At 35.0% G+C, this 72,089-nt stretch overlaps 2 protein-coding genes and 3 pseudogenes across 2 annotated transcripts; 4 read left to right on the top strand and 1 right to left on the bottom strand.

Moving 5' to 3' along the window:
* Window positions 1-10,084: 10,084 nt before the first annotated feature.
* LOC139040610 (olfactory receptor 5M8) lies at window positions 10,085-11,020 on the top strand. The gene has a single exon (XM_070487359.1). The coding sequence runs from the start codon at window positions 10,085-10,087 to the stop codon at window positions 11,018-11,020; it is 936 nt and encodes a 311-aa protein (XP_070343460.1).
* Window positions 11,021-19,334: 8,314 nt separating this feature from the next.
* On the top strand, window positions 19,335-20,266 carry LOC139040609 (olfactory receptor 5M5-like; annotated as a pseudogene).
* Window positions 20,267-24,924: 4,658 nt separating this feature from the next.
* Window positions 24,925-25,846, top strand: LOC139040608 (olfactory receptor 5M3-like; annotated as a pseudogene).
* A 12,158-nt stretch (window positions 25,847-38,004) lies between these two features.
* On the top strand, window positions 38,005-38,937 carry LOC139040465 (olfactory receptor 5M3-like). Its single transcript, XM_070487232.1, has one exon. The coding sequence runs from the start codon at window positions 38,005-38,007 to the stop codon at window positions 38,935-38,937; it is 933 nt and encodes a 310-aa protein (XP_070343333.1).
* An 8,010-nt stretch (window positions 38,938-46,947) lies between these two features.
* On the bottom strand, window positions 46,948-47,866 carry LOC139040607 (olfactory receptor 8U3-like; annotated as a pseudogene).
* Between the last annotated feature and the right edge of the window lie 24,223 nt (window positions 47,867-72,089).

Raw genomic sequence — 72,089 nt, 5'->3', positions numbered from 1 at the left:
TGTGTGTGTAGAGTTGGGAGATACAGATATAGTTATAGTGGATAATTTCTCTTCCTTTATATACTTTTACATTTATAACTTTATATGTTACTTTTACCTTATAAAAATTATTTACTTTATAGTAAAATATTTGATCTCCAGAAGAGTATTAAGTAAAAGAGACAATATTTCCTTTCCTTTCCTCCACCCTGATCTTGCGTTCTAACTTCTCAAATATAACACTATTAACAGTTTCTTGTGTTTCCAGAAAATTTCTATAGGACACTAACCAATGTTAGTAAACAATAGCTGTGTATGCATACATATACACAAAATTGTTAATACACATTTTGACTGTCATGAGCTAATATTTAGTAGTTTATAATTCTGTAGTATTTAAAGTGCAGGGATTTTGATCCCATGGTTTAAAAAAATGTCACCACAACTGCTGCTGAGACTTTCTGTCACCTCTGGCAGAGGGATAATTTATGAGAAAACCCCTATGTCCATGCTTGACATCCACTTATTTCTCCCCACATGTGACAGTCACTTTCAATAAGACACCTTCTTCCTTCTGCCATAACAGGAAACAAGAACCTTCAAACAATTATGTTTCTAGATATTAACTCCTGAGGCAGGCAAAGAGTGGCTCTTACAAAGACAAACGACTTGCTCCAGAAGGAAGTGTGACTTCTGTAGAGTTTGATCAATGACATTCTAGCCTCCTGAGGTATGAGCATTTCCTGCCTCCCCTAATATCTGTGTATTAATCTACTTTTCAGGAAAGGATGGATTTTACTGCCTGCACTATAGTTAAAACTTTCCCCACAATTGTCCTTTGCCACAATTAGTTATTATATATCTAATTTCAGAATTAAAGATGTTGATTTTTTTGTAAATATTTTAATCCTGAAGGTTGCAAATAAGAGAAAAATCAGTACGATTTCTTAGATGTTGTAAGAAAATCAAGTGCTGATGCAACAGAGGAAAGAAGCAACTTATTCAGGGAAAATTGAAATTAATCTTATGATTGTACAAGACATGAACTTGTTCATCTTCTGTGCATCTGCTCCAACATAGCAATAGCTGCTAGTACAATGTTGCATCAGACCAACCAGGGTCTGAATAAAATAAATATTAGAACTGATTTCTTATCACATATGTCGATATTACTTCCAACAAAAAAGGAAAAGCCACAGAACTGTAATAGTCATTCTCCCTTTTGACATATTTTTCTCAGTTGAATTTCAAAGTTTCTTTTCTACTTTAGAGCTCATTTTTGCTCACTGTTTCCTGCAGGGAAACATTTCCATGCTCATTAATTCTGTATTATCCCTTTCAATTATTTCAACCTTTTTATTGCTACACGTTATTTAAATAACTTTATTTTGAAAGTCAGATTGCCTAAAAATTCTGTGAAAATACATATATGAACAAATAACTACTTTTGTAACTTTTAATATTTAATTATAGTCTGCTGGATTCTGCTTAAATACCTAGAGATCTATTACTATTTAAGCATATACAATATTCAGTTATGTAAAAACAATCTGTTTATTATTCCACATTTTCTGATTTCAGGGTCCATGTCTCTATCTTTACAGCCTGGTTTGGCACAAAATAAAGCTTCAGTAATGATTGTAGCATTAAAAAAATAAATGAATCTCAATTTTGAAACTGAACAATGTGCCTCCATTTTCACATGTATTAGACAGTGTCTTTGAATGGACCAAAAACAACTCTGAGGAAATGTATTATTTATAAGCCAACAATACTGTTCAGAAATACAAATGACCTATCTTGCCATTGACATTAATGACTAACACTACCAATATGAAACTGATAACTACACCCACATGCACACAAGTTTAAGATAAAAGAGGAATTTCACCAAGTGCTTACATGCATTGACTGGCTGGCTGGAATTACACATTAGACATTTTATTTTTTAGTTCATATTGCACTGTTTTGGACATAGAATAAGTATGTGCTCATGAAATGCTTTTTGTATTAATGAATTATTTCAGTAGACCCTGGATTTTTACCTAAATTTAAGGAATTCCCTGATCAATGATAAAGTCTCTCAAAGGATTTTAGAACAGGTTCCTAAATCCTTGCTCTTCTCTTTTTAGAGTTAATTCTGCTGGGGTTTATATTCACTGAACAAATTGAGTGATATGATGATGGAAGAATCTATGAGAAAGTAGAAAAGATTTACTTCATTCCCTAAGGAAAAATGATTATGAGAAGATATTTTATATTTTTCTTCCCATCTATAAGAGATCATGACTCTAACTGGTACTTTTTTTTTTTAAGGAAAACTGATCCATTTTAAAAAAATAAACAAATTTTCCAGAGACGGGTTATGTGATAAGTGTAACATCTTTATTCATTTATGATATATTTTCTTGAGGGCAGCGGATATCTGAAGAATGTTTAGGCTCTCACACTCACACATGCACGCATGAAGGAAAGAGAGAAAAAATAACGTGTAACAAAGTTCACGCACTGTTTTACTATATGTTGTTCTACTTAATTTGACCACCACTACTATGATTTCAGTACTATAATCTCAAACAGAGACTATTAGATTAATAGTTAACCTAACGTCAGAGCTTAGAAGAGAGGTTAAAATCTATCTGGCTTCAAAGTTTATTATATTTTTACCTACTGTAATATACTTTTACATTATACTTTGTTGAAGCGAAAAGCCATGCAATGAATAAAACTATCATTTTCTTTCTAGAAATTTTGTTAATAAGGTAGTTGACAGCTTCATACACACTGAATTATGTAATCACTATAATAAAACATCCTATTTTACAGTGTATAGACAAATTTAACTTGTTTAATAAAGTGAATTTTGTAGTCAGATCTTGACTCCATCATTTATCAGTTGAATTAAGAGTGAAGAGCCTGAACTGTGGAATCAGATTTAGTGAGTAAGTTGGTCAACTTCTCTCTGCCTCATTCTCCTCTATAAAACGAATATATAGTACTGTCTCATAGGGGAGCTGTGTAGAATAAATGGATTAATACAATAAAGGACTTAGTACAGTGCCTGGTATCCTATATTCACTCACTAAAAGTCAACGCTTTTATTATTAACTGGAAAGTTACTTCACCTATTTGAGACTCAGTTTCCTCTCACAGTTATTTTTGTATTTTTCCATTACCATTCTTTGGATCTAAAACACTTATTGTTTTGGTTATTTAATTAATGCTTATGTTCCCCATGATACTGTAAATGCCACAAGGTCAGATATAATGTTTGAAAGTATTTATTTCTCTATTGCTTAGGCTAATACATAGTCTATGCTCCCTTAAAAAGCCAAATAGATGATAGATAAATAGATAGACAACTTTTCAAATTGGAAATTACAACATTCATCTTATAAGGTGACAGAAATTAGAAAACATGTAAGACACATTGATAGAATGATAAATGTGTATAATTTATTCATGCATAATTGGTCTGTTTTTATTTCCTTAAACAGAAGAATTCATCTGGAAATGTTCAGGATAAATCACACAAGAGAGAAAGAATTTAGCTTCTTGAGGTTGACCAGTTGTCCAGTGTTGCAGCTTGTCATCTTTGTCTTGTTTCTGGTTATTTGTACTCTCGTTCTTGTGGAAACTTGGATCCTAACTCTGCACATCACACCCTTATACTAGCTCCTCACCAATCAGCTAATCCCAAACATTCTGCTTAACTTTTTTATTTTAAAAGGCCATTTCCCAGGCCGGACCAGTGGCACAGTGGTTAAGTTCGCACGTTCCACTTCAGCAGCCCGGGGTTCGTCAGTTCAGATCCCAGGTGAGGACATGGCACCGCTTGGCACACCATGTTGTGGTAGGCGTCCCACATATAAAGTAGAGGAAGATGGGCACGGATGTTAGTTCAGGGCCAGTCTTCCTCTGCAAAAAGAGAAGGATTGGCAGCAGATGTTAGCTCAGGGCTAATCTTTCCTTAAAAAGAAAAAAATTAAATAAATAAAAAGGTCATTTCTTTGAAAAATTTATTTGAACAATATAACGTGATCACATTCTTGTTAACTCAATGTTTTGCCCTTGCTACTGTCTGTAGTAATCACATTCACATGATCATCTACTTTTCACCTAACTATAATATTGCGTCTAAAGTGTTCTACATTTATATGGCTGCCATTGTCCATGCATGTGGTTTAATATAGACTTGATTAACATCACAGTTGCTTTCTCCAGAGCTGGCAACATGAAACATCATTGTGTCTTGCCAGTTTGCAGCTACTACAACCAAACAAAATTAGATTTTATCATAGACTAGATTGAACATCCAGAATGTACTTACATTTTGTAAGCCAGAAGAATATCTCTGCAAAAAATAATAACAAAAGAGGAACATCTCTGCTTTTGAATGCCGTCTTATAAATATGGCTAAGTAATGGTACCTCCTTGACAGAATCAATAGCAAAATTAAAATATTATCTCTTCTTTAAGTTTGTGACTCTTTTGAACTACCAAATAAACAGAAAGAGAAAGAAAATAGCTTTTGAAAATATGAGGAAATCCAAAGTTGCATTACTATATAAATCTCTGTTTCATTCATAAGCATGAGGAATCACCATAATATGGATAATTTGGAAAGCTTGTATATGATTGTGTTTTTATAGTGGAATGCTTAAAACACAATTTTTTCTCTGTTCATCTTGATTGAGGGAAGGTGGTTCTTTATTTAAACAACAGAATAAAATCTTGAGTAAATTTTCAAAGAATGTACAATCAAGATTCAAGAATAATAGCTGGGCTAGTGACTTACTGCAAATCTTTGGCTTTGAGGTCTTGATTCATCTGTTTCTAAATCCTGTCTGTCTCACATTCCACAAGTAGATGCCCAATGAGAACTTCATTATTGAGTTAATTTTCCTGAGTTTTAGAAATTTTAGAAATGATGTGATGCTCTGAGGCATGAACTTAGAAAATTAGAATGCATATGAAAGTAGCCATTGATTTGGAAATCGCAATACGTTTAAAATCATTATTTATTCTGAAGATCTCAGGTTGGGAGACCTGTTCTAATAGAATGCATTTTTCTAGATTTGCTCTGTTTAATGAACTTAATGACAGCATTTTTCACTTGGGCAAGACTATGTTGAGGACAAGTTGCCTCTTGCTTCACACCTCAACTGATAGAAATATCTTCATATGTTTTAGGTCACATGTTAATTTAACTAAACTCAACACATAGTTATTGATGTCTATCAAGGGCAAAGCACTGTAGGTTTTAACAATGATTAAATATAAACCTACTGCCTACGAAGAGTGATGCTTATTTATAGAGAAACTTCCACAGCTATGTTATCATGACTTGCTATGATAAGAGAAACAGCTGAAGTATTTTTTAAATTGTTTTATGAGCAGAGAGGAGGAAAAAGTTGATTCTGACTAAGGATTTTAAGGTAGTTCTCCCAGAGTAGGTGACCAGTGAGCTGGTGTTCAGAAGTGGAGTAAAATTTCAAAGGGTAGAGGATGGGTTCAAAGGCATTTCCTAAAGCGGGAAACAGCTAATCAAAATAGAATAGATTGTTTTGACTGGGATATCAATCATGAAAGTGAGAAAAGATGAAACTAAATAGTAAACTGGATCAGATGAGGAGGGAAACGAACGCTTTGTTAGCATATTTAGACAATTTGATATAGATAGAACCCATCAACGTATTTTAACCTGAGAAATGTCATGAAAGCTATATGATTTCTAGTTCTTATTCAACTGTTCCTGAGAGACAAGGATGCTGTTAAGAGCAGTGATCTTGTTTTAGCCAAGGTATACAGTGCATGAGTAACCACGATTGTCAATATGGCAAATGAGAGTCTTCTTCCCAAGCCCTTATTATTCCTTCTGTGAGATTGCTAGCTCTTTGCTTCCATCTAAGGATTGGATTTAGGAGAACCATATAAATTGGCTATCTGTTTCTATTCCCTTACAATCTTTTCAGGGCCCTGTTTCTGTACCGATTTAGTGTTGCACTGCCCAATTCTTTGCTATCAAGGTCTTAAAGTGTATGTTGAGAAATAACCCTTATCTCCCAAATTGCTGAGCAGAAGCTGAGTTCCACTAAACTCTTAGAAAAACAAACAAACAAAAAACCTGTCTCCTAAACTGCTTGAAACATTATCTAGATTTTCTTAATTTTATTGAGATTAAGATATTGGGAAGGTAGAGTATTTGAATTGGAAGCGACCTAGAATACACATACTAATATTTTTAATGATGAAGAAGCTGAAAGAGGTTAATTTACCTGAAACTAATGGACTAGCCTATGTAAACAAAATTACTCAGTGGAACTACACCCACTTTACTTAGTTCTCTTTCTATCCAAATGTTGTAATGTATTTATTAGAAATTGCTTCCATGAAGCTGGAGAGCAAGGACATTTTTGATTTATTGTAGTGGATGTTTAATCCACTCATAAAATGAGATGATGTTTAATCCATCTGAAGAAATGCGATGAAGTAACTTTAAAGACATCCATGAATGTAAGTGGCTAAAGATGAGAGAGTGGTAACCAATCTACTTTCTCATTTCAGCTGGGTCACTTAGCAGCTCTCTGAATTTGAGAAAATTGATTATCGTTCTAAGGATCAATTCCTTCAGCTGTGAAATGGGTTTAACAATGTTAACCCAAGATTCTTTTTATTAGTTTCTAATGAGATTCTACCTGAAAAAATTGTTCAGTCTGTTGAGTTTAATAAAAGTTTGTTAATTTATTAATCAAATTTATTAAATCACTTGACCAATAAGAAATTCACCAACTATACAAATTGCATCATGGCCTAGGAAGGGAAAGTAAATTGTATGCATAATTTAGCTTTCTTCAGTTGCTTTCATTTGCCCTTGGACTTTTCTAAATAAAAACAAAAACAATGAAAATAAGAACCCCTAAAAATACCAATTTTTCCCTAATGAATTTGTGATCACTGTAATGATACCCTCTGGTGGATTATGGTATTGCTGCATTTGTGGCCAGTAAAATGAATGAGTAACTTACTTTCTTTTGAATTTGGCTCTTTTGAATAATGGAGGTAGTGAAAGAGAATGGTGCCCAGCAATGCATGGCAAGCAGTAGGCAAGGTCATTACCAAACGAGATGAAGAAGAAACTGCAGAAGAGATGTGTAAGCCATTCCAAAATTCCAAATTCAAAGTCCCTGAGCTACTTCAGGAAATCTTAATTGGCAGAATTGATTGCTTAATATGATTTTTTTTAAAATGCCTTAGGGAAAAGGAAAAAGTCTTATAAACACAAGCAAGAATTTCCATCACATTATTTTTGAAGGCCTGTTGATTTTTCTACTTCTTATAGGTACGGCTGTCTATTTTGTGTGTGTTAGTAACAGTCAATACTTGGAATCCAAGTTCTTCTTTGATAGGAGTAAGTACATGATCAGAGATAGTTAAGCTATTAGATATAAAAGATTAGGCAGTGTCCCACATGCCACAACTAGAAGAACCCACAACGAAGAATACACAACTATGTACCAGGAGGCGTCGGGGAGAAAAAGGAAAAAATAAAATCTTTAAAAAAAAAAAAAAGATTAGGTTTCATTTTATGAAAAGTACCAATGCTCATGATTTGGGAATTTTTATTTCTTCTAAACATTAAAGAAAGGGAGTGTAGAAACTAAAAATTTCTTGTGATGTCTTTATATGCCTCGTACATGGTCAGATATTTACATACATTATAACTTCTAAAATCCTCAGAGAAATTCCCTGAGACAACATTTTCAAAGTGAGAACACCAAGGCTCATAAAGTTTAAGTTGTGTGCAATTATAGAGACAATATGTAACACAGCTGTAATTTTTCAAATCCAATCTGCCTAGTTCCAAACCTATGCATTGATTTTGTGAGATGAATATCAGTATGAAGGATACTAGAAACATTTTAGCACAAAATTAAAATTTTGCAAAACTCAAAGTTACCTTGGTAGAACATTTTTAAGGAAGGCAGGATATAAGAATAGGGCATGAAGACATAGAAGGGTACAGCATGATGTTTCAGTATTCTCTGGTAGGAGATGAGAAACGGGTAGTGAGACATGTAACCCACATGAAAATACATGCACAGACGTTGAAGCAAAAGGTGAGCTTCTCATAATAACATGGAGAGGAAAATATGGAATTCCTGAAGTCATTTCAGGAAAGAAGAGATAAAGGTGAGAAATAGGAAGGAGGAAGAAATAAGAGAAATGAGAGATGTGTTATTAAACTAGTTATTAAGAACTGTAAAATGGACTGTGGAAAAATCCTCTGTGGTTAGGATTCAAGAGGGGAATTTAAAGAATAAATGTGTCTAATATTTAAATTTAATTTTTTATTCTTTTTTGCAACAAATGCTATCTTTTACCTGCATTTCATAGAATTGCAACGTGTTGTGTGTGTGTATTTATGAAGATTTTGGTTTCTAAGTGACATGGAATGGATGGAAAGGAGTTTTGAGACAATTTTAAAGGATCTCAAGAGGTTAACATCAGGGTTATCTAAGCATTACCATCATAATTTTTAAGTCATAGCATCATCCTTGGGCATAATTTCTGAGGGATTCATTAAATTCTAAATAATCATCATCACTTGATATAGTTTTACTTATATAATAGTCAGCATTATAGTAATCCTGAGCACTGATCTTTTTTTTTTTCTTTTTGAGAATTGATCTACTAGGTTTGTATCAGTTGGACAAGGATTTCAATTTCTGCAAGACCAAAACAAAATAATAAAACTAATCAGAAGTTCAATTCTCATTTAAAATTCTGAGCTGGTATGTCAGTTCAGTGTTGCCACAATTTTAGGAATTTTGACTTATTGACTCTTATTTTTCTGCCATCTCATCCATAAGGTCAAGGATGGATCAGCACTACATCCATGTTACAGTGAGTGGGAGGCAGAAAAGTGGAAGTGGGGGACAAGCCTATGCTGGAAAGGGATAGATAAAAATGGCACACTGTGTTTCATCACATTCTTTTAGTGAGAGCCTACTGTTTGGTTGTAGCAAATCTAGATTGACAATAAGCAGTGAAAAGGAATATTTTTGCAGTTATTTTATTGTGTTTATTTTGGCTTTATTTTGTTTTTTAGGCACTGTCTCACAAAGACCAACTCTGGTTTCATGGAGCAAGCACTAATGTGGATATGAGGCAGGTACTACTTCTAGTTCAGGTGCTGTCAAATCCAGTCTGTGGCTCTATGCTACGATTTTGCTCGTCAATCTGTTTTCACAACTGTTGATGAACCAGCTGAATTAAGTTATTTCCTTGGTCTAATTCAGGTCTAATGGACTGAAAAATTAGCTTCTACAAAATTTATTGAATTAAGTGGAAAAACATTAGAAGACTTCTTGAAAGCTTTCCTGTATACTTGATTGGTTCCCATTCATGATAAAAGATATACAATTGTCCAACTTTTCAAAAATTTCTGTTTTCTTCCATTTGTTTCTGCAAAATAACATCTAGCCATTCTAAAATAGGAAGCAATGACCTTTTACATCTTACAAAGAATTAATTAATATGTATCTTTTAAATTATCAATTACTGCCCCTTTACAAAGAACCTAATGAATTTTATCTGGTATGGCTTGGAGAAAATAATTGTTATCAGAAAAAGAGCTTCTTGTACAAGGTCTCAACTTCTGACTAAGTTATCTGGTAAATTCATTTAGATGAGTGGTGAGTATTTTTTACTGGCACTGAGTGCAAACTCTGGGATAAAAAAATAATGTAAGGCTAAGTACAATGTAGAAAAAAGACAAAGCAGAAATAGAGATGGGTAAGAAATATAGTGCTGGAAACTAAAAAGAGAAATAGACAAAGAGAAATAGAAGGACAATTAGAAAAGGAAAAGACTTGAAGCTGACTAGTGAGTAAGATACAGAACCAGATGGACTTGTTTTAATTAAACCACTACCAGCATCTCCTGGAACAAAAGAGTCACAGAAAATGAAAGGAAAAAAAGCACAACCCTCACCCCCCCACACACACAAAACCATGTCATAAGAAAATATAAAATTTTTTTGCCATTTAAAAAAAAACAATATGTACTGATCCAAAGTCCTCATTTTTCATTGAAGGAAATTATGAGAAGAAACTTCACCTCAGTGACTGAGTTCATTCTCTTAGGACTGACCAATAGCCTGGAATTGCAGATTCCCCTTTTCCTGCTGTTTCTGGCCATTTACATGGCCACAGTGGCAGGGAATCTTGGCATGATTATACTCATCCAGGTCAATGCCCGTCTCCACACACCCATGTACTTTTTCCTGAGCCACTTATCCTTTGTGGATCTGTGTTTCTCTTCCAATGTGACTCCAAAGATGCTGGAGATTTTCTTATCAGAGAAGAAAACCATTTCCTATCCTGCTTGTCTGGTGCAGTGTTACTTTTTTATTGCTTTGGTCCATGTGGAGATCTATATCCTGGCTGTGATGGCCTTTGATCGGTACGTTGCCATCTGCAACCCTCTGCTTTATGGCAGCAAAATGTCCAGTGGTGTGTGCAAATCCCTCATCACGGTGCCTTATGTGTATGGAGTGCTCACTGGCCTGATGGAGACCATGTGGACCTACAACCTAGCCTTCTGCGGCCCCAATGAAATTAATCACTTCTACTGTGCTGACCCACCATTGATTAAGCTGGCTTGTTCTGACACTTACAACAAAGAAATGTCAATGTTTGTTGTGGCTGGATGTAACCTTTCCACTTCTCTCCTCTTCATCCTGATTTCCTACCTGTATATTTTTCCTTCTATTCTTAAGATTCATTCCACAGAAGGCAGGCACAAAGCTGTCTCTACGTGTGGCTCCCATCTGACAGCTGTTACCATATTCTATGCAACTCTTTTCTTCATGTATCTTAGACCTCCCTCAAAGGAATCTGTGGAACAGGGGAAAATGGTTGCTGTATTTTATACCTCAGTAATCCCCATGTTGAACCCCATGATTTACAGCCTTAGAAATAAAGAAGTGAAAGAAGCATTAACCAGAGAGCTGTTAAGGAAAAACTTATTTTCTTAAAAGGTATCTCTATTCTTTTGGTCACCAAACATTTCCTAGACCTTTTTCCTAAGTTACAGGACAGGATTGATGGTGAAATGAGAAATACGGTATGCCAAAGGGGACTACTGCATTGTTTCAAAGCTTTAATGATTTTTTTTTAATCCAAACTCACAAAATAAAATTTTTATTACAAAAGTTAAATGTTTGTACTTGTCTTTCATTTTGTTCAACAGGTACTTTAATTTCTTTGTCTTTTGTACACATCATAGGATTACACTTCTCCCTTGGTTTAGATGGAAGTGTGTGGCTATTTCTGGAAAATGAGTTAGATTAGAATTTATGTGTCAGTTCCCATTTAAGCAGTTAATTGTTGGTGAAAGAACCCTTCAGTGAGTTTTTTTTTTTTTTTTCTGTCATGATAAACAGCAAGATTTAAGATTTAAGCGTGGGTTCTTGAGTGAGGAGATGTGGCACAAAGTGCTCCACCAACTCACAACAGAAACGTAGAATGAATGAGAAATGTTCTTTGTTCTATAAGATACTACTATATGTTGAGTTGTTTATTTCCATGGCTGAAAGTAGCCGTTTCCAGCTGATACAATCTTAATTACACAAAATTCAAACATGTGGATTCATATAATACAGAAATTAAATACCCCAACTCTCAAAGAAATCACATTTGAGATTTAATGTGCTTTTGGTCTTTTTCCCCTATGTTTTTACACATATACATGTGATTAGTTGACAGTATTTGTTATTATTATTTAAAATTACTAGGGTAAAAAATATATTGCTTCAAAAGCCAAACAATTTTACAAGGTTTATGTAATCTCCTATCTCACTTCTTTCCTGCCCCATCTCGTTATAGATACATTCTTGATATTTCCTTAGGTAATTAACTTATTTTAAATTATCTGCTTATGTCTATTTATTGACTTTTTCAATCACGGACATGACTGATTGGCATTTTTTTATTAAAGATAAAGTATTAAAATTCTTCCACTGATTCCTTCATCCCTTCCCAAGAACTATAACTTCTTTCTCCACGTCTTCACAATATGATTAAATTCGAATATTTTCTTAAATAGATATTTGTTGTTAAAATTACTATGAATGTATCATTAGTAATACCTGAATAATACTATGAGTCATTACTAATACTAATTACTAATTATATGAATAATACTGTGAATGCAATTCCCTTCTTGTACTATTATTTGATTTTCTTATAGTTAATGGTTATGTTTATTTTTGATTTTCTTTTCGTACCTAGTTTTTCCAAACTTCCACAGAACTATAAAGCACCTCTTATAGAGACAAAATGATAAATGATCTATACTTTCCACATTTTCTCCCTAGAGGTCCTCTGTCCTCCTATTGGATTCTGCACTGCTTGCTCTCTAGGTCTGTTGCAGAACTGTGATCTCGAGATAATAATTGCTACCATTGGTTCAAAATGTTTCATTCATCAAACCTATGTGATCACTGGGCAATATATTACAAACTGGACATTCAGCAATAAGCAAGACAAAAACGTCCTTCATTACATTTTAGGGGAGGAAGTTAGATAGCAAGGCATCTAAACAAACAGATAATCAAATATTTCAGGTATTGCAAAGTGCCATGGAAAAGGTAAAACCAGGCAATATGGAAGACAGTGACTGGCAACATCAGAAGTGAGGGTCATGATAATGTGTCAGTTTCAGTGGATGGGAAGGACTCTTGGGAATTGAAGCCTACATGATCACATGTAGGCAAATATAAACAGAGCATTGGAAAATATAGTCAGGAGAATCAATAGCAAGTACAAAGATTTAGGGATGAAGCCTAGTGTGTCAGAGTAGCATAAAGAGAGAACGTGTGGCTGGAGCTTAAGAAATGAGAGAAACAATAGGAAGAGTTGATGCCAGGAAAGTGGCTCCTTTATTGGATGGTGCTGCAGATTCCCGTAGTTGAGAAGGCAAACAGACTGCCACGCTTTTCTTTGATGTCTCATTTCAGTTGCTGTCACCTCGTGTGTGGCCAATATTCCCTCAGGTTAGACATAAGGAGAAGTTGTAATTTGGTTGATTAATTTTTAAAAAAATTTATTGTTCTTTTTATTCAGGAAAGATGTTTTACCACTTGATGGACTTTTCTACTATCCAATTCCAAGTTCCCTCTATACCTTTCTTTACCCTTATATTTGAAGACTCAGCCGAAGCATTATCTCTTCCAGAAGTCTTCTCTAATGCATTCAGGCAGTGTAGGTACCACATTATTCCTTATCCATGAGTTTACAATTCTATCATTGCATTTATAACATGATGCTCAAATTATATGTATATACATTTGTTTCTTCCACTGTTCTAAGAAGTTCTTAAGAGAAGAAACCATGTCCTTTCATCTTTATGACCTTTGCACAGTATCTCATAAAGAGATGATGCTCAACTCATGTTTTGTGAGAGAGTAAGAATTTGCTAATCCTTTCCTCTTTCTGCCTTTGCCTATGGCCAATTACAGATTCTTCTCTGTGACTCTCCCTTATTCCAATCTAATATATAGTTGAGGCAGAACAATAGATGATTACTTTGGTTTAGTAAAATCACATTAACTCTCTTTATCACAAATGTCTTGTTACAAACCCATGAAAAGGAGTTGTTTCTGAGGAGGAATTTGAGATTATGATTTTATTGGCACCAGACAGGAATGATCCTACAGTACAGGTCCATTTTCATTGAAGAGAAACAGATAAAAGTGAATGCTGAGCCATAGTGAAAGGGTTTAAGAGAACTAGTTCTGAGTAATGTTTGTAACAATGCATCTTCCTTGAGATCCATTCATAATTACACATTACATTCGGGGTACAATTTATGGACAGAAGGGTCTCCCCTCCTGCTCAGGCAGAGAAAATGTTTCCTGGAAATCACTAAACAGGCATTTACTAAGACCAGGAAAGTTCCAATCCTGGAAAAGAATGCACTCTTTTCATACTTTTTATACCTCTGGCCTCACTAAGAAAGCTTTGACTTTTGACTCAGGGTGGAAATTCACAAATTCCATTATGTAGGGTGAATAACAATTTTGTGTGCTGCTTTTTCATTGCCATCCCAAGATTCATGATATCTACTTTAAATTGTTGGCTATGAGTTAAAAATCAAGATTCTCTTCAGATCTTTGTCTACTGAAAAAAAAAAACCTCTTCATATCGAGACGGAATGGTGTGGTGGGAAAAGAACTGATTCTGGAGTTATTCAGACGTGAGATTGAATCTCAATTCTATTATTTATTTCTTATTTGTGTAATCTTAGAGAAGTTACCTCTCAGGATCAGTTTATGTAATTGCAAAACATGATTAGTGAGAGTCAGTTCATGGGATTATTGTGAATATCAAATATTATTTATCAGCTATCTCTTCCTCAATTTAATTTTGAGGCGAAGGTGCTCTGAATTCAATTTTAGATTCAATTATAGAAAACTTTTCCAAACATGATAGACATGATAGAAACAATAATTTAAATATGTTACTTATTCATTCATATATTTAAAATATACTTGTTGATTATTGTACATGTCAGGCACTGTTGTTATCATTGGTAATGATCAGCGTCTTCCACCTGCCACATTCCATGAGTTTTTCTCCTGGAAATCAATCATTGATACCTAGTATTACTTATTTCCATATCGTAAGCATCCCATCAATGTGCAAACTCCTTTAGGGGAAGGATATATCTTTTGTATTTGTTTTCTGAAGATTAAACAGCATGAACTTTGCAATTAGTACATATTTTGTATGAATTTTTTCCCCCTGAGGAAGATTAGCCTTGAGCCAACATCTGTTGCCAATCCTTCTCTTTTCTTTTCTTGAAGAAGATTACCCCTGAGCTAAGATTTGTGCCAATCTTCTTCCACTTTATATGTGGGTTAACACTGCAGCATAGCTGACCAGTGGTATAGGTCCACACCCAGGATGCTAACCCACGAAGCCAGGACACCAAAGTAGAGCATACCAAACTTAACCACTGTGCCACAGGGCCAGACCCTTGTGTGAATTTCCTAAAGGGCAAACAATGTAGGAAATATGTTAGAGATCTTGAAATGATGAAAGTAATTACCTGAATTTAGTTTCATGGGAAGTTGTGCATCAGGGTATTTTAAAGTTGCCTTTAGTAATGTCTAAAGTATTGCCCTGTACTCATTGAAGACAATTGGTTTGAACTCCGGTGAAATATAAAATATTAATTAAAAGTTATCTTGATTTGAGAAAGTATAGTGCTACCAATTAGTATTTCTCCCTTTAAGGGTATTTTCCTCTGGGATGCCAATTATAATTGCTGCTTCTTGAAACATTTGGGGATTCTCCTAAGAAATATGCTGATGTCAATAACTTGGGTGTCAATCCTATAGCGCTGGTCAGAATTTGATCTTTGAGGTCATTAAGTTGACACTCTTCTTTTCACGGGCAGGAGATGAAATGTGTTTGTATATTAGTTTTTGATATATAGTAATTTATGTATTCTCTTCATTAAATTGCATACTTTTTAGATATCAATGTGTTTAAATAGGTAGTTTTAAGAGGAATTTGCACAGACAATGCACTTTCAATGAAAGAAGATCTATAGGGTATTTACTCAACTCTATCTTTGTGTTTTTTGGATATTAACAGTGTTTTTTGAATCATTCTGGGAGAATTCCATAGTATAGATCTCTAGGAGATGTTTCACCGTAATTAATTTCAAATAATATTCTTTTTATGCTTTCCATTTGCCTAATGTCTTGGTGTCTACCATCACAAATTTCCACAAAAAAACAAAATTTGGAAATTTATATCTATGTAGTTTATTAACGGTTTAAAACTTTTCTGACCTCTAAGAAGTAAAGCATATTCTCAAACAGGCTTTTCCCTGTGACCATTAAGCATATGGAAAAGTAAGCTTCAGTATATGTAGCTAAGAAGTTTGGACTAGAAGATTTCTAAATTTTTTATGGTTCTCTTATTTATAAGAATCTGGATTCTTTTCCAACTCCCTGTTTCTATCTAGGACCTGATTTTTCATAAGCCATACTTGTAATTCAGGGAAAATTTTTTTAAGAATATTGACCTTCTTCTTCTTCTTTTTTTTTTTCCAATCAAGATACTTTAAATATGAGACAGTACTCAAAGAACTAAACCAGGTCAAGGACCTTATCACAATAAGTTAATGAAGACGATTCTCATCCCTGTTTTGCCAGTTTGCATATGTAGTCGCTTCACTCATCACAATTCCTGACTGCATCTGAACATTTACTACATTTCTTAATTCTTAACAGCAGTCTGACAGATCTCCCATGGGCTCTATCTTTATATTAGCTTCCTCTGTTTTCATAGTCGCACAATTCAAGAATTAAAATAAGGTTAGTGATAATGGTTTCCACCAAAAATGACATGTGCCCATGACCGGTAAGACCTGAGAAAAATTGCAAAGCTCCTTAGAGACTGAGTCAGTACTATAATCTGGATCTTGTATTGCAGAAGTTGCTCATGGGCAGAGAGTTAAAAGAAGAGCTCTTGGCTTCCTTCTTCCCAATTGAATCATAATATCTAGCCACTATCCTAGATGCTGGGCCCAAATTTCTTCCTTTTCTTTTGTTTGTTTGTTTGTTTGAGGAAGATTAGGCCTGAGCTAACATCTGCTTCCAATCCTCCTCTTTTTGCTGAGGAAGACTGGCCCTGAGCTAACATCCGTGCCCATCTTCCTCTACTTTATATGTGGGATGCCTACCACAGCATGGCTTGCAAAGCGGTGCCATGTCCACACTCGAGATCTGAACCAGCAGACCTCTGGCCACTGAAGCGGAACATGAGAACTTAACCACTGTGCCACCAGGCCAGCGCCTCTTCCTATTTTTAAAAGTTAGGGCATGGATACCTTGGCTGCCTGTCTTACTTCTCACTCCTTCATCCTTTATCTTTGTTAGAAAGTCCATCCCGATTGTCTGCACCTCAAAAAAACTGTATTTTTAGATCCTGTTTTATTCATATTTGTTTTTTCCAGTAGCCTATAGTACAATCATTGATGCAGAATAGTGAGGTGATAATATTAGATCAATTGAACTTAACACTTTTGACAACAGTTATTATCTTTTCACAAGCACTTGATTCAAATGAGAGGAAATGATGGGCTTTCCTGGGAAAGTATCATGTTACAGAAGAACACTAAACTGGGAAACTCTGATGCTTGATTCCTCTGCTTGTTCTTCCATTTTTGAGCTGTGAGCCAGGGTCGCAGTGTTAAATTTTCTGAACTTGATCACTCACCTAACCAAACCTATCACCTCTATCTTGTCCACTGTCTTGCTTCTAGCATCCAGCACCGTATCTAGAACTTGAAAGATTTGCAATAATTACTATTATAGGCATGTATACATAGATGAACGAATGGCTTACAGGTTTTACAAAGTGACAAAGTGTTTTCTGAACTATAAAATTTAAAGTTAATAAGATGGGTACAATTGTTGAAAGACTTCATAATGTTTAATAGCTGAGAAAATGACATTTGAAACCAGAAGTTCAAAGAAACCATCTGTTTCTTGACTGTAAAATGGAATGATACAGTATGTATTTCACAGTGTTGTTCTTGGAATTAAGTAAGATAATACATGGAAAGTACCTTCATACAGTGCATGAAACATAAGAACTCAACAAATGTTATTATTGCTGTTGTGTTGTTATACCTCCAAGCAGCAAATTAACCAGGTCTGGTAGTTTCATTTTTATTCAGGTTAAAAATGAAGTGCTTCTCACATTGATGTCCTCAGCCTATTCAGAGGATATAAGAAGTTTTATGCAGCCTCTGACAAGTTATCTGTTAATGATATTTGCTAATGTCAAAATTGTTTGACAGAAAAAGAATATTTAGATGTGTCATTCATTTTATGTAATTCTTAGTATGGAGAAAATTGTTTGTAATTTAAAATTTGGAGACATTAACACATAATATTTTAATTTATTGTAATATATTTAAAATAATTTGTGATAAATTCAATAAAATGCATACCTTTTATATAAATTATAAGGAAAAAATAAGGAATGCACATTAAACCACCACCTTGCATTAGAAATTATTTCTGTAAATAAGGATGAAATTTACTTTTTTCCTATTTAATCAATTAAGCCAACAGCAAATATTGAAAAGATTCTTCTTTTTAACTGTGATTTGAAATTCCTTCTTCATCCTGTATCAGGTTATGACATGTGTAGATCTATTTGTGGACTTTATACTCAATGACATTGGTCATTTTTCCCAATTGTGTACCAATAACATACTGTCCTGAATATTGCAGTTTTATAGTAGGTCTTGATATCTGATAGGAAACTCCCTACAAAGGAGTGTTCTATGCATAAAACAGGGAAGCAGTTGAAGCAGATGTTAAGAGAATATGCTTAAGATATAATAGATTCTGCTGATAATGGGCCATGAATTCAGATGGCACCTTTAATCTCTTATCTTCATATTATATTAGTCCCTACTCCTCATTTTTCTTGACAGCTATTAACTCTCAGATCTCTGATTTCTCCATGATTTTAGAGCAACCCTTTCAGTGTGTTCCTATGTTCCTAGTCTCAACGTGCTCATCATAATTCTTAATAGTTAGCTATTCAACAAATGCACGGATAACCTTGGCCTCTCTCAATGCTGAACACTTCCCCACCTGCACCAACAGCATGACCACCACTACCATCACCATCACAACAACAACAGCAAATAAGTTAATAAAGCTTCTTGTTGGGTTTCAGACAATGAGTTGAACTTGATGAGATATATAATACATCAGTAGATGACTGAACCAGGAAACATGAGATGAAAGTCTAATAGATAAGTCATATCTTCTCCCTAGCATTCAGCTTCTCAGTGTTCAGAATGAACTTTACCTGTCTTATCTTTGAAGTCCTTTCTAACATTCCATATTCTATGTCTATGCGCAAATGCATGTAGTCAGGAAATCTAAGCATTTAGAATTTATATTGTGATTTCTTCTTTGACATATGTCATCTATTTTTTTTAATTTCCCAAAGTACCAAGATACGTAAATTTATAATTTGTCTTTAGTGTCTCCAACTTAATTGCACAGTGTTATGACAAATACAACCTGAATGAAAATCAAGTGTTGAAAAACTTTTAGACTTGCTTGATGGCATATCTATTCATATCTAATTACGGAAAAGCTGCTGAGATAACATAACTAAAGCCTTTTGGATCCTTTTTATAATATTTAACTTGGTACAATATTTAACCAGAGTTTCAGTGATTAAAAAAACTTTTATCTCTCTCCTTAGATAATCAAATCAATGCCTCACAGATGAGACAAAGAAATGTCCAGAAGAAACTATACTGAAGTGACAGAATTTATTCTCTTGGGCCTAACCAGCAGTGCAGAGTTGCAAGCTGCTTTTCTTGTGTTGTTCCTTGTGGTCTACATAGTCACAGTGATAGGAAACCTGGGCATGATTGTGTTAATCAAAATCGATTCTTGGCCTCACACTCCCAAGTACCTTTTTCTCTCAAGTTTGTCTGTTCTAGATCTGTGTTTCTCCACAAACGTCACTCCCAAAACGCTAGAAAATTTCTTATCAGAGAGGAAGACCATCTAGTATGCAGGTTGTTTGGTTCAGTGCTGTATTGTCATTGCTGCGGTCCTTACCAAGCACTGCATACTGGCAGTCATGGCATATGACAGCTACATGGCCATCTGTAATCCTCTGCTCTACAGTAGCAAGATGTCTAAGAGAGTCTGTGTCTGCCTGGTCATTGTCCCTTATGTCTATGGTCTTCTCCTCAGTGTGATGGAAACCTTGAGGTCCAACAACCTGTCCGTGGCACCAATTAAATGAATCACTTCTACTGTGCTGATCCTCCTCTTATAAAACTGGAATGCTCTGACACCTACAGCAAAGAGTTATCAATGTACATAGAATCTGGCTACAGCAATGTCCAGTCTTTCCTGATTATTCTTACATCCTGCATGTTTACCCTTGTTGCTGTCCTCAGAAGCCATTTTGCAGAGGGAAGGAACAAAACCTTTTTCCACATATAGCTCCCACCTAACATTGGTCACAATCTTCTATGGAACCCTCTTCTCTATGCATTTGAGATGTCCCACAGAGAAGTCTGTAGAGAAGGCAAAGTGGGAGTTGTGTGTTACACCACAGCAATCCCTATGCTGAACCCTATGATCTATGACCTCAGGAACAAGGGTGTGAAACTGGATGAGGCTATATTAGAATACTGTGCATTAGGATGGTGAAGGAAATGGGTGGAAGGTAAAAATGGTAGTAATCTCTTACTTGCATTTGAGTAAACTTCTCTGTGTCTGTTGCTGTCTAGACCCAATTAAACATAAACATTATGATTTATAAAATAATTTCAGTTAAATGACTATCAAACATGGCTTGTTTGCGATTAAAAAAAATGTCCTTGAACATAAATAAACTTTCAGGAAAGCTTAAAACTTAGATACCATGCACCATCAGCCCACATAAAGGAATCTTCTGTATAATTTTGATTTCTAAAACAGCCAGATGCATTTAGAAAACACTTCCCTGAGGGCACTTTTATAATACTTCAAGAAAAAGCTTACTTAGTTGTAATACTGAGCCTTTGGAACGATGTGTATGTGACAAAATATTTTAAAAGAGATTTCATTCAACAAAATTTGTGGAGGCTTTCTCAGGTATCTGAGATTCTCCCATCATCTGTGAAATAAAATGCAATCAATTTCAAGTGTTGGGCAATATTGGAAGTGGATTAGAAAGTCATCATTTGAATGAAGAGTGAAGGTGAGGTATTTTAAAAAGTAGGTTGGAGATTTCTATTCACCAATGGGGTGGAGGTATAACTTCCATCTTTTAGCCTGATACACAGGGTTTTGGAATAAACATTTGCTTAGACTCACTTGCAAGGACATTTGAGGATATAATTAAGTTTTGGATAAATAAATAGATAACTGCATGTCAATATCTGTAGATGATCACACCAAGGTCAAGAATTGTCCTGTTTTCCAATGTCTTGGAGTATATTTATCCCCTAGAACTCAGGCACAGCCCTGTGGAAAGGAGGACGAGGAATTACTCAAATTAAATTTCTTCCACTTTGAAAAATAGAACATCAAAATAGTAACTAAGTTCAATCAGAAGAATAAATTTGCATGCTTCATAATGTAGAGATTGTGAACTGAAAATTATACCCACCACCTTTGCAAACAATTATCTAAGTCAATACAAATTAAAATCAAATTTGTCAAACATGTTAATTTATTTTCACTTCTGAATGGGTAGAAACCATAAACATGAGGAGGATAGCTATTAGAAATCATCTGATATTGGTAAAAATCATTAAGGGATTTTTTTTACGATGTTAAAAAATAGAAAAAACAACATAAGCAACAATAATACAAAGCTATAAATCTCAATCTGGAAATTAGGTTTTATTTTAGAGAAGTATATTAATTCTTTCAGACAAGGAGAAGTCCATTTGGGGCTGTTCAGTGATGTGTGTATACGACATGCACCCTCTTTTTTTTTTTTTTACAACACTTTCTTATTGAAAAATGGAAGAAAATTGCTTCATTAATGCAAAGAATTGTGCTCATGAAGTACAGAATATTTGAAACGTGTTGTGACACATGCAATATTGACATGATTATTATTACAGAGGAAACTGAAACCTTCTTCCTCCTCCCCAATAAAGACAATGCGACTGCCAGGATAGACAAAACATTTTAAAACAGGAAGACCGAAAAATCCCAAGTCCTTCTGGTCTTTTTATTTTATTCATTTATTCTAAAAGTTCTAATCCTGCTGAGAACTTTTCGCTGTTGAGATTCATTTTCCATTATAAATGATGCAACATGTAGCATTTTAACGACCTCTTCAGGTTTCTGTCTATATTCTCCAGGGAGAAGGCCCCTAGTGGGAAATCCAACCTTTACAAATCCTTCAGAATTATCCATTGATGATGACAGATGAGATGTTTCCAAGAACATTTTGTCTTCACGGACTGGTAGGTTCATGCACAGGGAGAATCTATGTGTTTTTATAAAATCAGTCTGAAGTGTTAGCCTTCTGGATTGTCCTTGTGGTTCTCAGTAGGGAGAGAATGTTCTGGAAAAGATTATTAGGAAGTGAGATTAGAGAGGCTTCACTGTGGCAATGAGTGTCTGTTGTGGATAGAGCCTTTGGCCTGATGGTCTCGTCTAAGAACTGCAATCAGGCAGTGGCAGAAACGTATACCACTTTACCTAACAAACAATTGGAATCCTCCCCATAAAGTGTCACTAAGTGGTAATCAAATAATTGTATTTCCATTTTCTCTGCTAAAGACATTTTCTCTTTAGTACTAGTGTCATTCTCAATTTCTCTTGCTCTATCTCCCTCTCCGTCTCTCTCTCGTACACATATACAAAGTCATTGAGTCAAACTTTTATAAAGTACTAGCATCTATACAATACCAACAATATGTGTTCAAGCACAATTATTGACAAGCCCATTTATCCTCAAGACTTTAGCAAATGACAATGTACTTCTTAGAAACCACCAGGACCTTTCATCATTCTTCCTTCTACATCCTAAATGGTTGGAGTTTAACATGGAGACAGCCTAGGAGAACAGCTTGACTCTGTATATGATTTTCTAGAATTCTCTGTCCTTTTATAAATAGCACTCCGAAGATCTCTGTAAGACGATGACGCTTAAATAACAGGCCCAGAGATTTCCTAGAGTAATTATCTTGGTTTGTTTAGGACTGAGGTGTTTCCCAGGATGCAAAACTTCCCTTCCTAACCAGGAAATTCCTGGGCAAACTGGTTGGTAGTTGTACACCCCACATAGATCCCACCACAGTCTGAGGTGGTGGCAAACATTGATGGATTTCATTGTGATGTCAATGGTTTGAATCTCATGCTGCTAAACAACTACTTCACTAAACAACTACTAAAATTTGAGGCCTTATCAGCGCTGTAGACTCAGCTCACATGGCTTCACTTACTCACTTGACTCCTCACTTAAGTGCTTGAAGCCTAATACCATTTACCTTTCTCTTCTATTTCTTGACTATATTTGCCGTAAGTGAAAAAGCAGCAGTTAAAAATATTTTCATTACATATAAGGTTTATTATTCATCAAAACATAAATACATTGTAAAAATTATGTTTTAAGAGTGCCTAAATAGAATACCTGACAACATAAACAGATTTCTTGCCTAAGTGTGTGTAAAATGGCTATCTGTTTGCAAGAAGGCAAAAGAATCCTGCAGAGGATCTTACATCTCCCTGCAGAGCCAAGAGGATATAGAGTTGGCAATACCCTGTATTTCTCTCTTTTGAAAATTCATCATGGAGTGAGATCACGCTTCTTTGTACTTGGGATTTAGCAGAGGCAACCTAGACTGTAGGGATGGATGAAAGTCATCTATTATTTTTCCAATCTCCCTTTGATTTCTATAACATAAATTTTAATCAGGAAATGAGTAGTGAATATAATAATAAAATAGATATGACAGGAAAATTAAGCTAGGGGAAAATCCTAGGGAATAAGCAGACATCAGATAATAATGAGCAGGAAAAGTTGTGTTTCTTTGTAGACGAAAACCAGGTTGGTTGGAACAGTTTATTACGGATAAAAGGAGAACCAATGATTTTTCTGTAAAGTATTAACTACGTAAGTTAGTGAATGAATGAATGAAAAAATAAAGAAAGAAATAAGTATGAAAGTGATGATGATGATGTTTTTCTAACTTGTACTTTGGTGGCAAATGCAGGACAGTTTTATGAAGAGCCATCAGTTGTCCTTTGGCCCATCAATAAAAGGAACATAAGTAGAACATTACAGCTGGCAAATTAGCTCAAAATATTTAAACTATTAGAATGTGCTAGATAGTATCCAGAATCTAGACAGCTAGCCATAGATACAGTCAATAAATAAAAATAGCTGCCTATGCAACCCCTCAAAATTTTTTCTTATCTTTCTGGTTCATTGTAGAAATTTTATTAATTAAAGCTTAAATATTTATGGACTAATAATATAGACTTTCACTCAGTATTTTTTGCTCTTATTTCATTCAAAAGTCTAAGACAGAAGTAAAGGAAATAAGAGACTATCATATAATTTATTAATGCTTCAAGACCCAAAGGAGGAGAAGATTCTAAAAAGAGGAGACGACATTTGAATTTATTCTTGTTAGACTTGCTTGCATTGTGGACAATGGCTGGCGAGAATTCAATTCTTTTTTAGGTTAATTTTCAAAATGTTAAAATTGTTAAATCAATGTGATGTTTGACGTGGTTTTTCCTTTCTTTTTTGCTGATAAGAATAATTAGTTTATTAAAGCATTTTATACAATTTTATTAAGCCATTTTTAATACTTATTATCTCAAATTTACAAAATTAATAAATGGAGGTATCATTTAACTTTCCAATTACAGAATGGCATTTCTTTGTCTGTGGCTTTGATTAAACTTCTAATATATTGTAGACCTTCTAAACTCTACAAATATAGTGAATATAAAATATATATGCACATTCTAAAAGTAGGGGCCAGTGGTAAAAGGTCTTTCCTTTTTCAGGAGATAATAAGAACAAAAATTCTCCCTGTGAATTTTTTGTTTGTAGACAAGTCAATCTACACACAATAAGTTCTGTCACTATTCATCTGTAATTTTACATTATTTTACCAATTTCTCAATAGAGAATATCTCATGTACATACACACACATAAGAGAAAGATATACTGCTAAGAAAAGATCCATGAGAAAAAAGAGAATAAAGAAAAATAGCAGAGGAATGGTAAGAGAATGGGTTAGGAAAAGATAATGTAAATGAAGAATGCTATATTTGGTATGTGTATTCTCTGATTTCTATTTATTTTATTAGATAAAAGTGCATCTCTGCCTGGATCAGCTTTAAGAAAATGCCCAATTTTAATGATCTTACAGAATTGATTCTTTTGGGATTAACTAGTCATCCTGAATTGCAACTCCTCCTCTTTGTGGTTTTCTTACTGGTCTACATTATCACCCTAATTAGGAACATTGATATGATCGTATTAATCAGGATCAGACCTCAGCTTAACAGCCTCATGTATTTTTCCTCAGTCTACTGTTTTTTGCAGATGTGTGGTTCTCCTCTAATGCCATTCCTAAAATGTTGGACAATTTGGTATCTGAGACCAAAACCATTTCCTACCTTGGTTGTACGGTGCAGTGTTTTTTCTTCATTGCCTTTGTCCCTGTAGAAGTCTTCATCCTTGCTGTGATGGCTTTTGATAGATGCATGGCGATTGGCAACCCTCTGCTCTATGGCAGCAGAAAGTCAAGGACTGACTGTATTTGATTGATCTCTTTCCCTTACATATATGGCTTCTTCTATATGGAGTTTGATCTCCACATTGTGGACCCATGGTTTGTACTTCTGTGGAAACACTGAGTTCAATCATTTCTACTCTCATCAAAACGGCCTATGCAGGAAGCTTCATTAAAGAATACACCATGTGCACATTGGCAGGTCTCAACTTCTCTTATGCTTTATTAGTCATTATCATCTCCTGCATACTTATGCTTATTGCCATCCTAAGAATTCGTTCAGCAGAAGAAAGAAAGAAAGCCGTCTCCGTGTGTGAATCCCACTTGACAGCTGTCACCATAGTTTATGGAATTCTCTTCTTCATGTATCTCTGAAGTCCAACAGAAGAATCTACAGAATAGGAAAAAATGGTGGTTGTGTTTTACACCACAGTAACTCCTATGTTGAATCCTATGATATACAGTCTCAGGAACAAAGATGTAAAGGAAGCCATGAGCAAAGCAATCAGTAGAACATTTTTGACTAAATAAAATAGAAAATTAAAATGCATAAGGAGACTTATAGTTCAGTAGAAGGAGTGGAAATTAACCATTTCTTTTGAATAATTTTGAGGAAATTTGTTATGCTTTCAATGAATAAATAATAATAATACACAATCAACAAGGAAAAATGGTGTAAAGTCATGATATAAAGATAAGAGAAGCATATTGTAAAGAAAACTCTCTGGGTCTATGAAATCTGATATGATGAAAACATGTGGATGATATCATCTACTGTTTTTGCCTTCCACACAATGTGAAATTCAGTAGGTTACTTTGTAAGTGGGAAAGTTTTTTCAAGGCTCTTCCACATTTCACAAGTCTGCACTTTCAATTCTGATTTTAAAAGAACTGTTAGGTTCTCTTTACCTAGAATCAGTGATGGCTCAGAATTATGTGTTATTGTTTTCAAATGCTTAAATGGAATACAATTTCACCATAAGTCACTGTTATAGTTGTAGACAACATCTCTGACAATGGTATATTTTATGAAGAATGTCTTTTAAACTTTATGTAAGCAATGTTAATTAGTTTAACTATATAGTAGATGAGTTTACATTTTCAAATGTATATTAGTCAGTTAAATAAACTTCATTTACATGTGAACATAATTACAATTCCATGGTATCCATTTAAGATATTATTTATGTCTTATCTTATAATGACTATCAGAAAGTGGTAACATAATCTCATTGGCACGTGGAATTTAGAATGTGTTTCCATAAATATTTATCAACAAGTTATTTTTAGAAAATTTGGGGGGATGTAGAAATATATTTATTATTTTTTGTCTTCTTTATGCTTTTTTTAAAGTATGTTTTGGGGGGTTGATTGTAGTAGAAACCAATTTATCCCTTCGTAGTTCTAGCACACACATTTGCAACTTGTGATATATGTCATATTTGACTTTAAAATTATTGCATTATCGTTGATATATAACAGATGTCTTATCCTCTGTTATTTTACAATATTGCTGCCTCATTATCAAAATGCTTTTATTTGAAAGAGGAAAAATTTCAGGACACAAAAACCTGAGTTTGATTATGAATGCACAAAATCAATAACCTTTCCTGTCAGGATTCAAATCTTGTTTATGTTATTTTATTTATCAATATTCTATCAGGATATTTAAAAAATATGGCTAGATTTTTCACTAGGAATGCATAATTATGCATTCATTTTATATGCATGCATGCACATGAATATGTACATGCCTATATATCTGTGTGTCTGTATATTTGTGTTTATATCTATGTATGTTTATTTTTTTCAGCATAGTCAGCTTGATCAGTACTTTCCAGAACTTTCTATTTAGGAATTTCCCTTATGACCAAACTACTTCTTATGTAAAATTACCAGCATGATTACGTCTTTCATAATATTGTATATTATGATATACTATCTTTATGTAGTATATTTTTTCCCCTTCTACTACATTTAAGTTTATAACTCTAACCTCTCTACTTCACCTACAACAGAACTGGTTTCTCTATTTAACTATATCCTCACCATAAATTGTAAAACTTAGTCAATTTGAAAGTAAGAACATGTCCTCATTATTATAATTTAAATATGCCTGAGTACTAGTGAAGTCAGACATTAGAATATATTCTTTGGGCATAGGAATTATTTTAATTTGTTTCGGTTTGTCTATTTTTCTATTGGGGAATTCATTTTTTTGAAATAAGTATTTGTTAATAACTGTGTATTTCAAGAATATTTTCTCACTGTACATTAAGTTCCATGAGAGAAGAAATCATTTCTGTCTTGATCATCACTTTAATACCAGTATCATAAATTCTGTGCATAGTGGGAGCTTATTAAATATTTGTTAATTACATCAATGAATTGACTATTATATATGCCACATATTTTTTTAAAAACTGTTGCTTATTTTCTAAGTTAGCTTATGATGTTTTAAAATATATTTATATCCTAAAGGATGATAAAGTCAGATAAACTAAAATTTGTCTTGATAGTTTCTTCACTAGTGTTATAATAAAAAGATCCTTTTTCAAATATAAGGTGGTAGAGTATTTTATGTTGTCCTCAAATCCAATCTTCTCGTCTTTTTTCAGTAAAAACAAAACAAAACAAACAAACAAACTAGACATGTTTCTCAGGTGCCCTTGCATTCTTTGTGGCCAGGTGTCTAAGGTGTGTCTGAGGGCATATGAGCGGCAGTACTGTATACCATGTCCATGCCTGGCCATAAAATTGTCCCGTGGTTCATTGTTTATTTTATCTTTCTTGGTTTTTTTTGTCTGTTCACCAATTGCAAACAAAAGTCTGTGAGGCCCCAGGAGATGGTGGGGAGTCACAGGAAAAGTTTGGCTCACTGATTCACTGTAAGGAAGGTCTCATGCCAAGATCTTCGTTTACCTGTTAAATGAGTAAGAAATAAACTTCTTCAGTGCTAAGCCAACAAGATTTCAGAAATTGTTATGGCCACTAGCATTCTTTTAACTAATATGATCAGACTGCCTAACCATTCACATAAAAGTTCATGTAATGCATACATGTTTAAAATATTTACACTTAATTTTAATCATTTAGAATTTATTTTTGTATGTGGTCTGAGGCAAAAATCTAACACTAATTTTCATAAAACATTAACCACCCTTGTGTATTTAATAATCTATCTTCCCTCACTAATTTTAGAATTTCAATAATATTATACATACACTAGTTTATATTTCCTTTGTTATATTTCTCAGCATTCTAACCTATTGTTTCATTCATTCATTCATCTAACTGAGTGAGTAACTCATTAGCTGAGTGCCTATTATGTCCTAGGTACTGTTTTAGTCATTTGTTGTTAAAGAACAAAACAGAAAAAGAAATCCTTGATCTCATGAGGCTTATATTCCAGTGATGTGAGATATACACAAACAATCATCACAATACATAAGGAAATCATATGATATGTCAGTGATCCTATACAAAATCTGGAAAAAAATTATTGTAGGATATAGGAGCAAAGGAGTGTCTCTGGCATAGGCGTGAGAATGAGGGTAGATTTTATCGAGATGGTGAGAATTAAGCAAAAATCTCATAAAGGTGGTTTAGAGATTAGCCTTGCAGGTGCTTGAGGAGTGGTGTTCTAGGCAGATGGAATAGCCAGTGGAAAGGCTTTACAAAAATTTCAAGGTTTCCAACCTAAAGCATTGTCACTATGGCCTTGGACAATGAAAAAAAAAATAATGGGATATGATATCAGAGGCACACTGAGGGATAAGTGGCCAATTATTTAAGATTGTTTCAGCCACTGGATGGTTTCTACTCAGAAAAATGGGAAGCTGTGGGAAGGTTGCAAGCTAAGCAGCAACATGAAATTAATGCTGTTTTAAAAAGATCAGCTCAGTTTTTGAGTTTAGAATGGAGTATAGAGTGGGAGAAAGTTATATAACTCAGGCGAGAAAGATGGTTGCTAAGACTTAGGTATAGCAGTAAAGGCTGTAAGAGGTCCTCAGATTCTGAAAATATTTTCAATATAGAGCTCTTTCTCCAAAAGGTAGAGTTGTTTGGAGGTGGCAGTCCACCACAAATTCCCATCACTCTTGTATCTAGGAACCACCATGTGAATAGCTCCCACCAATGCAATGCAAGTATATTTTATATGTGAAACTTCTAGACTGAGGTATTTACAAAGTATAGATGGTTTCCTTATCCTTTCTCCAACATGTGACAACAGGAGATAGATGCTCAAGGGACTTAGTGAACTGCATATTGTTGGAGACAGAGGACTTAACAGTTTGAGACCCTAAAAGAAAGCATGAAACAAAACCCTTCCAGGATCTGGAGTACCTGTTAATAAATCTTGTGAGTGAGAAACAAAATTCGTAATAGTATATATTTTAATACTTCTCTTTTTGTTGATTATTGTAGCTAGTAATTCCCCACACCAGATCTTCAAGAACTATACCTTTGATTTTTTTTAATTAACCCTACTGTTTTCTGTTGTCAGTTGCTGCTTTTATGTTTATGAACCTAATTTTTTCTATTTTTATATTTATTTCTTAACATTTGGAGTTAAACCCTTGATTGATCACTTTATATTTTATCTTATTTAATAATCCTAAATATTTGAGATTACATTTCAGATATGAACCATAGTATATATTTTGAAATGCATAATTCCTAACATGAAACGCTTTAAATTTAAATTTTAGTTTTGCTTTCTCTTTAGATCCAATAGTTATATAAGTGCATATTTTAGTTTATAAATTGTTTTAATAATTTAATATTAATTTAAAAATGTTTGTGGTTTAAAAAAATCCTTGTACTCATTCATATCTTTCAGGTATTATGCTGGTTCTTTTGTGCTTTGCCAACATGAATTTTGGAAAGTATTCAATGGTTGCTCATAGCTTCTTACACTGAGAACCACATTTGTAATCTAAAGGTCAGAGGAATCACTTAAGGCTATTTAGTGTCTTATAGAGGTTTGCCTTAAAAATGAAACCTAACACAACATTTGCATGGATAAAAAATAATTAATTTGCACTTGAAATTAATTTTGGGTTCAGAGAACTATAGGTTACCTTTAAGATCTTGGGTCCAGGACTCCCGAGGGTAATAAACTCCTGGTTCCAGGTCACACAATTATTCTTTCAACATCCACACAGAACTCTAATTTACACATACTTACCCCATACTCTTAAATTCCAAAATACGGTTTCATTGTAAGTCAGGAGGTGCTCAACCCTATTCTACAAAGTGTCTAAGTGATACTTAGTTATGTGCCTCTCCAACCTATGCAGTTCACCTATGGAAAACCATTTAACCATTTATTTATTCAACAAATATTTCTTGAACATCTATCATGTGCCCAGTATCATTACAGGTGCTGGAGAAGGGCCAACAGCAAGGCAATTGATGTCCTTCTAATAAAAATTTCATTGCAATGGAAGAAGAATGAATTTGGGGCGAACTAGCAAACTCTTGTTGTAGGAACTGAAGGAGGCCCAGTGTGAGTGTAGCATCCTGGTCAGGCCAGAAGAGGGAAAACAAATTGAGGAGTGGATATAAATTGTCAAACCACTCAATTAAAATGATCAAGTGCATGTACTGCTGTAATTATACACATTTTTGGGGGGTATAATAAGAACGTATTTTTGTTCCCTGACCTTAAAGACCATTTTAGAATATGTCGTGTACATCCGTCACATAGTGTAAATAATACCCCTTTTGGGTCAGGAATTGAGATTTCTGGTTGGCCCTGTTAACAGTTACTTCTTGGGCATTAGGATTAGAAGATTACCAGTACAAACGCTGGAATCAGGAATCTAGTCCCTGATTCATTAAAAGTGTGACCTTGAGCAAGTCACTGAACCTCTCTAAGACTCTATGCTTCTTGTCTTTAAAGTGAGAATAGCAATATTTACCTCAGGAAGTAATTATGAGAATTAAATTTGCATAGTGTCTGGCATATACTAACTTCAATAAATGCTTTGTTGTCATTATTATTTAATTTTGCGGTTTTCCTTATTTATGAAATGAGGGAGTTTTTATTTATAAAATAGGTGAGGGAGTTCCTGTTTTGATTCGCTGTAATTTTAATCATAGGGGATACTGTTTCCCTTTTCACTGGAAAAGCTAAGTGGCACAGAATGTGAAGTACAGAACACAGGATTGTCTCGTGCAGGTGGAGTAACACCATCACCACGTTTAGTGTGATGCAAATCCAAAGCAAATTTCCATATTTGATCCCAGGACACAATCAAAATAACTCAAGTTTTGGGAAAATAAAATTGTGCAAATCTGTTATTAAAAAAACAAAACTCAACTGTCGACTCTTTCTCTAGAGACTTACTACTCCCAGGGTCGTGTCTAGGGGAAGCTTCTTAATTGCCTCCTTTTCCTAAGGTAAACATTTAAAGGAAACTTCCATTGCGGACTTCCAGTTTCTCTTTTTCTGTTATATGTTGTTTACCATCACTTATATAGCATTCATTTTTCAATTCTGCATGCTTACTTGGAATAGTTCTCTTCATTCTGAGGTTCACATAAAAATACATCTTATCTGGAACTATCAGGTGAAACATGTTTCTTAGATTTTTTTTTTTATTCTTTATTAGTTACCAGTAATTAACATTAATTATTCCATATATGTTATCTGTGTGTGTAGGTGTGTATTTGTGTATGTGAAGCAGAGAGAGACAGAGAGAGAGAGAAAGAGAGAGAAATTTTCTATAGATATTTGATTATTTGGTTATTACAAATTATTAAATCAAACTACAATTTCCAGGAGTGCACTTAATAATAATTATGCCTTGTATATTTATGTGTTAATGTGTAATATCTATTTTCATTAAAAAACACACAATGAAATTAATACTGTTATTACGGTTCCATCATATTAAGGCATAATAAAATTAAAGACAAAACAGAACAAAAACAAAACCTGCCCAAGTTCATAAAATAAGTCATGGAGCCAATATCCAACCAAGGTCTGAAATAAAAACAGAATTCTTTCACTGGACTATTTAATATTTCCTCATGCCTAGTCTGGGGGAAAAATCCACATTTATTGGTAATTTAATTTGAAATACAGAGGGATACGATATGGGAAGTTTGCGTATATATTTTTCCTTTTAGATGGTGAGGAAATTCCTCTAAGTGTTTATGAGGTCCCCAAACCCTCTGCTTTTTTCCAGACCTCATACCCTCTAAGATCAGACCTAAATATTCCACTTTCTGCTTGAGTCCACCATCACTCCCTGTTACCTGGCTAACCACCACTCAGGTTTTCATGTATTTAGCTTCTGTGAAGTACTAACACCACCATCTTTTATATCTTTTTTTGTGCTGAGCCAGCCTTGATACTGTGCAATCAGATCTGACTTTCCAAATAAGAATTCCTCTGTTGCCAATTTCTGAAAAATGCATAAAAGTGAAAAACACAGGCAGCTGCAGCCATATTCTGTTGATTCAAATATAAGTATGATCTGTTGACATGTTTGTGATCTCTTTTCAGGTGCAGAATCTCTCTTCATTTTTGCATTTCCTCTATTATCTATGATGGTGTCTAAAATACATATTTTATTAATTTTTGTTTGTATATGAACCTGTCAGACTTTAAAAATACAATGTTTTCTTGTTTAGGGAATTCATGTGTCTCAAAAGTTAATACATTTTTTTAATAAACTAGCATTGCTTAGGCAGTTTATCTGTGACCTATTTTTCTTGTCCCTGTTCCTGTGGACTGCACACGCTCAAGCAGCCCACAATAATGTTTCAGAAAAGCCAGGGCAAATGCGCAAAACACATTTCGCCTCCTTTCCAGAACTTTGATGAGTATATCTTAAGCTGAGAGCATAGTAACACACACTACAGATTATATATCCAACAGAGAAGGAGAATATTTTATCAAGTTATTTTCCTGCTTGGTATATTTTTTTGTTTACTTTTTCCCAAGAAAATTAAAACAATTTTTTGAGGGTGAAAGATAAGGCTTAACAACCAGTTTCTAATTTTTGTGGACTTCAATGTTTAAAACTTCGTTTAAAATTGTTTATGTTTATATCACAAAGATTTCACAGAAGTTCAAATGAGAAAAGAAATGTTACACTTTTGCGTATTTATCCAAAGAACGTGACAATGCTAATTCAAAAAGATGTATGCACCCCTATGTTCATTACAGCATTATTCACAATAGCCAAGAATTGGAAATATCTTAAGTGCCCATTGCCAGATGAATGGATAAAGATGTTGTGATATATGCATAATGGAATACTACTCAAACACAAAAAGATGAAATCTTGCCATTTGTAACAACATGGATGGATTTGAGGATGTTATGCTAAGTGAAATAAGTCAGATGGAGTAAACCAAATACCATTTGATTTCACTCATATGTGGAAGATAAAATAGCAAAGATAAGAGTTATAAAGATAAAAAAACAAAAACAAACCAACGCATACATACAAAGAGGCAATTGGTGGTTACCAGAGGACAAGGGATGTTGAGAGAGGGTGAAAGGGGTAAACAAGCTTATTTGTATGGGGATGGAGGGCAATTATTTTTTTTGACGGGGGAACAAGATGCAGTCTATACAGAACTTGAAATATAATGATATACACCTGAAACTTATATAATGTTATAAACCAATGTTACTTCAATAGAAAAATTAGGAAGAATTGAGTCATCACAGGTGGTATATGCATGCACAGCAGCAGTTTGTAATACATTTACTTTACACTGTTGAGAGCAAAGCAGCACCATCTATCATATTCACTTAATTGCTGGTCATAATGCAACTGATTTATAATTTTATTTGCATTTGTATTCATTTTTTAGCTTTATGAAAGTTGCATTAGTGCCACACGTGATTACTGCATATATTTGAGGATAATAAATAAAGCCAAATTAAAAGAGACTTTCATATTACTACTTTTCACCCTGTGATTTCACATTTTTATTTCTAAGAGACTCACAAATATATTCCTTTAAAATGGCAATTTTAATTTTGTAAGATGAATGATTCATTCGTAGATAAAGAGTTTTGGTCAATTTTTAAATACACATGCTATGATATGAATGGTGAGCTCAACAATAACACAGTGATTGCTATTGATTTTTACTTTAATATAATTTTATTCATAGTATAATTTTCATTTTTATTCGTTTATTTTTTTTTTTTTTTGAGGAAGGTTAGCCCTGGGCTAACATCTGCTGCCAATCCTCCTCTTTTTGCTGAGGAAGCCTGGCCCTGAGCTAACATCTGTGCCCATCTTCCTCTATTTTATATATGGGACACCTACCACAGCATGGCATGCCGAGCAATGCCATGTCCCCAGCCGGGACTGAACCGGCAAACCCTGGGCAGCCAAAGTGGAACGTGTGAACTTAACCGCTGCGCCACCAGGCCGGCCTGACTTTAATATAATTTTAGAAAAACTTCTACTTTATGCATAATAGATTGATGCTCACCTACAACTCAATGTGATCCCATGTATTCTCAAAGCTTAATTTATCTCTAATATCTGTGTATGCTTAAATCCAAATGGTCATGTTAAATTGACTATTGAAATACTCTTTGAAGGGAGAATGAAGCTCATAAAGGTAACAAGAAACTGTGGGACTGGGACGGATGGGGACAAGATAGTGAGATTATCCAGAATGGTGGTTCTCTTTACATCATGAAACAAAGGATTGTATTTTATTTATAAATTTTTTCATATGTGGCCAAATTACTTTACTGAAATATAATTGACATATATCCTTGTGTTAGTTTCAGTTGTACAACATAATGATTGAATATTTGTATATGAGGTGAAATGATCACTACAGTAAGTCCAGTTAATAACAGTCCCCATACATAGTTAAAGATTTTTTTCTTGTGATGAGGACTTTTAAGATCTACTCTCAGCACCTTTCAAATATGCAATATATTATTAACTATAGTCACCATACTGTATATGATATCCTTGTGATTTATTGATTTGAGAACTGGAAGTGTGTACTTTTTGACTGCTTTCACCCATTTTGTCTACCGCCCAACCCCAGCCTCTGTCCACCACCAATCTGTTCTCCCTACCTATGAACTTACTTTTTTTAAGATTCCTCATATAAGTGAGACCGTCCTGTATCTTTCTCTGTTTGACTTATTTCAAGTAGCATAATGCCCTCAATGCCCATCCATGTTGTTGCAAATAGCAAGATTTCATCTTTTTTTGGCTGAGTAATGTCCCATTGTATATGTATATATATGCCACAACGTTTTCCATTCACCCTTTAGTGGACATTTAGTTTGTTTCCATGTCGTGGCTATTGTAGATAATGCTGCAATGAACATTGGGGTGCATATAACTTTTTGAATTAGTGTTTTTCTTTTCTTAGGATAAGAAAGTGGAATTGCTGGATCATATAAAAGGTCTATTTTTAATTTTTTTCAGGAATTTCCATACCGTTTTCCATGGTGGTTATACCAATTTACACTAATTTATATCCCCATTAACAGTGCACGAGTCCACTTTTCTCCACATCCTCACCAACACTTGTTATTTCTCATCTTTTTGATAATATCCATTCTAACAGGTGTGAGGTGATATGTCACTGTGTTTTTGATTGGCATTTCCCTGATGATATTTGATATTGAGCACTTTTTCTTGTATCCATTAGTCACTTGTAGGTTTTCTTTGGAAAAATGTCTATTCAGATCCTCTGTTCATTTTTTTAAATTGGATTGCTTACTTTTTTGCCCTTTAGTTGAATGAGTTCTTTATATATTTTGTATGTTGACCCCTTATCGGATAGATGATTTACAAATATTTCCCCTCCTTTAGTAGGTGGTCTTTTCAGTTGTTGATGGTTTCCTTTGCCGTGCAGAAGCGTTTTATTTTAATGTAGTCCCATTTAATTATTTTTGCTTTTGTTTCTTTTGGTTTTGGAGTCAGGTCCAAAAAAATCATCACCATCTTTTAATCACAAACCAAATAATTTTAGTGATAAATTTATCAACTAGGTACAAGGTTTTCAGCCTACACATAAATAAGTTCCAAGGCATTTAATCCAATTTTAGACAACTTTGCTATTATTCTAAAAAACTTTAAAGCCTCAATTTTTCAATAATTAGCCTGAAACTCTGGAGTATCTAGTCTCCATCTAATATGCTTTGGTTGGTAACTTTCTTGTTTCTCCTTGGAAAACTTCTCTTTACAAATGAAGTGTGTGGCAAGCAATGGATTACCTTTGTGATAAGAGTCTGTTTATTTTCATATAGCAATGAAGTTTACCTTCCTGCCTTCTCTTATCTTTCCTGCTCATACCCAGTGATAACTATGGATTAGGTCCATCAAGCTGTAGTTAAACTATAATCCTGGAGGTTAAAACAAGCATTTTAGGAATGATCATTGTCCCTGGAAATGATATTTAACCTCTTCAGCGGATGTCAAAATCCCATTTCCAACAAATTCATTGTCCTGTTGAAAAGCTATCTCCAGATTCTTACTGGACAGAACTATACTCTGTGTTCTAAAGAAAGTGAAAGTTCATTGATGTTGATAGAATCTCTCTTTCTCCTTTGCAGGCTAAGTAAATGCTAGCTAGACTAAATGTAACAGCTTTCCCACTAAACTTCTCATAGTTTATCTTTATTAAGTAGATTGTCTATCTCTAAGAGATTGGATAGGATATGGAGATTTCTCACTGTTATTTGATGAATGAACACTTGTGAAGAGTTCTCCATAATACCTATTAACATCACTTGTCTTTTTGCAGGAAAATAATTTGTGAAATATTGTTCTGGGAAAAGGTTGATATGCGACCAGCCGTATTTGAAAGTATAATTGCAAAATATTCAAGAAGCTTTTCTAAAACTCCACAGAATCTCCAAAGAAGAGTCGATCATTCCCCAATTTCTTCCCCCATTATAACTCTGGAAGAACATATCATGGTTTTAGAGAGTTTAATTATATTAATACTGCTATAAATAAGGATACTAATTTTTTTGGCTTACTCATTTTGATTCTTCAGGACATAACAGATAATGATATCTGGTAGATTATAAGTAGATGTTTGATTTGCAAAAGAGTCTATATTCAGGGAATATGCATAATGTATGAATGTTTATAAGTAGTTTACCATTTTAGACTTGGCTTTGACGACAACTGTGATGAGTTTGTCCCTCTTCAATTTAAATGACTGCAAGTATGAAGTTACATTAAACATAATTTTTCATACGGCATTTAAGGCTGATGAATTATTTGGTTAAGAGGCTTCCTTCTCTAATAATGGAGAACAGATGGAAGCTGCTACAACCCTCTGTAAATATCTTAAAAATGTGAAACTACCAAACATGCCAGTATTGGAAACAAGGAATGTCTAAGAGGTAGTCTTGGAAATTTGCCTAATCACAATATTTAGTACTGGCATATTTCAATCACAATATTTTGTATAACTGCTATATAACTGCCTGTGTATTTATTCATCTTAGCAAACTTCAGAGAGCCTGTTATTTAGCAAGTATTCACAAAAGATTTGCTGAAAAGAACTGCAAAGTGCAGTTATAAATATTTAATAAAGGAAGCAATGACAGGGAGCATGGATAAAGATACAAATTATAAATAATCAATATCTGATTTTAAAATTTATTTCTTTTTAGTTACAACAAGTTTTGTAGCTAATACTGACTTATGACTGAGAAAATGCTCAATTTCACCGATGTGACAGAGTTTATTCTTTTGGGACTAACCGGTCATCGAGAATGGCAAGTTCTCTTCTTCATCATTTTCCTAGTAGTCTATCTCATCACCATGGTGGGTAATATTGGCATGATCATGTTAATTAAGGTCAGTCCACAGCTTAACAGTCCCATGTACTTTTTCCTCAGTCATTTGTCATTTGTTGATGTTTGGTTTTCCTCCAATGTCACCCCTAAAATGTTGGAAAACTTGTTATCGGAGACAAAAACTATTTCTTATGCAGGTTGTTTGATCCAGTGTTTCTTCTTCATTGCCCTTGTCCATGTAGAAATTTTTATTCTTGCTGTGATGGCCTTTGATAGATACGTGGCAATTGGGAACCCTCTGCTCTATGGCAGCAAAATGTCAAGGGTTGTCTGTATTCTACTGATTTCTTTCCCTTACATATATGGTTTTCTGACCAGTCTGGCAGCAACGTTATGGACTTACGGCTTGTACTTCTGTGGGAAAATTGAGATCAACCACTTCTACTGTGCAGACCCACCTCTCATCAAACTGGCCTGCGCTGGGACCTTTGTAAAAGAATATACAATGATCATACTTGCAGGCATTAACTTCACATATTCTCTGACTGTAGTGATCATTTCATATCTGTTCATTCTCATTGCCATTCTACGGATGCAGTCAGCAGAAGGAAGGCGGAAGGCCTTTTCCACCTGTGGGTCCCATTTGACAGCTGTCATCATATTTTATGGAACTCTTATCTTTATGTATCTCAGACATCCCACAGAGGAGTCTGTGGAAGAGGGGAAAATGGTGGCTGTGTTTTATACCACAGTGATCCCTATGTTGAATCCCATGATCTACAGTCTCAGGAACAAAGATGTGAAAGAAGCCATGAACAAAGTGATCAGCAGGACATGTTTGACACAATAAAATAAAATTGAGTTAATTTTGTCTTCTATGTTTGATAAATATCTGTTTATCAACTGAATATTGTTCAGTTATAAGAGAAACTCTCAAATTCAAAGAAAAAAATTACAATGACTCATTCCTATAGATGTAAGTAGCAAAGATTAATTAAAAAATAATAATTAACTTAAAAGATTATTTGAATCAAAATTCATAGGTACACTAATTGGACATAATATTATTCACAGTGTATGTAAAATTGTGTTAAGTGTAGTTATTGGAAGAACTCATAAATGAGTTCAAATAAAGAAATATTAATTTTGAGGTACCCTTTTTGGAGTCAAACATGATTTCCTAGACTATTTTCTATATACACATGTTCCTTGACCTAGATTTCACATGAAATATATAATTTCATGAGAAAAAGAATAATAATTCCTCTATCTTTCATGACTACAGGATGTCGATGGACCCTGATTTACCTAAAGTGTTCTGTAATGATTATACATACATGGATTTTTGAAAATGAAATTGTACTCAGAAATTTTAACTAGTGTCTCAATACAATCACAAGATTTATCTTCGGTATGCCTTGTTCAATAGTTAACAATGTTTGTCTTTTAATAATCTGTTTAATTATCCTAATTCTACTCCTAGGTTTGGAATCTGGTATATATTTCTTGATGCTAAAAGGGTGAAATTTCTCTAACAAATGGCTTTCCTGTCCTCATAATAAAAAAATGAACCAGTGTGAATTTTCTGATGTTTAAAATCTGACTTTTGGTCACAGTGCATTGTCTTGTTAAACCTTTGATTGATAATGATTTGAAACTATTGTTTGATCCCAGTTTCTTCTCATGTTACATTGTTTGGTTCTTTACTTAGCAGCTTAAATCAAACTTTCAGTGCCTAGAGTGGATCTAGTAGATGAGAAGCACTGTTTAACTAAATGATCATGCATTCATATTTGACCAATGCAGTTCAAAATAGTATCCCATTTGGGCCTGGTTGAAAATCTTCAAAAGATTACTGTTCAATTTATCTAGATTGGTACATCTATAGAATACTTAAACTACCTTCCATTCTTGCTACAGGTAGAATACAGATTTGTCTACCTTTCATTACTTTTTCTAACCTACCAGCATAATGGCAAATGGGTATTAGAAGTGATTCCTGATGAGTGAGTTTATTTGCAGGTAATTGCTAATCCAATTAAAGGGGATGCACAATTGATTCTGTGCAGGAGGACTGAGCAGTAGCATATTGTTGTGGTAAAACAACTGGCAAGATGGACTAATTCACAGCCGTATTGTTACCCCCACTAATTTACTAATTAACTGTAAGCAACTATCCCTTAAATGGAACTGAAGAAAGGCAGATGGTGGTGGGGGGAAGGGACTTCTCTTTCATAACTTTAGATTCTGGGCAGACAGAAAGGGCACCATTGGCTGGTATTGGAAATTATGTTAACAAAGCTTTTTATGTTTTTGAGCCACCCAAATTTGCTTATAAAGAATTAATCTCAAGAACAAAAGTAAGTATGCTCAAATAACAACTGCTTTCACAGAGACTAACATTATAACCTGACATTCTAAGACTATACTTTCTGGCATTCTTACGAATGCTAGATATTCCTCAGTCTCTGCTATTTCATTTTTTCTTTTGGAAATAAAGCACTGGCCATCTAGCTATTGACCACAGTTCCCATCTTTCCTTCCTAGCCAAGTATATAACCCTTTAATGGAATTTTGGCAATGAGCTGTCAGTAGAAAGTTATCTGCAAGACCTAATGGTCATCTCCTCAAGGTTAAAACCACTAGATCTGGACTTTTTCCTCCCCCTTCCCACTTGAAAATGTTGTTACTGAAATGGTTGCCCTACACCCACACGTGGAAGCCACATATTGAGGATCTAATTGCCTTACCCAAAGCCCTCATTCACACTGTTGCTTGAGAAAGGAATAAAATTCTATCTTATTAAGTCACTATATTTGGGGGGTTAACTTGTAATAGCACTTAGCCAGAATCCTAATTCTCCCTCCAAGTGTTCTCATAATATTTTCCAGAAACATGATCATTGACATCTCACTTCTACATCCTACTACTTGCTAAGGCAACTTTTGCTTTGAGGATGATCGAGTCTCCTCAAATGCTTGCCTGGTCTCCTGGTATCGAGTGAAGTGCTTCTGATTCTCTGCCTAAACAAGAAGGAGGTAAACACTCAAATTTCTGGTCTTAGATATTAAGTGTATCTTTTTTGCCTCACTGCCTGATGAGTCCTTGAAATTGTCATGGTCTCCAATAGTCACATTAGTTGGCTATGAATCTCTTTTGTCCCAACTTGTAGGCCACATCTTTCTACTAGCATTTCCAGATACGTACAAGTTCCGTTTTTGGACTTAGGAATTCTTAGCCATTTCTTTGCAACGTATTTGTAATAAGTATAGACTAAATAAGTTATTGTTACTTATTATGGGTTGAATTGTGTCCCCAAAAAAGATATTTTGAAGCATTAACCCCAAGTACTTCAGAATGACATTATTTGGAAATAAAGGCATTGTAGATATAATTGGTTAATGTGAGGTCATGTTGGAGTAGGGTAAGCTGTTAATCCAATATGACTGATGTCCTCAAAACAAGAAGAAAGTTTGGACACAGGCACAGAGGGAAGGTGGCCATGTGAAGACAGAGGCAGAGATTGGATTCATGCTCCCACAAGCCATGGAGTGTCTGGAGCTACCAGAAGCTGGAAGAGGCAAGGAAGGAAGTTCTCCTAGAGCTTCAGACAGAGCGAGTTCCTGCCAATAACTTGATTTCAGATTTTAGACTCCAGAACTGTGAGAGAATAAACTTTTGTTGTTTTAAACCACCTGGTTTGCAGTACTTTGTTAAGGCAGGCTGATAAAACAAATACATCACTGTTTCGTTGCCATATTGGAACTCTGGTTTTTCTATGAGGCTTTTTTTTTAGTCTCCAGGGCTATACTCTAGGAAGGTAAGCTATCATCCTTTCAGTTCTTCAAATTTATCTGAACATTCTTCTGATAGCTGTGCAGTTTTGTAACAAGCTCACCTTATTCTGGTATGCTACACAGAGGTAGGGGTGCAAGGTCCCTTTCCAAAGATTCAATAACTTTAAAACCTACATTGCCTGCCAATCTCAAGTTGAGACTTTACTACTTGTCAAGAAAATGGCTCATTTATCATTCTGAGTTTTTTCCCACTTTTCAGTTTACTGTATAATCTCTATGCTCTTCTCTTACCTATTTGATGTTATGCTTGGAATTACAAAATAAGCAAAACTGAAAAAACAGCAACAAAGATATTTTCCTTACTTGAGTTTGTGTCCTCAGCAATTGACAATCATGACTTTTAAGATTATTTTCTCTGCTATGGTGCTCTCTCCCCCAAAAAAGAAATCAATTTAAGAACTTGAAAGTCATATTTGTAACACATTGCTTTCTCTCCAGTATTAATACCATTTGTATCCACTGAAAACATTTCATCGCTGCTTTAATGTTGATCGTGGAGTAAGATGAGGCCTATGTAAATTTTTAAAATACATAGTTTAATATGACAATATTGATGTCTTCACATAAACCTAAAATCTAAACTTAATCATGAAAAATATACAAAGATAATTTGAATGACTTAAGTTAAACTGGTTATCACAGACTTCAGATTGGCTTCTATACAGTAATTCATTCTGCCAGTATTTCCCAAAATACAATGCATAATGTAGTTTTATACGTTACACAGACCTTTGCTTATTTGAAATGTTTGAGTGTTTACTATTTTTTATTTTCTATTTATGGTGCTTGGAACACATTTTTTCCATTTGCAGTGGTTATATAAAGTTTAGTTTTCAGATTTATTTAAATAAAGTTGTGAGTCAGTTTAAGAAATATATGCTAAGCCAATAATAAATGTGATATGTCAATGCAGGAAAAATCATAAAGCATAATAATAACAAAAGACAGAAAAAACAACCCTATGGTAAGTCACCACAATCTCACACACACACGTGCACGCACACGCACAATCTCTGCCTATCATATATATGCATATATAGTTACTATATACATATTATACAGTATAATATATGTATATATAATATACAATTATATATATATATATACATAAAGTACAGCAACTTCTTGGGGTACAATTGCCTATCACACACTACATCCTATGGGGTTTATATATGCTCCCACATTTTAATTTTTTTAGAGTACAGTAATTTCTGCAATTGTCCAAGACTATTAAGTGATTCAAATGAGACTGAAAATTCTGTAAGTCTGTTGTGAAAGTCTCTGTTGTTATACTATTGGTTAATTTTAGTCATAAAATATTCAACCAGATTTGGAGGGAACTCAGATATCCAATGTGTTTCCTGCATTGTTCAGTGAACTGTGATTCTAGAATAGAACCAATTTTGAGTTCCTGAGCTTTATGAGTACCACTCACCCAGAAATGAATGATGTCAAAGTAAATTTTGATCTTTTTCCCACTACTCACAGGTGGTTTTGAAGAAGAAGATAGAGATGTTATCTCATGTCACTTAGCTAGAAGTGGTGAAACTTTTGTTTGAACTCAAGACCATAAGAGTCCAAGAACTAGCTTCTTTCTATTTCACTGAGATGCCATAGCTTGAATGCAGGCAGATTTTGATTGCTGGCTATGACTGGGTCTGAATTGTGAGCCTTTTAGTGAGATGGAAGCAGGAGTGACAGAATAAACAGGGGGAATCAGTTCATGATAGGAAAGGGCTCATAGGTAACCTTGGCATGTACCACTGGCATGGCATTTTATTCATTTGATGAGGAAATTCATTTTTCTCATGTTTGTTCATTTTGTTCATTGTTTATTGTGCATGACTTCATTGCCAAATGAACAAAATGTATTTCCTAGGTCTCTAGATCCGTTCTAATACCTATTATAGTACATAGGTTATAGTAACACAGTCTTATAATTCAATCCATTGATTTTAGAATCCATTCACCTTCTACTTGTCTCATTTTTGGAGGAGGTCATCCAGAGGATGCAACTGCCAGTTGACTCTCCAGCTGGTTCTGGGTAATCATAGGCTCCTCATGTCCTATTCTGTCCTAGAATGTATGTTTCAATGGCTTCTCACCATTCCCACAGTGGGAACTGTTCCAAGGAAAATAGCCTTGAGAGAGTAAGGTGTTAAGACCACCTGGATGGTATATGTGACCTAGCTCAGTTAAGACCTCTACATAAACATTTAAGATTCTGGTGGATGGGTGTGGAGATCTCATCTTGCAGCCACCCAAGGCAAGCTGCATATGTAAGTTCCCTTGCTTATTAAAACTGCCACCTATCAACCTGGAGGGGTCTACCTCTTTCTTTTTTTCTTTTTTTTTTCCTGAGGAAGATTGGCCCTGAGCTAACTACTGCCAGTCCTCCTCTTTTGGCTGAGGAAGCTTGGCCCTGAGCTATCCATGCCCATCTTCATCTACTTTATACATGGGATGCCTACCACAGCATGGTTTGCCAAGTGGTGCCATGTCCGCACCCGGGATCCAAACCAGGGAACCCCGGGCCTCTGAGAAGTGGAATGTGCAAACTTAACTTCTGGGCCACTGGGCCAGCCACAGGTCTACCTCTTTCTTTGGTCTCTCTTTGCCCTCCTTGTACAGGGACTAGTTTCAGATTTCACCAGAGAAACTCCTGAGATTGTGAACTAACACTTATTTAGAAAAATGTTTCAATTTAAAGCCACAGAAACAACTCAAAATGGCCTAATAAAAATAAATAAAAGGGGCCGGCCCAGAGGGGCTGTTGTTAAGTGTGCACGTTCTGCTCGGCAGCCCTGGGTTCGCCAGTTAGGATCCAGGGTGTGGATTTGGCACCACTTGGCAAGTCATGCTGTGGCAGGCATCCCACATATAAAGTAGAGGAAGATAGGCACAGATGTTAGCTCAGGGCCAGCCTTCCTCAGCAAAAAGAGGATTGGCAGCAGATGTTAGCTCAGGGCTAATCTTCCTCAGAAAAAAAATAAAAAAATAAATAAAAACTAAATAACAGTCAAGTTGTTTTGTTTTTATTTTTCAATAAAATTACACTGGTATGTTACAAGACTTAATAGCAGAAAATGTAACCAGACTTCACAAGAAACCAGTACTTGGGCCTTGCACAGTAGGTACAAAGATAGCTACACTCTTTCATTTTTTGAGCCCACATGGATTTCTCCTGTCTAAATTTATTTTTCTTTCTCTACAGACTAGTTTTCTGTTTCTCAGTGCACAAGGAAGTCTGTAGTTTTCCATTGTAATGGAAAACTCAGTTTCAGCCCAGGCTTAACCTAAGTGATCAGTTGAGACTCACTAGAATTACAGGATTACAATTTCGAATTTCCTTGAAAGACATCTGATTGGCTTATCCTCAGTCAAGTGACCACTCCAATATACTGTGCTCATAGGGGTAGAATCACTAGTACAACAATGGATGTCACATTTGACTTCTGTGAGGAGGGAGGTTCTCAGAGGGGAAGGGTCATTGTAAACAGGAAAGAAGTCTAAATTATGTTCATTTTGTTTGCTACTGACTCATTCCCTCACTTTTCCACCATCATTCAGAATGGTTATGGGGTCATATTAGACACTAAGAGTGAAAAATTGTAGAAGACAAATGTGTCCTACAGTATCCCAGGAATTAAGCATGTGAGGTTGAAAGCCTAAACTGTGTATCCAAGCCAAATTTAAGCATGTCATGACACACTGGCAGATCAGTGAGGCAGAAGTGATATTTGCACTAGACTCTGGCAGACTTCACAAGAAAAATAATCAGGACTGATAATTTGTCCTTTGTTTATTTTTAACAGATTTAAGACATTTCTTTTCCATACTGGTACTGCTTTATCCTACATTAAAGGACTCCACAAGGTACCTGTGGCTAGTAACTCAAGCTACTGGAATTTTTGCCTTGATTGCACATTAACTGTCTTAATCACTCTTCTCTGACACTTTAGCACTCTGAGTCTCACTAACTCATATTGAAATTAAACATTTATTTTTGTAATTGTTTGATGGATATCTGCCTCTTCTACCAGACTATTAAGCACTATCAGACAAGGAATGTGTTTGTTTTTGCTTTCTAAGGATGGCACACAATATCAAGCACATGGTAGACATTGAACATTTGAATTTCTAAGTGAAAAAATAACTCTATTACTTTACACTTGAAGGTTTAAGTGGGTTTTGGATTATGTTGCTTTACAGTCACCCCAATATAGAGCTACATTCTGGAATATGACAGCAACCACATCTATCATTTGGTACTAAGCTGTTCCTTCCTGTCCTCCAGTCCATTGTAATTTCTGCATATCCTCAAAACTTCAAAGGATATTTGTAAAATACAGCTTTGCTTAGGGAATTTAAGGATAGGCCTGCTTTTTTTGCTTTGATAGGGTAATAAAAGGGAGAATGTCTTTCCAAAAGTGAATCCTGACTATCAGATCCCCATAGTGAAAAGTTACGTATTTTCCAAGTACATAATAATAGAGTAATTTCAAGGAGTCATCGGTAGTGAATCTAATGGTGGTCAGAAGTGGAGTGAAGCATGAATGTTAACAGACAGGATGCAGTTGAGAATCAGGTTATGACATAAAATGACAGGGAGATGGACAAGAAACTTATTTCATCACCTTCCTTGCCTCCTTCTCTGTCCTCCACTAATTTACAAAACAGAAACAGTTTTGTAAGCAGAAGATAAATCTCATTATCTGTTGAATAGGAACAATCCAGGTCAAAGCTATCAGTGTTACATAGCCAAACAGCAGCAATTTGTTAAAAAATTAAATTTCACCCATTCAAATATTTCATCTTATTACAGACTATATGAAAAATAGAACTTTCATACAAAATAATTTTACTCATATAACGAATGGTAACAATGAATTTATTCCATCAAAAGATTATAAAAACAACATAGCTACAGGTAACATCGTTCCATGTCAGGCATTATCCTAAGTCATTTCTTAAACTTTGTTAGAGGCAGGACATCACACTTTTCAATGGCTTTCCTCAAGGCATTTTTTTACCTCTTGGTTCCTCAAGCTGTAGATCATGGGGTTCAACATGGGAATGACCACTGTGTAGAACACAGAGGCCATTTTGTCTGTGTCAAGGGAATGGTTTGATTTTGGCTGCAGATACATGAAGATCAGAGTCCCATAGAATATAGTCACTGTGGTCAGATGAGAAGCACAAGTTGAGAAAACTTTGCGCCTCCCTTCTATAGATTGGATTCTCAAAATGGCAGCCACAATGTATAAGTAAGAAATAAGGACAGTGGCCAAAGAGCTGATCATGTTGAATCCAACAAACATAAAAATCAAGATTTCTTTAAGTCTGGTGTCTGAGCAGGCAAGGGTCATCAGTGGGACGTCATCACAATAGAAGTGATTGATGATATTGGGGCCACAATAGACCAGTTGGAAAGTAACTACTGTGTGGAGCAAAGCAACAGAAAAGCTGTATAAATAGGGGCCCATTACCAGCTGTATACACACCTTTTGGGACATGATCACCTTGTAGAGAAGAGGATTGCAGACAGCCACATAGCGATCGTAAGTCATTACTGCAAGAAGGAACATCTCCAATATCAGGAAGTTCAGGAAAAAGCCCAGCTGTGTTGCACATTCATAGAAAGATATAGACCTGTGATTGGTCAGGAGAGTCTCCAGGAACTTGGGAGTTATTGATGAGGAGTAACATAGGTCTACAAGGGCCAGAGTACTTAGGAAAAATGTACATAAGTGTGTGAAGCTGAGTATCCAATCGGATTAGTGAAATCATCCCACCATTCCCTACCAAAGTTAGAGTATATACTACTAAAATGAGCAGAAAGAGAATTCTTTCAATCTCTCTATCGACCGAAAAGCCCAAAAGAATGAACTCCATCACCCTGGTGCTATTCCTTTCAGTCATTTAGTCCAGTTTCTCAACTGCTGAAAAAAGACAAGACAGAGCCAGAGAAAAATTATTGGGACTAAGGAATTGTCATCAGACACCAATTTTCGTGTGATTTAGCTTGAGAAACTATTGTTCGTTGAAGTAGAATATCAGAACAAATGCATCCCATTTCAAACTCTCCTCTCTTGCTACTTACAGTTTTGTGAGGTCAAAAATTGAGGGTCAGTAAAAATAAATCAACTGAAAGCTACACAGTGAAGATTAAAAAAAAAAAACCTCTATATGTTTGTAAAGATATTTAATATTTTATATTTAGATGATATAAACTTATATTTGATAAGAAGAAGAAAACACATTTTTATTTCCTGCTCCCTTATTTTCTCTTGGTGAAGCAAAACTTTAATGTACTAATTTTATACCTTTTTGTTAGATTTTTTAATTCTAGTTTAACAAATATGTATCATGCTAAATGAAAAGTTAAACAGGATATCAATGGGGAGAAAAAAGGGAGCCATTAAATATTTCTACTTGTAGGATCAGGCAAATTTTGAATTCATATGTAATTAATAGATTTTCAAATACTGTGTTCTAAAAGTTAAAAAAATACACTCCTAGTAGGGCTAGAATATAGATATTTTAAAAAGTGTAGTTCTCTATATTAAAGTGTTCTATAGTGTTGTATTTTAATTACTCCCAATATCTACCATCAAGAATATTTTCTAAAATATCTGGTAAGTTGTCATTGAAACAATAGCATAGATTCTGCTTTCAAAAGGTGATAATCTCTCTGACAAGAGAAAGAATAATTTTCAGGAGGTAATACTCTGTCCGATGATGTTTAACCTGCTTAGTGTGGTTATTGGGAGTTGTATGCCTCTCTCCACTTTTGAGGCTGTAAAAGCTAACTTTAATTTTGAGAGGAAAGTAGAAAACAAGAAACTCTCTGCATCTCAATTTTAAAAAACAAAATGTGTAAAATAGAAGGAAAAATTCCCTTCCATCCCCAAACATATTGCCCAAAGGGAAACTTTTCTTTTTTTAATGATTTTATGTGAGAGGTCAGAAATTCTGTTCTTTTAATATTTTCTTTCCCCTGTTTTGACTCAGCTTAATACTATAGCTTTTACCGAATTTTTTCTCCAAAAAGAAGACAAACACACACACAGACACACATATATATACAAATATATAACATACATACATATATGTATATGCACATATACAAACACACATGCGTATATGTACATGTGTGCATAAAATGTGACATGAAAACAATTTTCTCCTTTATCCATTTACTTTTCTCTTGGTGGAGTCAAAGCCTACCTTGTGAGAGGTGTGTTTGAACTGACTTGTCTTCCTTGACTGGAATCTCAACACACCTATTGGTACTATAACTCACTACTCTGGAAATACAATAAAAGAGGAAATGAGAAAGTATTGATTCAGCCAGCATTTGTTCACTTACAGACATGGGGATATATTGACTCTGGTCCCACTTTTGGTCTTCTGTGATAAATATCACTTTGGGTGTTTTAGAGATAATTAGTGGAAGTTTTTGTATTGAGTTACTTTTCTTTGCACATACACTGGAGTCAGCCTGATTTTCCTTCCTTGTGTATCCATAATAAAAGAAAAAAAGAAAAACTCCCACACATCCTCATCAATTTCAAATTGGAAAAGACCAGCTCCCATTTTTTTATATCACTTTTGCTTATGAATGTCTCTTTGATACACATTTTTTAAACCATTAAATTTTTCTCCTAAGAGAAATGCAACTCTCACACACACAAATGCTCTTCTTCCACAAGAATTGGCTTCTGAAGGTTTATCAACAGATAAAAAGTGTTGTTTTCTTCTGAAGGAAGCGCAAGCCTCAGCTAGCAGTTGAGAGAATTTATTTTGAGAGGGTTATTTCATTCTTGTTTATAGACATCAGCTTCAGCTGAAGCAGAATTAGATAGGGTCATCTATTTTCTGTTCTTTTCTTTCTTCTTTTTTTTTCTTAGGAAGATTTGCCTTGAGCCTGCATCTGTGCTAATCTTCCTCTATATTTCATAGTATGTGGGTTGACAGAACAGCATGGCTGCTAACAGAGCAGTGGAAGTCTGCACCCAGGAACTGAAGCCCGGCCACTGAAGTGGAGCACACTAAACTTAACCAGTAGGCCACTGGGATTGGCCCCCTCCATTTTCTTTTTAATGGGGAAAATTGTGGATGATTTGGGAGAAGAGGGCTGTGGTGATGACCAACTGTACCTGTTAACCTACCTGCTTGTCGAAAAAATTGGAATATTTCCACAGGAATCTCCTTTTCAGTGACTCTGGGATAGTGAGGGTCTGTGAATGTATGATATATGCCTTTAAATAAACAAGTCTTTATTCCTTAGAGAGTTAATTCCTAATGTTCCCCAGACATGACTACCCCAGAGTTGCTGACCCTCTGGAGTGCAACTGTGATTAGAAAGCTTCAGTTAGAAAAAGATTTCCCTACACAAACAAAAGTGATATTAGGTCATTTTGAGCTAGAATTATCTCACCATGAAATCACTAGACCTTGGTTAAGATTGTCCAATTTAATTTGTTTAAACAAAACAAAGAAAAGATAAAACAAATGACGAAAATTTTAGATATCACAAACACTTCTAATGTATTGTCACCATTTGTTTACATTTGTCCCTTCCTTTTGTCTTGACTTTCTTAGTCAGAGGGATTCTGATTTAATCTTTGTTTTACTGTTTCCTAACGGAGTGTGTTTTATACCTAGAAGCTATAAATTTTTAAACAGACAAGTCTTTTTATTTTTTTGTCTGCTAAGGGTAGACATGAGAACAATGGCAAATCCTTTTTATGTATGTCCTATAGAGTTAACATTTACGTTTTTATTTATTTATTTATTTTTTGCTCCTAATTTTATTTTTTTTAGCTGTTAGTATTATTATTTTATTTTTATTTTTTTTAATTTTTATTTTTTTCAGATGTACATCATGTTTCAAATTCTGGATACATTACATCATGTTCACCACCCGAACACTAATTATAGTCCATCCCCTCACATGTGACCCTAATCACCCCTTTTGCCCTCCCCCCTCCCCCCTTCCCCAATGGTAACCATCAGTCCAATCTCCAATGCTATGTGTTGTGTTTTTTTTTTGTCGTTTTTATCTTCTACTTATGAGTGAGATCATATGGTATTTGACTTTCTCCCTCTGACTTATTTCACTCGGCATAATACCCTCAAGGTCCATCCATGTTGTCACAAATGGCTGGATTTCATCATTTCTTATGGCTGAGTAGTAGTCCATCGTGTATAAATACCACATCTTCTTTATCCATTTGTCCCTTGATGGGCACCCAGGTTGCTTCCAACTCTTGGCTATTGTGTATAATGCCGGAATGAACATAAGGGTGCAAGTATCTTTATGCCTTTGTGTTTTCAAGTTCTTTGGATAAATACCCAGCAGTGGGATAGCTGGATCATATGGTAGATCTATCCTTAATTTTCTGAGGATACTCCATACTGCTTTCCATAATGGCTGCACCAGTTTGCACTGCCACCAGCAGTGAACAAGGGTTCCCATCTCTCCACACCCTCTCCAACATTTGTTGTTTCCTGTCTAGTTGATTATAGCCATTCTGACTGGAGTGAGGTGATACCTCATTGTAGTTTTGATTTGCATTTCCCTGATAGCTAATGATGTTGAGCATCTTTTCAGATGCCTGTTGGCCATCTGTATATCTTCTTTGGAGAAACCTCTGTTCAGGTCTTTTGCCCATTTTCTAATTAGATTGTTGGTTTTTTTGTTGTTGAGCTGTATGAGTTCTTTGTACATTTTGGATATTAACCCCTTATCTGATACGTGGTTTGCAAATATCTTCTCCCAATTGTTAGGTTGTCTTTTCATTTTGTTGATGGTTTCCTTTGCTGTGCAGAAATTTTTTAGTTTGATGTAGTCCCATTTGCTCATTTTTTCTTTTGTTTCCCTTGCCCAGTCAGACATGGGACTTGAAAATATGCTGCTCAAACCAATGTCATAGAGCGTACTACCTATGTTTTCTTCTAGAAGTCTCATGGCTTCAGGTTTGACATTCAAGTCTTTAATCCATTTTGAGTTGATTTTTGTGCATGGTGTAAGGGAATGGTCTACTTTCATTCTTTTGCATGTGGCTGTCCAGTTTTCCCAACACCATTTATTGAAGAGACTCTCCTTTCTCCATCGTATGCTCTTGGCTCCCTTGTCGAATATTAGCTGTCCGTAAACGTGTGGGTTTACTTCTGGGCACTCAATTTTGTTCCATTGATCTGTGTATCTGTTTTTGTGCCAGTACCATGCTGTTTTGGTTACTATGGCTTTGTAGTATAATTTGAAATCGGGGAGTGTTATACCTCCAGCTTTGTTCTTTATTCTCAGGAATCCTTTGGCTATTCGGGATCTTTGGTTGTTCCATATAAATTTTAGGATTCTTTGTTCTATTTCTGTAAAAAATGCTGTTGGAACTTTGATAGGGATTGCGTTGAATCTATAGATTGCTTTAGGAATTATGGACATTTTAACAATGTTAATTCTTCCAATCCAAGAGCAAGGAATATCTTTCCATTTCTTTTTGTCTTCTTTGATTTCTTTCAACAATGTTTTACAGTTTTTGGTGTACAGATCTTTCACCTCTTTCGTTAAGTTTATTCCTAGGTATTTTATTCTTTTTGTTGCGATTGTAAATGTGATTGTATTCTTAATTTCTCTTTCTGCTACTTCGTTGTTAGTGTATAGAAACACAACGGATTTTTGTACATTGATTTTGTATCCCGCAACTTGACTGTATTCCTTTATTATTTCTAAAAGTTTTTTAGTGGACTCTTTAGGGTTTTCTAGATATAAAATCATGTCATCTGCAAAGAGTGACAGTTTCACTTCTTCTTTTCCAATGTGGATCCCTTTTATTTCTTTTTCTTGTGTGATTGCTCTGGCTAGGACTTCCAATACTATGTTAAATGAGTGGTGACAGGGGGCATCCTTGTCTGGTTCCTGTTCTAAGAGGGATAGCTTTCAGTTTTTCTCCATTGAGAATGATATTTGTCATGTATGGGCTTTATTATGTTGAGGTATTTTCCTTCTATACCCAGTTTATTTAGAGTTTTTATCATAAATGGATGCTGTATCTTGTCAAATGATTTCTCTGCATCTCGTGAGATGATCATGTGATTTTTATTCTTCATTTTGTTAATGTGGTGTATCACGTTGATAGATTTGCAGATGTTGAACCATCCCTGCATCCCTGGAATGAAACCCACTTAATCATGATGTATGATCTTTTTAATATATTGTTGTATTCGATTTGCTAGTATTTTGTTGAGGATTTTTGCATCGATGTTCATCAGTGATATTGGCCTGTAATTTTCTTTTTTTGTGTCATCCTTGTCTGGTTTTGGTATCAGGATAATGTTTGCTTCGTAGAAGGAGTTAGGAAGCCTCCTCTCCTCTTCAATTTTTTGGAAGAGTTTGACAAGGATAGGTATTAAGTCTTCTTTGAATGTTTGGTAGAATTCACCAGGGAAGCCATCTGGTCCTGGACTTTATTTTTTGGGAGGTTTTTAATTGCTGTTTCGATCTCGTTACTGGTGATCGGTCTATTCAGATTTTCTACATCTTCTTGGTCCAGTTTTGGAAGGTTGTATGTTTCTAAGAATTTATCCATTTCTTCTAGATTATCCAATTTGTTGGCATATAGCTTTTCATAGTATTCTCTTATTATCTTTTGTATTTCTGGGCATCTGTTGTAATCTCTCCTCTGTCGCTTCTGATTTTATTTGTTTGAGCCTCCTCTCTTTTTTTCTTGGTGAGTCTAGCTAAGGGTTTGCCAATTTTGTTTATCTTTTCAAAGAACCAGCTCTTGGTTTCATTAATTTTTTCTATTATTTTTTAGTCTCTATTTCGTTTATTTCTGCTCTGATTTTTATTATTTCCTTCCTTCTGCTGATTTTGGGCTTTGTTTGTTGTTCTTTTTCCAGTACCTTTAGGTGTACTTTTAGATTGTCTATTTGGGATTTTTCTTCTTTGTTGAGGTAGGCCTGAATTGCTATAAACTTCCCTTGTAGAACCACTTTTGCTGTATCCCACAGATTTTAGCATGTTGTGTTTTCATTTTCATTTGTCTCCAGGAATTTCTTTTTATTTCTTCTTTGATTTCTTCATTGATCCAATCATTGTTCAGTAGCATTTTGTTCAATCTCCACATTTTTGTGGCTTTTCTGGTTTTCTTTCTGTAGTTGATTTCCAGTTTCATACCTTTGTGGTCAGAAAAGATGCATGGTATTATTTCAGTCTTCTTAAATTTATTGAGACTTGTTTTGTGGCCTAATATGTGATCAATCCTGGAGAATGTTCCACGGGCATTTGAAAAGAATGTGTATTCTGTGGTTTTTGGATGCAATGTTCTGTATATATCTACTAAGTCCATCTGGTCTAATGTGTCCTTTAAGGTCAGTGTTTCTTTATTGGTCTTCTGTTTGGATGATCTATCCATTGGTGTAAGTGGAGTGTTAAAGTCCCCTACTATTACTGTGTTACTGTCTATTTCTCCTCTTATGTCTGTTAATAATTGCTTTATATATTTAGGTGCTCCTATGTTGGGTGTGTAGATATTTACAAGTGTTATATTTTCTTGTTAGATTGTTCCCTTTATCATTATGTAGTGCCCGTCTTTGTCTCTTATTACAGTTTTTGATTTAAAGTCTATTTTGTCTGATATAAGTATTGCTCGCCCTGCTTTCTTTTCTTTGCCATTTGCGTGGAATATCTTTTTCCATCCTTTCACTTTCAGTTTGTGAGTGTCTGTAGGTCTGAAGTCTGACTCTTGTATGCAGCATATACATGGATCTTGTTTTTTATCCAGTTGGCCACCCTATAGCATTTGATTGGAGCATTTAATCCATCGACATTTAAAGTAGCTATTGATAAATATGTATTTATTGCCATTTTGTCACTTTTTCTGTTTTTTTGGTGTTTTAGTAGTTCTTCTCTAATCCTTTCTTTTTCTCTTGCTCTCTTCCCTTGTGGTTTGATGGCTATCTTTAGTAATATGTTTGATTTCTTTTGTCTTACTTTTTTTCCTGCTTGTTATAGGTTTCTGGTTTGTGGTTACCATGAGGATCCTATTTAATATACTATACAACTAACAGTCTATGTTTAGTAGATAATCTCTTTAGCTTGACCTCTTTCTAAAAGCTCTACTTTTTCACTCCCCTCCTCCCACATTATATGTTTTTCACATCATATATGGCCTTTTGTTTAGTGTGTGTATATCCAATACCCTCTTATCATTGAAATAGGTAATTTTAGTACATTTGTCTTTTAACCTTCATATTACCTTCACAGGTAGTTGATCTGCTGCCTTTACTATACTTTTACCTTACAAGTGATTTTATTGCCTGTTTTTTCTTGTTGTTGTTTTGGGTTTTTTTGATAATTTTTTTTCCTTTATCTCTATTTGTGGTCATTACTTTCCCACTTAAATAAGTCCCTTCAGCATTTCTTGTAGAACGGGTTTCTTAGTGATAAACTCCTTTAATTTTTGCTTTTCTGGGAAGCTCTTTCTCTCTCCTTCCATTCTGAATGACAGTCTTGATGGATAGAGTATTCTTGGTTGTAGGTTTTTTCCTTTTATTACTTCAAATATGTCATGCCATTCTCTTCTTGCCTGTAGGGTCTCGGCTGAGAAGTCTGCTGACAGCCTGATGGGCTTCCCTTTATATGTCACTTGTGGCCTTTCTCGTGCTGCTTTTAGAATTCTCTCTTTCTCTTTAATTTTAGACATTTTGATTATAATATGTCTTGGTGTGGGCCTCTTTGGGCTTCTCTTGTTTAGAGCTCTCTGTGCTTCCTGAACTTGGATGTCTGTTTCCTTCCTCAGGTGAGGAAAATTTTCCTCTATTATTTTGACAAACAAATTTTCTGCCCCTTTGTCTCTCTCTTCTCCTTCTGGGACCCCTATAATCCAAATGTTAGCATGCTTGATATTGTCCCAGAGTTCCCTTACACTGTTCTCATTCTGTCTAATTCTTTTTTCTCTTTTCTGTTCTGCTTGGGTGATTTCCTCTAATCTTTCATGCTCGCTGATCCGTTCTTCTGATTCCTCTACTCTGCTATTGAGTCTGTCTAGTGAATTTCTCATTTCAAGTATTGTATTCTTCATTTCTGATTGGTTCTTTTTTATATCTTCCAATTCTTTGCTGATGTGCTCACTGTGTTCATCCATTCTACTCTGCATATCTGCGAGCATCCTCATTATATTTTGTTTGAATTCCTTGTCAAGGAGGTCGCTAGTTTCTGTTTCACTTAGTTCATTTTCTGGTGTTTTGTAGTGTTCCCTTGCTTGGAAAGTATTCCTTTGCCTCCTCATTATGCCTCTTTCTTTGTGCTATTTTCTTTGTACTAGGTGAGTCAGCTATGTCTCCTGATCTTGGAGAAGTGGCCTTATGTATGAGATGCCTTATAAGGCCCAGCAGTGTGCTTCCCTCTCGTCACCAGACCATAAGAACCAGCAGTGACCCCTTTGTGGGCTACTTGTGTTCTTCTGCTGTGGCAGGGTTGCTCCCACTGCAGGTACCCAGGGAGTCTGATCTTTCCTTCCCTGGCCAGCTGTTTGTAAATCCAGTTTGTAGGGGCCTCAGCACCGTTGGCTACAAAGTCTATTAGCACACTCTCATTGCAAGTGTCCTCTTAATTGGGTTGGAACCCAGTGTAGCTGGTTGCTAGGCTCAGGGGCGTACAGTTGTGATAGGCCTGAGGCCAACAAGGCTGATGTCAGTTCTCTTAGTAGTGCAGCTGAGTGGGGCTAGCCCTTGGCATGGAGGCCCTCAGTTGTTTCAGACTTTGGAAGGTGGGGCTGATCCTTTTTATGGCTATTTGTGAAGCACAAGTCTTCTGCCACTGATAAGCCTCACCCCTCTCTGGACCACATACACTGTCAACACAGTCCTGGTCCGTGCACACTTCTCAACACCCTGGAGCGTACCCCAGTGCCACACTGCAGAGGCCCCCACCTCTGCCCCAGTGCCCCCCACAGTTCACCTGGTCCTCACACAAGCCCTGCCCACAGAGGCAGACACCCTTGCTTGCCTGTAGAGGATCAAGGAACTCAGTCAATGCAGGCTGAAAAGTAGCCTGAGGGCTTGCTGTTAGGTGGGGCCAGTCCCTAGGGCTGGTTGCCTGCCATGGCTGAACTGGATTAAATCTGTGCTCTAGTGGGTGTGGCAGACCCCTGAGCTAACAGCCCAAGGGATGCACCTCAATGGCCCCCACTTGTGTCCATATCAACACGCCTGGACCAGCTCAGAACAAGGGTCCCCACCAATGTCTCAGTCTCAGGAGAGGATCCTCCTCTCACCAAGATGCCCCAAGAGCCCACCAGGTGAGTCTTGTTTCACCAAAGGACAGTCAGCCTTCTCTCTGGAGATTTTAGGTTGCTGCAATGAGTGAGTTTGTGCATGGGCCCTTTAAGACCTGGATCTTTTCAGCTTTTGGCTAATAGTTTTCTGGGGTGTCCTTGCTGCAGTTAATAGCCAGCAAAGCCAGATAGTAACACCCCCATCTCAGTTGGGCTGAGTCCGAAGGATGGTTATAGCAGTATTGCCCCTGCTCCGGACCTCACTCCTCCAGGGAGGGCTGCGTACCTTAGGTTGGCTCTTGCCTGGCCAGCTGAGAAGCTCAGCTGCTCCCAAAGGTGGCTTTTTTCCTCTCCGGCCAGAGTTACTGCCTCTTCTGTTTACATCAGGACTGTCCCTTGTTGTTGGGGTTCTTTTTATCCAGTTTTCAGTTTTCAATCCAGGGTGATTCTTCCGAAAATTGTTGTAACCTGGTTGTGTTCGTGGGAGGAGGCGAGTTCAACGTCTGCTCACAGCGCCATCTTGACGAGAACTCTCATATTTACGTTTTTAAAATCACATAGCGTTAATTTGTTCTATGAGCTGAGGCAAGGATCTAAACTATTTGCTTGTCCAAATAGCTAATTGCTCTGATATTATTAATTAAATAAAGCATCTCTTTCTTATTGATTTACAATTAATTTAGACTTTAAAAATATCACCTTATTTACTAAAATAATAAAATCAACCAGCTTCTATATATCATAAAAACCTTGGAGTTTTAGAATCCTTGATAGTTCAGGGGCACTGTTACATATCCTTTTTTTTGTAAAAAAGTATCTTTTTCCAGAATACAAATAAAGAGTATGTATGCTGATTATAAAATTTTATATATAGAAAGATACAAAAACATATATATAAATCATCCACTAGAAGTAACTGCCTTTTAAGTTATTTTCTTTTACCCTTCATATTTTTATGCATTTCATTAAATTGTGTTCATAGAGTATATGACAATTTACTGCTTATAATCTCCAATTTTTGACTAGAAATATATCAGAATTTTACAAACTATTTAATATTCTTCCCAAAGCAAGCCTTCTAATAATCTGTAACAGTTCCTATTTTAAAATTTTGTGATTTTGTTCTAATTAGTGCTGAATTCTATTATTCAAAATTTGTTTAGAATGATACAGTATTTTCAGGATAAAGTACTAACAGATAGAAATGTTGAAGAAGAGAATCTGTACATTAAAATTTTTTGCTTATTGCTAAATTGTCTTTTTCCAGCATTCTTTCTTGTAAAATTTTTTCTGTTAACATGTTACCTCCAATTTACATCCTCTGACTTCTCTTGAAATCACTCCAGGAAGACTTTAACCTCCATTTTGCTATTGAAAGCCTCATTAGCAAGGTCACATTATTTAATCTATCAGTAATATTTGCAGAGTTAATCATTCCTTGATTAACTTTCTTCACTTGGATTCTCACATTCCTGGTTTTCCTCCTGGATGTTCCTTCTCAGTTTCATTGCTGGTTCCTCCTCTTTGTCTTCACCTCTAAATGTTGGAGAGCCACAAGATTAGGTCTTTGTCATTTTGTCTATTTATATCTATACGTCTTCTTTTATTTGTTAATTTCATTCAATTTTATACCGTTTAGCAATGGTCATCTGCGAATGATGCCCAATACAACTTTTCATCCCAGTTCACTCCTCTGAATTCTACAGTCCCATGTTCAACATCCTAATGACATCTTTACTTGGATGTGCACTAAGCATCTTAGATTGAGTGTCCAAAACTGAGTTCCTAATACCCTGCCCCTCCCCACCTCAAGCCTGCTCTTCTCAAACTGTTCTTATCTCAGCACATGGTAACTCTATGGTTACTCCAGGCAAAATCCTTAGAGTGACCCTGGACTCATCTTGCTCAGATTCTGCACCCAATCTGGTAGAAATTCTGGTTGGTGCTACCTTCAGTGTATCCAGTCCAACTAATTTTTACCAGCTAAAATGCCACTCTGTGGTCTTATCTAGCATCCATTCACTAGATTCACTGTCTCCACACTTTCCCTCTCCAGTTGATTTTTAACACCCAGTAATTCTTTTAAACAGTGAATTAGATTATCTTACTCCCTAGCACAGAATCTTGCAATGATTGCCCATTTCACCCAGAGTAAAATCCAAAATTCTTTCAAGGGCTCATTATTGTATAGTGATAAATGATAATGAGAAAAAAGTAAATCAAGGAAGGGAGTAGCAGTAGTAGAAACTAATGCTTATTTAGCACTTAGGATCATCCAGGCATAATTCTACATCTTTAACCACTTTAACTCATTTAATCCTCAAACAGTACTTGAAGCACTTACTATTACTATTTTTCTTTTAAAGATGGTAGAAACAAGACACAGGATATTATGTGACCAAGTACTGTGTTGGCACATAGTGGCAGAACCAGAATTTGGACCCAGATCATCTGTCACAAGAGTCCTCACACTTCCCCACTGTGAAAGTGTCCAGGGGTAAAAGAGTGGGCCGTAAAGATATCTAAGAAAAAGTATCCATGTAGAAGGAACAAATACTGATACCTAAGGCTGGCATGCCCTGAAGTATTTGAAGTCAGTATGGATAGAAGGATGGGAATGGGGGAGATAGAGATTAAAATAATTGAGGTCAGAAATCCAACAATGGCCAGCTTATTCAGTTTCACTAATGATTAAATAAATGCACATAAAAGAGAAAACTTCATTTTAAAATAATAAGCCTGGAACTGTTGGAATCCAAATTGCCAAAAACTTTCTGAGAGATTCATTTATTATTACAATAATTTATCGAGTCTCCAGTTTATGTCAAGAACTACAGATAAAGTAACTAAAAAAAGAGACTTCTATTGAGTTATTTTTCCTTTTATTTCTAATTCCTAACTCAGTTTACATCAGTTTTTTTTTCTTTAGTCAGTTTATGGTCCTTAATTTCTGATGTCTCTAGTTTCAATCTTTCTTGTTTAATTGCAAAGATGTTTGTGATTATGCATGAATAATCCTCTACATATGCCTTTGCTTGTATTCCTTAAGTTTCTGTTTAAGCATGTGCAATATCTCTGATAATTTTAAACTGAAAATTTTATTTATTCTTTCAAGCAAGTTTATTTTATTTATTTTTTCTTGGAGTAACTCAATTTGATGTACTTTAATATAATGTTTGCAATGCGATGAGATTTTTGTGTCCTGTCCTATTTCTAGAAAATGATCAAACTATAGTTGCAAGCATTTCGTCATAGTTCAGTTAATAATCCATGTTCTGAAGATATTCAGAGACCAATATTTTGTCTAATTGTTGCAACTCAGCGACCATCACCTACATCCAAACTGTACATACATGGGATATGTCATTCTTATAGTACTAGTATGTAACTTTACATTTGATATGTCTATCCTATTTTCATTTGAATAGGGCTCTACTTAGCAGACCTTTTTGGATTTCTTTACTCAGGGAAAAATTAAACATCCATTAGTATTCTTCAATGAATCTCACAGGGCCTTCTGGTTATAGCATATGTCAAAAACCCTAATTGTGAAAAAAGTGTTAGTCAGACATTGATTTGAAAAATTTTAATCAGCGATTATATTTCCAAAATATTTGATACTGGTTAATATACAGTGTCTCACCACAGAACTTACAAGTTCCAGTGCATCTATTGTCTGCTTATACTACATAATATGAAAGTAATTAGGTTAGCCTTTCCGTTTCTAGTCAGGCTATAAAAGTTCAGAGTATCTGAGAAAATTAAGAAAAATGCCACTTTCTGCAGCTACCATTCTTCATCTGTTGATTTTAATTAAATAATTGCTGACCATTAAATAAAAAGAAACTGAAGTCAGAGTTTTCCTAAGTGTTGAAGATGAAACTGTCTCTCTGGGTCTTGTTACCTAACTCTTTATCGCAAACAGAATTCCTCACTGTCATTGCTAAAAGTGGATTGACTTGCTAATAAGTTTCAAAGGGCCTTATTAAAATTACTCCTTTCTTAGCTTTATCATGGGTACGTTTTAACTGAAACCAATCTCAACAAACATAAAGTTTCAAATAAAGATTAATGAATATGCAGTTTAGTTTGAGTGTGTCTGATTATCTGATTCCCCAGGGATGACAATTTCCTCTACCTCGAGGTTTCCTTTGGGAGACAAAATAGTGTAGTAGGAAGAGAGGAGGATTTGGAGCTAGACCGAGGTTTGTGCTCAGGCCCTTCTACTATCTACCCATGTACTCTTGGGAAGATCATAGACTCTGAGCCTCAATTAAGACATGAAACACTAGTTATAGCACAGGACATTTTTAAGGAGTAAACCTATCATGGATATTAAATTACTTTGCAAATTGCTGATGCTGTAATGATTACAAGTAGAATGATAACAATAATAATAACAGTGCCTAAAATTTACTGGGTGCTTATTACAGGCCAGGCAAGGTACTAAAAAATCTACTTACATTATATTATTATTCCTTACAAAACACTATGATGTAGGAAAAATATTCCCACATTTCAGATGAGAGGCTCAGAGAACTTAAATAATTTGTCTCAAGTCACAGATGATAAATGCATTAGCTAGAATTGAGATTTAATGTGCAACTGTAGAATGGATACTCTTAACCACTCTTCTGTCTTCTCTCTCTCTCTGTATATATATATATATTTATATATATATATTTATATATATATATTTATATATATATACAAATTAATCTAATTCCAAAATTCTCAAGAATATATTATTATAGCCATGTCTTTTAGTACCTGCAACAAAAATCTTGAATACTCTTGCTATTTGTAGTAGCAATAAGAATACTGCCTTAGATAGACAGACAAATACATGTACATGTATATATATATATGTACATGTATCATTAAATTGTTTTATATATCTCAACCAAAGCACTTCTTTTTCTTCCTCCAAACAAGAATCTCACTCTAACTATGATTCCACATGACACCAATAACACAACTCAGGGAATACTAAAGTATAAAAGTGCATCTCTAAATTCTCTTTTTATTTTAAGCAGTATACACGCCATCTACAACATGAAATTTTTTCATTTTGAATTCCATTCTTTTTCTATTAATTTTTCAACGTATTAGTCTCTTTCAAATTTCCTGCATGTTATTTCATTATGTTAAGCCAACATTTTCTTTGAGGGAGCTCCTGAAATGTATCTGATTATATTAAGCTTGTATATAAGACATTTCTATAGTTTCTCTCTACTGTAGGATTTAGTCCAGACTCATGAGTATGACATATAATGCTGTATGAGATCATGGCCCTTACTGTCTTTCTCACTCTTTCTCCTGCTTTTTCCCTCCTTGTCCACTATACAGTTATTCTCCTTCATTGATTGTGGCTGTCCTTCTTGTCCTTGCACATTCTGTGTCATTGAAATACTTTTCCACAGCTTTTCCTCCCTCTGTAATGTCTAAGTCCTTCTCATCCTTCTAGGACAAGATCAAAAGTTAGCATTTTAGTAGGATTTTCACCAAATTCATTCCATCTTCTAATTACCCGATCCCTCAGAAGGGAAAAAAGAAGGTTTGATTATTTCTCAGTATACCCTGTGCATTCCTTGTGTCACTGCTATATTTTTGATGCTGTATTGTAATACATATTTTCCGTATCTGTCTACCTCATTAGACTATGAGTTACTTCAGGACAGGGAGTCTGACAGAGTCATACCTTTAACACCAGAACGGCAGTTCAGGCTATTATTTTTAATATTTTCAGTAAATAGTGGACTAATGCAAATAAAATTATCTAAAAGAAATCATCAATGTAGTAGAATATTATCATGTTCATCAAATTTCTAAGCCAAAAAATGTATTTCTTTAATGCTTTGTTTATTTGAATATATTTAATGTATGTCTTAGTTCAATATGGACGTAAATAATAGATCTCACACTATTATAAATAGGCTATTGTCCATTGTATTTTTTACATTTCTAGGATACCATTTTGGCAAAGTTTCACTATTCCAATTCATTGATTTCCTTGGGTTTTGCTGATCACATTATTTGTGAAGCATATTTTTACTTCTTCCTTTTAAAAATCCATACTTCCTATTTTTCATTTGTGCAGATTTGCTGACCTCTATAAAAATATTTTAATAGAGATATACTGATAGTTCTAATCCAAAATTGGTGCAATTACTTATGAATTGTTAAAAGTTTTTATTTTTTACTAAATAAATGAATTATTATATAATAATTTTTTAATGAAAAATTTCAAACATACAAAATTCAAATAATTTACATAATAATCCCCCCATAACAATTGCCCAGCTTCAACACGTCTGTTTATGGTCAGATGTGCTTTATCCATACCTCTTACCACACCCACTAACTCCCAAAGTTATTTTGAAGTATATACCAGATTTTATACCATGTCATCTGTTGATGTTCTCCAGGCAAAGAGCACCAGGAACAAATCTCTAGTCAAAGCTGTATTATTATTCTTGTCTCAACGAGGGAGATTATACACCATGGAAAACAGGAGCACCTCAGTAAGAGGTCTTAGGGACCCAGCTTGCTACAGGATTTCAACCTGTGTAGTTATTTAGGGTAGGGTTCAATAACGCATGGTTGCACTCTGGATTGGGTGCTGTCAGATTGTGGCCAGCATTTTTGTGATTCAGTGTGTTAGTTGCTCTTATTTAGAACATGGACAAATTGGAGTACAGGTAAAGCTTTACTTTCTAAAGAGGAAACAGTCCCTCATATTAGCCAGGTGAAAAGGGTGTTTGACTACTTTTGTGGTTTAGATGATGTTCCTGATTTTGTCTCTGCTCAAAAATTATTACTGAGTAATATCATTTTTCTCTTGCTTCACCACCATTATCAACTAAACTTATTTCATGTTGATATTCTGTGAAATTATTGATATTCTATAACACAATACTACAGCTTAGCTTTTAGGGCCAGACCAGATCCCAGTGAACAATTGTCAAGAGATGTTTTTTCTTTCCTCACATCCACATGTATTTCACTTCAAATATATAGTTTTGATCTCATGAATAAAATGTCAAGGGTTAATATTTTACACAGATAGTAAAGATCCATGAAGAGAAGTTCTTAGAAATAAGAATATACAGAAATACAGAGAATTTCTTATTTCTAAGAATAGCTATCTTGTCCATTCTTTAAGTTCTGGCTTGTTTCATTTTTCCCAATGTCTTAGAATACACCCACCCTCTCTTAAATACATAGAAGTGATTCTTCTTTGTAACAAATTTCCAACACATTTAATTGTTAAGCAAAAATGGGATGAATTGCAAGGGAGTCAGAGAATTATTGATCAGATTCCTGAGAATCAACCTATATAATTCAAATAAAGAGATGTGAACAAGAAAGGAATAGTAACGCACCTAGCATCTAACAAGAGTGCAAACTTATCACGACTCAAGGACTTAAAGAACGTAGAGAAAATTAGGAGTCTAATGAGAACAGGGCTGTGGATGAAAGGCTGCCTGAAGAAATCTCGATAGAGGGATGCATCTACTGCCAGAGACAGGCTGCCAAAGCAGAGAGAGAGAGCAGAAGCAGGGACAAAGTGCCTACCATCTCCTAGTACCACCTGACCTCCTGTCATAATTGCCTATTGGCTGCATTTGACTGGATCCGGGCATACTTGATACCCAAGGGGATGCAGTCAATACGCCTATGCTTAAAGCAGAGCATGAAAGAGAAATGTACATTAGTGGTTATACCTCTGCAGTAAGTCAAAAGCATGGGTCTTTCATTTACTTGGTGTGTGACCTTGAGCAAGATTCCCGGCCTCTCTGTATTTCAGTTTCCTCCTTTGTAAATAAGAATAATAACACTACTTATATCACAGGACTGTGATGAGGATTAGAGGTGCTAATATATAAAATGCTTGGAAATGTGCCTTGCCCAATATGAGTGACCCTAAATATGTATTTGTGGATATTATTGTTATTAAAAACTGTGATGCTCTTTTATTCACTCATAGCTAGAAACTGAGAGAGAATTATATAAGATTGAGAAGCCTTACTTCCCTCATCTGTTTAAATCATCATGTTAAACTAGAGGACCTCAAATGCCTAGATTGAGGGTAATGCAAATAATTAGTTGTAAAACATTGAGAAATTGAAAGCGAGAGTTAGAACACAATTCTTGCCATCTGATGCTAAGCTGTGTTTGTGCTTGCTTATAACATATTTTTCCGAGTACTTATTTATAAATTATATGAGTTTAGTTAACAAATATTTATTTAACATTTTTTTTTAATATTAGGAATTGCAGTAGTTGGCAGGGACTCAGTAGTGAGCAAGACAGACATTGTCCCTGTCTCATGGAGCTTACAATCTTTTGGGAGAGAGACCTGAAAAAAAAATTAGCTACACAAGGGAGCATGTAATCATAAACTGTGATCATGCCTTCCAAGTAGAGGTACATGATGATTAGAATATATAGAGGAACCCAACATAGCTCAGGTTTATGGGATGTGAGGTAAGGACAGCATTTAAGAAAAAAGAGACAATATACCAAGTTTTCTAGGCAGGAATAAACCTATAAGACAAACTGACATAAAACTAGTGTGGGTTAGAAGAAAAGTGAATTCAAAAGAGAGAGCAAAGCAGGGCTAGAGAGGAAAACCTGGGTCAGATCATGCAGAATCCTGCAAAAAAATTCTATGGAATTTGAGAAATAAATTTGAGATTTATTGATTATTGAAGTTGTGGGCATAAAAAAACAGATCTAGAATACGGAGGAACTGAAAACAATAACAGGAGCAAAGTAGAGACTGGAACTTATATCAGTACAGTAGGAGAAAAAGAAAGAAAATGTGATCTCTATTAAAATCCCAATGACATTTTTTACAATCCTAAAATTCATACGGCCAAAGCAATCCACATGCAGAAGAATGAAATTAGACTCTTATCTTACACCATACACAGAAATCAACTCAAAATGAATTAGTTAAATATAAGCCCCAAACTATAAAACACCCAGAAGGAAACACAGGGAAAGATCTTCACGGCATTGAGTTTGGCAATGATTTCTTGGATCTGACATCAAAAGGACAAACAACAAAATAAAAATTAGATGTGGGATTCTATCAAAGTGAAAAGCTCTACACAGCAAAGAAAATGAACAGAGTAAAAGAAAACCAACAGAATGGGATAAAATATTTGAAAATCATATATCTGATAAGGGGTTAGTGCCCAAAACATGTAAGAGACTCCTACAACTCAATAACAAAAAAACTGCACAAATAGCACAATCAAACAATGGGCTAAGGATTGGAATAGACATTTATACAAAGAAGACTATAAATTGCCAACAGGTATACGAAAACACAATCAACATTTCTAATCATCAGGGAAACACAAATCAAAACCACAATTCAATTATCATCTCACACCACTTAGGATGGCTATTATCTATCTATCCATCTATCTTTATACATTTATTTATTTAGTTTTTAGGAAGCTTAGCCCTGAGCTAACTACTGCCAATCTTCCTCTTTTTGCTGAGGAAGACTGGCCCTGAGCTAATATCCATGCCCATCTTCCTTTACTTCATACATGGATGCCTACCACAGAATGACATGCCAAGCAGTGCCATGTCCACACCCGGGATCCGAACCGGCAAACCCAGAGCTGCCAAAGCAGAACATTCACACTTAACCGCTGCACCTCTGGGCCGGCCCCATATATATATAGATATTTATAAAGACACGTGTTGGAAAGGATGTAGAGAAAGTAGAATATTTGTACATGGTTGGTGGGAATAAAAAATGGTGTAACCTCTATGGGAAACAGTCTGGAGACTCCTCAAAAAGTAAAAATAGAACTACCATATGATTCTGGCAATCCCACATCTGGGTATATATCTAAAATAATTAAAATCAGGACCTATAAGACATGTTCATTCCTGGATTCATTGCAGCATTATTCACAGTAGCCAAGAAATGAAAACAACCTAATTATCAATGAATGAATGGATAAAGAAAAGGTGATATACACATATAATGGAATATTATTCAACTTTAAAAAAGAAAGAAATCCTGGCCTATGTGACAATGTGGATGAACCTGGAGGAGGTTAGGCTAAGTGAAATACACCAGTGACAGAAGGACAAGTATTGCATGATTTCACTTACATGAGGCATCTAAAATAGTCAAAATCAAAGAAACAGTGTAGAATAGTGGTTCCCAGGGACTGGGATGAGGAGTGAATGAAAGTTATTGTTTAATGGATAGAAGGGCCAATAATAGATGAATAAGTTCTAGAGATCTGCTATACAACACTTTCTTTATAGTTAACTATCCTATTTTGTGTACTTAAAATTTTGTTAAGATGGTAGACCTCATGTTGTGTTCTCACTACAATTAAAAAAGGAAACTAAAAAAAAAGAAAGTGTGATGCCACAAATGACAAAGACTGAAACAGTGTACAACACTGTCAAATTTCAGAAGAAACCCAACCAAAACTTGAAAATTGTTCATTGTATTTATCAAAGTATGATACTTAAGCTAGGAAGGACTGGCTCTGATGGTGGAGGGAAAATCTGCATTGGAAAAGGCAAAAGATTATGAGAAATTGAAAGATTAGACAACTTTTTCAAGAATTTTGGCTATTGATATGAGCTGTGTTTTACACACACACACACAGATCTACTCTCTATATATTAGATTTGAAAAAAAATTCTAGTTTGAAATTTGCAAAAGAAATGGATTTTACCATTAATAACAACACATTTCCTTTCTTGTGTAAATTCATCGAGTTAGAATCTGAAACTGTAGTAGAAACAGTTGTGTTTTCTCAGGGAGTTTTTTGGAGCATCTTGATACAATTTATAGTTCTGATTTGTGTTACTTTTTAAGCAAGTATATTTGAACACTTACTACTTACAGTGGAGTTTACTGAGTCCTTTATGTAAGTTCATTCATTCAATACTCACGAAAACATACAAGATGTACCATTTTTACTTGATTTTACAAGTGAGGAAATTGGGGCTTAAAAAGAATATGGACAGTGGCCAATGTTTCATAAGTAAGTAACTCATAACTTAACAGCTGGTCTTATCCTTTCACAAAACTTGAGTTCTTATTCAAAGGAACCAAAGTTCGTGGTCTTTTTATGATGTTTCCAACAGTATAGACTACCTTTGCCCTCATGAAGATTGTCTGATTGGTACACTTCAGGCATGGTTCCTTCAGGAATATAGGTAATTAAAAGATGTTTTCTTAATTCCACAATATAATTTGTCCATCTCATCTCACTTTGAGAGAAACATGGAGGGAAAAATTAGACCTTTGATATCTCTAGAGGTTAAAGTTAAGATCTGAAGGGATTTAGAACTAATATATCACCCAAACAACTTCACAATGAGCTCACTGGGAGCCAGGATCATTGCTAAGCAGGTGAGTCATGTGGAGTTTGTATGTGGAATGAATCGCCAATCCTCCACCCATAATCTGGCTTCCCTTTAGAAATCTCCCTCCTTGGTAAACTGTGGTATTAAATGGAATCAGTCTGATTTTGGTGATACTACTGTTAACATCCTGTTTGTATTTCCCACTTTCATGCTCTCTGCTTTTTGGCAGCTTCTAAAGGATACCGATTTGTACTTAAAATTCTACTTCATCTCCAACTCTCTCTCTCTGTCACACACTCCTTTAATGACCTCAAACTGGTTTAACTAGATAATCTCCTAGAATTACCCTCCTTCCTGCAGTTATACCTACAAAAGTGAGTTGTTACTATATGGCAAGTGAGATTTTCTGTTTAAAATTCTCTTATGAGGATGGGTCACCAAGAATGACTCCACACATAAGTGTCGATAACTGGGTTTTTTTAAAGTCCATCCTTGGTCTTTGGAAACAAACATAAGGTAAGAATTTCCCTCTTAAATAAAGATTGGATACTCACTGTAATTTTTGAATCCTGAAATAAAATAGAAGTCTACAGTCAGCCCTCTGTATCTGTGGTTCTGCACCCCTGGATTCAACTAGCCATGGATTGAAAGACCTACAAAAGTTCTGTGTGTACTGAACATGTACAGAATTGTTTTATAATCATTATTCCCTAAATAATATAATATAACAACTATTTACATAGCATTTACATTGTATTAGGTATTATAAGTAATCTAGAGATGATTTAAATTATATGGGAGAATGTGCATAGGTTATGTGCAAATACTAGTCCATTTTATATGAGAGACTTGAGCCTCCCCAGATTTTGGTATCTGTGGAGGTCCTGGAACCAATCCCCAGGGGGATATCAAAGCATGATGTATTGGTATTTCACTTCTCTAAAATTGCTTCTCAGAAAAGAGTTTGGTCTCAAACAAGACTCTAAGGCAATCAGATTCAAACCAGTTCATCCTAAACTTTTTTTCATGTCATGGATATTATTTATACGTATTTGGGAAACATATACACATTTTTGGAGGGAGCATCTGATGGCTTAAGAAGTCAGGATACCTGCACACCTGGAGTACACTGGTGGTACACAGTGTGCCTCTGCGGTCTGGTAGGTAAGCTCTAGTAGAGAAACCAAGCTTATGTAGTCCTGGAGTGAAGCATACTTGGCTTCAAAAAGCCTTGTAGAGTCTGATAAAGCACAGAGCAGGACCTGGATGACACTAGGCAGTGAGTAAATCGGGAAATATCTTGACTAATAGAGCAGAGGATAGGAGAGGGGAGGTTTCTTAAGGACCATTTTCTTCTTCCCTATGATTGAACATTTTTTCTGTGCAAAGTATTTCTGTGCAAAAGTAATATACTTTTATCACTGAAATTATTTATTTGGTTATTTTACCTTCTTTACCTTATTTCTCTAAAACAAACACACACACATATGTTCAAGCTGATTGGAATTTTATTCTTGTAAACATAAAGATCTATAGGTTCTATATGCTATAATATTAAAATATTTCTGTTTGAGGTATAATCACAATTCTCCTTAGTATAAAATGATTAAAATAACCTATGTATTTCTAATTTTGATGAATAATCTTTAAATATAATTTTAACTTTCATTTGAAATTTGTCTTATTACTGAGATGAGAATGTCTCTTGATGAAAGGAATTATCTAAATGCCAAAATTGTTTAGAACTCTGAATATTTTTACAACTTGGAGCAAGGAATCATAAGATTCCAGATGAGTTAAAAATATTTTTACTTGTAAAGTAGGAGAAGGGTGGATTTTGAAAAGGGGAGACCAAAACAAAGCAAAAATACAAGAGCACAGGTGCCTTCCAAGGCAAATCATTTCCAGAAAGAAATAAGTATGGAAATGGAGAAACTGAAAAGTAATTTTTTAAAACTATTCTTGTCCTCGTAACACTTGATGGGTCTTTTTATATGAACACAGATAGGCATACTCCAGTTTGAATTCCACCAGCACGGTAGAGTCATGTACTCAACTAATTCAACCATAAGTTAAGAAAACAAAACTAAAAAAAATAAATAAATAAGTTTGAAAGTATGGCTATGCTCTGCTTGTCATTCTAATCAGTGAATTTCTTCTTTAGATTATCGTTTCTCAAACATGGCTGTATACTGGATCCACCCGGGGAGTTTTAAAAATACTGAAGCCTGGGTGCTACCCAAACCTTCTGATTAATTTGGCAGAGGGTACCTGGACACTAGGATGTTAAAAACTCCATAGATGATCCCAATGTGCAGTAAAATTAGAGTCAAAACTTGCGTTAGGAAAGATGAAGTTTCACAAGAAACAATCGTGCTTATTAAGGAAATCTTTGGGTAAAATGTGTCAGTGATTTCAAGAATTTTCTCTCACAATTGAAAGAGGTGAGGAAATGATTGAGTAAATGGTTAGACTGTGGAATAGCTATCCCTTCAGAACAACCTACAGAAACTAATTGGAAGTTATGAAGAAAAACTACTTTTAAAAAACTAGAAGAATTCATAAAATAATGTAGAGAGTTATAAGGTAGTTGCAAAGCCATAAGTGATGTGTTTTATGAGTAGTTTAACAGACATTCATAGGCAATTTTGTTTTCACGTGATTTTTAAGTTTTTTGAATTTTGAAATCCAAACTCTACCTCAATAAGCAACTCCACAGTAAACTTTGCTTTTCTATCATTAATTTGGTGCCCGTATATTCCACTTGATGGTAAATATCCTCCATAGTTAATGTTCTCATTGAGGCATTTATCTTCTCATATGGTTCCCTCTGAGGTGGTTTGACACGTACTTTGGAGCCACCATAAATCCTGAAGTTATATAAAAGAGATAGCAAAAGAACCTGTAATGCATAGATGGTCTTTGTTATTTTAAGTAAAATATTATGATAAATCATAAATAAACCTTTCCATCTGACACCATTTTTCAGTGAAGGTGGTCTGCTTTACTTTTACTTTGTATAGTAGCCTTGCTGTTATTCTCCATTATATTTTCACATGTCTTCACAGCTGGAATTGATATAAAAGACTTTGTGAGAAAAAATTGAGTATGTTCAAGTCCCATATGCAAGTAAGATAACCCTTAATTCTAAATATTCTTGAATGAAACAGTTGTTCACCAGGCAGGAAAGCATTGCATAATAACTTTTTAAAAGCTCAGGCTCCTGCAATTTTACCTTGGCAAAGTTTATGTAAAGCTTAGCAATCTTCAGTAAACTACAGCTTTCATGTTTGTCATCTCTAAGCTATAAAACTTTTGCTTGATACTATAGCAAAATGGATGCATTAGCCAACCTTATTTTTCTATCTTAGTGATTGACGCTGAACAAGCAGGCCACTAGACTTTGGACAGCATAGCTTGATGAAAACGAATATGTGCTGTACTGTCACACTCATACTATACCATCTATTCTCTGTGACCACAGCCAAAACCCT

This window comes from Equus asinus, chromosome 17 (assembly GCF_041296235.1).
Source record: "Equus asinus isolate D_3611 breed Donkey chromosome 17, EquAss-T2T_v2, whole genome shotgun sequence".
NCBI lineage: Eukaryota > Metazoa > Chordata > Mammalia > Perissodactyla > Equidae > Equus > Equus asinus.
Note: the sequence above shows the minus strand (reverse complement) of the source record. Positions and strands in the feature narration are given on the sequence as shown.

Bases quoted from the DNA above. Each gene is read 5' to 3' on its own strand.
- LOC139040610 (XM_070487359.1), top strand. From the start codon at position 10,085: ATGAGAAGAAACTTCACCTCAGTGACTGAGTTCATTCTCTTAGGACTG.
- LOC139040465 (XM_070487232.1), top strand. From the start codon at position 38,005: ATGCTCAATTTCACCGATGTGACAGAGTTTATTCTTTTGGGACTAACC.